The sequence below is a fragment of the Triturus cristatus genome, chromosome 3_2 (genome assembly GCF_964204655.1).
Source record: "Triturus cristatus chromosome 3_2, aTriCri1.1, whole genome shotgun sequence".
Lineage (NCBI taxonomy): Eukaryota > Metazoa > Chordata > Amphibia > Caudata > Salamandridae > Triturus > Triturus cristatus.
In genome coordinates this window covers 67,836,980-67,909,068 of record NC_140584.1, presented here as the reverse complement: position 1 = coordinate 67,909,068, position 72,089 = coordinate 67,836,980, and positions in this window count along the sequence as shown.

The window sequence follows — 72,089 nt, the reverse complement described above, 5'->3', positions numbered from 1 at the left end:
CAGGTAAGGGACCAGGATCTGAATGTTGACTCTGATATAGTATAATGAGTTGTTGAATCATATAAATCCCAGCTAAACGCTGTTCATCTGGGGTGAGATTCAAAAATGTGCGTGCTACTGTATCATCACTATATTTTCCGGGACTGTCCACCCAATGGACAGCTGCCCTGGCTAAATCTTGTTCATCCATAGAATCGAGGAAATGATAACCCCTACGTTCTCAGAGTAGTTTGTCGGCGGTTTGGAACGAATGCTCGTTAGACCTTATATGGACTATGGGTGTTGGGAAACTCCTGTTATTGTCTGGACATATCGGACGTATCGGGTCAATAGGACATCTGTTACTATTACAAGATCTTCCTCTACCTACATAGGCTATAGTGTCTGACTGTCCTGTGGGCAGTCCTGATCCTTCCTCCTCGTTTTGTTCGAACTCATCTACCGCTAATCTTTCTTCGTGTAGGCGTTCTATTTTTTTACGGATCTTTCGGCACATGGCTATTATACAATTTTGTTTATCATGTCTACCTTCTGATATATTCTGGCTCCATCTGGTAAGAATTTGCATTGCTTCCGGGTCTACCCCCGGTCGGTCTTCATTTCTGATCACACAATTTATGAGGAAACGTAACAGTTCCCCCTGTATCTCCACTTTCTGGTATTCCATAGCTCTGTTAATACATTCTGGATCTCGCCCTGTTTGGACAAAATGGTATATTTTATCTAGATGCGCAGTCATTCCTGGTAACTTCCCTAAATACACTGCGGCTCGTCTGATACGCAATGATGCCAGGGTCATTTCGTCCTCTTTACCGGGCACAGGGTCATACCTGCAATCTATAAGAAGTTCCTTCAGCGTACGGGCACTTATGAGTTTGGGTGTACGTGAATGTGCTGACTCTTGAAAAGTAAGTTTATTCATTCTGGGTGGCGTAGAAAAAATGTTACTAGCACCTCCCGTAGCCCCATCTGGGGTGTCGGGTGTGAAAGGATTCGTTGAACGTGACACAGCAACTATAGGTGTGGACACAGCTATAGAAGTAGCTGTAGGAACAGATGCAGAAACAGATGTGCTTGCCGGAACTTGTGACACGATCTGTTGCTGTAGGGATACGGGCACTGGATCTTGGCGTTGAACCTCCCTGATAGGCGGTCTATGTGGGGCAGAATTAGCATACTCGGGAGCTGCGTCATCTAAATATGAAGAAAGAAAAACATCTTCTGCGGTTCTAGGATGCCCCTTAGGATGTACCTTTATTGGGAATAATGGGGGCGGCAAGTCTTTCGGTATTTCTGGAGTAGCTTTAGGTAATCCTTCGGCCAGAAGGGGATACATACCATTCATAAGGGCATTCCTTTGTCTATCTACTTGTTCTGATTTCACTCGGATACCCTCCTCAATTAATAGATTTTCTCGGACTTTATTAGAATTCTCTTTACTCTTCTCTTCCTGTCTACGTGCTTTTTCTGTTCGTCTATGTGATTCCTTACGCCATAATTCAATGGCATCTTTCTGTGACTGTCTGACTTTCCTTTTCCATAACTCTTCTTCTACTTTCATGATGCACTCTGCATCCCAGGTTCCCGCTGTGGGCCACCTCTGACTTTCTGGTAATTCCTTGGTGTAGTCTACCCATAAATCAAGAAATAATATAGCGTCTAAGCCATGTTTATGATACATGAAGTACCCTGGAGTGTCCCTAGGAGGAATAGGAACGGCTTCTTCGAGTACCCCTTTTCTTGTAGTGATCTGTCTTAGTTTCGAAAAGAGCGGCATATTGGCAACTGATCCGATACTTAATCTTGAACACACTTAATACAAAAGCACAATAATGAACAACCATTCATACCACAATATGCAGGACGTTCTTAAAACATTTAACATTTAACATTAAACCTTTTAACTGAAACAACAATGATGATCGTCTGCATAACTAATCACCAAGCTTAATTCTTGACAATAACTAGATACTTCGGAATACTTGATATACTGCTAAACAGTACAGATACACTGCTAAAACAGTGCAGACCGGATTTGTGTACCCAAACCCGTCTTGACCGGCACAACCTATGTGCACGTCAGAAATGCCTCCCCAGCAATGGTACTCACCGGGTAGCTTCGGAAACGGAAGGCCTCGGAAACTGGACTTGGACCGGACTGGACTCGACTCGACTCGTCGGAAACTGGACTCGACTTCGAACTGGTGGGCCTCTGTATACCTCGGATCTTGCTCTCTCAGCTAGGCTCTGGTCGGGATACTTCGCACTTCTCACCGCCTCGTCTGGGTGTTGATCGCAGCCTCAGTCGCCCCCGCTTGACCGGAGGGAGACACAGGAAATCCTGCTGGTACGCGTTATTGTCCGTCCAGCTGTGGCAGGAGACCGGGCCTGCAACTCACCGCCAGCGCGTGAGATGAGAAAGTGTCCCTGTTCGGGCGCCATTCATGTGGTAAATAATTTTCCTTTACCGGGACTTAATTTGATACGGAAACATAATAAAATAGCTCAGAAAAATGAGAGGCAGAATCCGTGGTATTAGAGGTTCGGAATGGGCTTTATTCCAATGATCGATTATAATCGGTTGCTCCAAGTTCCATCACCACGGAGGTTCAGGAAGTGAAGTACATACATTATTGACATGAAATGACTTTTATAGATCATACATTACAATGAAGCGAATGCAATAGGCGTAACAATTGATAAGGAAAATGACGATGTATCTGCGTAACCAAAAATGGGTGTAATAAAGAGTAAAAAGGAACATAATTGGTTATGATGTCACATATAGGTGGATCTATAAGATAATACTTGGCATAGATGCGCGCGCAGCAATATGACGTGTAATGGACGTGTAACTAGGGGGTGAAGGGGACTTGACATTTAGCTCTACATGTGGAGACAAGAAGTCTGGGGGGTCAAGTCAACCTAATCCCAAATCATATCTAACATCCTATGTTTAAAGAACTATGTTATCCACGAAAGAAGGACTCTCGGACAGAATCTATTCTATACTGACTGTGCGTGCGTGTACAAGCGTCTAAGTGTCTACACTAAATGCGAGGGGGTAGGAATATTCCATGGTAACAGGACTATGAATTACTTGCATAAAGACAGAGAAGCCGGGCTTTTTGCTCGGTAGCTGGAAGAATGTTTACTTAAACTACTGGGCAGGAATGCATCGGCTGAGGGGGAAGCAGATAATTCGAAGGTGAAATACAGTTCTTGGCAGAGAATAGGCTGATGTCAGGCTTCGTGAGCCGCGCAGAGAATGAGACAAAGTTCATGGTCACAGATGCAGGCTCAGACTGGAGCTTTCAGAGGCAGAAGGCAAGAAGAGTTTGATGACAGAATCAGGGCCTACTTGCCTGGACTGTAAATGGCATAAGTGAACCATATAAAGCCGGTGGCCTTTCATATTTAGGAATGGAATATCCGGCCTATTCATGGCGGATCTGACAGAGGACATGTTGACGGTGGACGCACATGTGTTTGCGTCTTCATAACTGGAACTGGAGGGAACATACATGTACTTGTGACATGCACATAGAACCGTTGGGGTCCAAGATAGGGGACATAACTGACCAGAAAAATCCATATTTCCACAATGGAACAGACCATCCAGGAGGGAGGGAATAGGGGTCTGCACATGTAAACAGAGGGCTGGGGGCTAGGGGGCAGGGCAGGAGCAGCAAGATAGCCATGGAGGTCAGGCAGGATGGGCACTAGAAGCAAGACGCACCATGAAGAGCAACACGGAGACTGTGATGGCATACACACAGACCATGGAGGGAAGGTGGGAGGGGGTCAGGAGCAGCTAACTGACCACACAGGGAAGGTGGGAGGGGCCATGGCAGCACAGAAGACCATGCATGGCAAGTGGGAGGGTTAGTGGCAGCACAATGGCTATGATGGGTAAGAAGGAGGGTGCAGGGGCATGCACAAAGGACGATGGAGTATAGAAGGGAGGGTCAGGACCTGTGCACAGACAAGAAAGTTCAGGGGAAGGGGCCTCACAACAGACCACACGGGGCAGGCAGGAGGAGCAGTTGCAGCACAATAGACCAGGGAGGGCAGAAGGGTGTGGCAGTAAAATGGACCATGTAGGATAGGAGGAAGAGGATAGGGGCATGGCATGTGGACAGGCAGGGTGGAGGTGGCAGGGACAGGTTACAGTCATCTGACAATGCTAGGCAGGTGGGAGGGGAGTGGCAGCTCAACAGAACACTCAGAGTATATAGGAGTGGCAGGTCCATGGAACATGGTGGGCAAAAAGGATGGAGCAGGGGCATGCACAAAGACATCGGAGGGCAGGGGGGAGGAGAATAGGGGCAGCAAGCTAAGCACAGAGTTTAAGCAGGAGGTCAATGATGGGGCATAGAATTGGGCAATGGAGGGTAGGAGGAGTGGACTGGTACATCATACTAAATTGAGGGCAGTGGCAGCACATCAGACCATGCATGGCAGGAGGGAGGAGGCTAGTCCATGGATTCACACAACAGAGGATAGGGAGGAGGGGGATGGGGCAGCAAGCTAACTGTTCAGAGAAGGCGGGTATTAGGAACTTTATTGTTTTTAAAACGTGTGTCTGTGCGAACTACTTAAAATATGAACAATTATGCAGCATAATCTCACTTTTATTCAGGAAGAAGAGGACGTTTGTGACTGTGACTCCGGGCTCACTTGGCAGAAACACCCCCTGACCCTCCACCCCCTATCGCAAAATGTAATGCCCGTGAAAAGGGTAGGTGAACACAGTGTTATATAGAACATAGTCCTGAGAGCACGATTGAAAATGAAAACTAGATATAGTGTATGGTATAAACTATGCACCAAAAAGTGTGATATAAGATAAACCGGCGTGAAATATAATATGCAATACATTGTGCGCAATTACAGATTCATTGGAGAGAGCGAGATAGCACAGGCACTAGCGCGTGCTATGCGATATGCGCCTTGGAGTGTAATATGCACAGGGCAGTGTTGTGTAACCGAACTAGTCTCTAAAGTTGTAATATAAAATATGTGCTGGGGAGTGTAACGTTGCATATGCACTGTGACAAAGATAAGGATCCCCGATTGTAATATGTATGGCATAGCACTGTGCGTTATAACAAAGGCATCGAGGAAGGCACGTTAGATGGGGCAATATAACCCGTACGAAGACAAGTGTGGCATGACATATTCACGGGGTGGTGTTACAGTGCACATGGGCTAGAGAGTGTCATAGCATATGCACTAGCTAGTGGAATACAACACAGAGGTGTGTGGCACTCAGCATGCAATGGTGGGTGTAACACAGCATTGGGCTCTGTCAGGAGCGCGCTGTGACTCTCAAGTGATGTTCGTCCCCTTTCCAGAGAGTAAAATAAAAAGTATTACACATCCGGCAGTGGATGTGTGTTTTATTAACCGTGAGGGGGGTTTCTTGCATAGTTTTGGTCGAATTTTTGTCGAATCCCCTTTGAATGGCTTGGCGTGCATGTGTATTAAATGTGCCCGTCAATAGCTACCCATGTTTGTATAAATAAACGACAAGGGTGTCTACCGGGATTAGGCACGGTAGGGCATCAGACATGTCAGAGCTTCACTAGTGGTGTAAATACATTCCACGTGGATTCATTGTATGCATAGTCGCCTTTTAATGAGTATCACGCAAATCGTCATGGTGATAGGTACGTACGGTTTGTCCAGCATGTCCTAGGTGTGTCTATAAATATATATTTTTTAAAAATAATAAAAAACAGTGGCCGTCCCTGGGGATTGGGGTCAAAAAAATATAATTAGGAGACAGGCCCTGGGGGATGGGGTCATCAGGGCCAATAAATTAGAATAAGAAGGGGAACCACACAGCCCCCCTTCTTAAAAAATTAAAATAAATAAAAGACTGGCATCGTGCCGGAGGCCACGCCCCCTCCTTGCAGCACTCTGCAAACACGCCCCCTGGCGAATTGTAAGTTGGGGAATTAATTCCTCTTCAATACTGAGGGTCCCTGAGGGCCAACTAGCCCAACAGGCATCTCCAGTATGCGCCAGGGAGCTGCGCTGCAGACAGGTGTTCTGAGGCCAAGCCCCTTTTTACACCTCTCTGCAACGCAGCTCTGTGGCGCTTACTGGAGGTACCTAGTGGTCTAGTTTGACCCTAGGGACCCTTAGGATTCAAGGGGACTTAATCTCTCAACTTAGAACAGCCACAGGGCTCGTTTACACAGTGGTGAAGGGAGGGGACGGGGCCTGAGGTGACTTGTGCAAACACGCACTATGGCACGTTTTAAATTGGGGATATAATTTCCCTTCAATATTGAGGGCCCCTGGGGGCTAACTAGCCCACCAAGTGCTTCCAGTAAGCGCCACTGAGCTGCATTGCAGAGAGGTGGTCCAGGCCGTGCCACTTTTTACACCTCTCTGCAACGCAGCTCTGTGGCACTTACTGGAGGTACCTAGTGGGCTAGTTGGACCCTAGGGACCCTCAGGATTCAAATGAACTTAATCTCCCAACTAAAAACGGACACAGGGCGTGTTTACACAGTGGTGAAGGGAGGGGAAGGGGCCTGAGTTAACGTGTGCAAAAATGCCCTGTGGCCTGTTTTAAGAGGTAGTTTTAACCCCCCTGCCCTATTGTATACTAGGGGCTTACAGAGGAGGTCATGCTAATCACAGGGGGACCCCAACGCATAATGTTCCCTAGTGTATGTAGGTGTTTTCACTGTATTCTAAGTGTCTTTTAACATAGCACTGGCTCTAGGACTGGTTAGTCAGACTCAGTTACCACCAGTATCCGTCTGAAAAAGTTGAGGGTACAGGATGATTTTGCAACAAGGCTTCTTTCTGCTCTTCTTTTTGTTCTTTCTGCACGTTATCCTTCTTCCTGCACTTTTCTTCGTCTTTGAGGACTTCTGTTGCTTCTTTCTGCACTTCTTTTTTTTCTTTCTGTGCATTTTTTCTTCTTTCTTCACATGTCCTATCTCTGTAGGCATAGTTAGAAATTAGCATTTAAAAAACCTTTGAAATTCACAGAAAAAACCATAGGTTTCAGGCACGTTATAGTTAGGAATTAGCATTTAAAAAACCTCAGAAATTCACTGAAAAAACCATAGGTTTCAGGGGTGTTATAGTTAGCTGGACTTTTCACTTGTACAAAACCATTGAAATTCCCCCGTTATAGTTAGTTCAGCTAACTATAACTCGCGCGCCCGCAATGCACTGCTGATGACGTCACATATTACATCACTCATGACATGGTCAGTGACATCACTCATGACATCACTGATGACATCTCAAATGACATCACTGATGACATCATCCTTGTGATAGAGTGGCAGACCTCCTCTCACCCTAATATAACCTTTGATACACACATTCAAAAATAGAGACTAAAATTTTCAAAACAATGGACATACCAATACCAGTTACAACAACCTCTTCAGTAATTATAAGATCCACATACACATCCACTCATTCACCAACAGTACTATATAGTCACTCATACATGTACTCACTCATTATATGTACTCATACACCTATACATCCTGTTACACAATGCCACTCATCCATAGAGTTACTCACACACATAGTCACTCATGCTAATAAAGAATCAAACATACATTTACTTGCATACAGTTATACACACACCACCACACTTACTTCTACGGAAACTTACACATACTTAGTCTTTTAAACAATCACTTATAGAAACACACACTTATTCATACAGGAACTCTTTCAATCTCTCACTCTCACATATACTCACTTATATACACCAATAGTCACATATACTAGTTTAATACATATGTAGTTACTCATAAAGACACTATTGAGACAGTCATTCACTCACTAAAACACCCATACACACACTCATCCACAAATACAGTCCTGCACACATGCTGTCTTCAACACATACAAACAGTGAGTCACTCATTCATGCACCTATGCACTACGTAATACCCCCCACCGAACCATGCAGACACTCAGACTGATACTCAAAAAACCAACTAATAACCTATATAGACACCCATGTAGCTACTCACCAACCCATGCAGCCACTTATACACAAAGTGAGAGACTGATACAGATATTTACATATTTAAACATTACTCACTAAGCCATGTATTCACTATGATACACTTAATCAGTCAGTTACACAATTATTTTTGCAAAACAAACCATCCATTTAGACACTTATATACCCATTTATTCTTCCATCGACCTTGAGATATACATATATAAAACATATTTAATTTTCAGAAAAACACACATTCACTGGATGATGTCATCAGTGATGTCATCAGTGATGTAATTTGAGATGTCATCAGTGATGTCATGAGTGATGTCACTGACCATGTCATGAGTGATGTAATATGTGACGTCATCAGCAGTGCATTGCGGGCGCGCGAGTTATAGTTAGCTGAACTAACTATAACGGAGGAATTTCAATGGTTTTGTACAAGTGAAAAGTCCAGCTAACTATAACACCCCTGAAACCTATGGTTTTTTCAGTGAATTTCGGAGGTTTTCTAAATGCTAATTCCTAACTATAACGTGCCTGAAACCTATGGTTTTTTCTGTGAATATATATATATATTATATATATTATATATATATATATATATATATTCCACAACGAATTGCTCACAGAGCAAAGAGGCCACCCACATCGTATTTTTATATCCTTTACTGTTGGGCAGGCTGCAGAATCACAACATCTCCCATCAGCTCAGCAATCTTGCAAAACGTGTTTCGGGTTAATACCCTTGCTCACTGGCTCACTTCCATAGGAAAACAGCGGCTCAGCTTGCGGTGTTTCAACGCTGCCTTACAGCCGCATTTGAGAACTTATGTATAGGCCTGCTCACCGCATGAAAAGTGGATCCGTGTCTTTGATTTAGTGGAGGCACACAAGGAACAACGTGTCCGTTGGGGTAAGGCAGAAGCAAGCTGTGTTTCAACGCTGCCTTACAGTCACATTTGAGAACTTTAAAAAAATCCTGTGGCCAAACGAAATGTGGCACCTACTTAGGGTGTGGAGTGGCTAAAACTACTGAAACCATAATGCCTAGCCATTATACGCCCACTGAGGTGAGACTATGTAAAGAAACATTACAGCTGAGCCGCTGTTTTCCTGTGGAAGTGAGCCAGTGAGCAAGGGTATTAATGTGAAACTCGTTTGGCAAGATTGCTGAGCTGATGGGAGATGTTTTGATTCTGCAGCCTGCCCAACAATAAAGGATATAAAAGCACGACGGGGGTGGCCTCTTCGCCCTGTGAGCACTTTGGTATGGAATATGTATAGGCCTGCTCAGGCCTGGAAAGAGGCCCCACCGTATGAACAGCAGAACAGTGTCTTTGATTTAGTGGAGGCACACAAGGAACGATGTGTCCGTTGGGGTAAGGCAGAAGCAAGCGGTGTTTCAATGCTGCCTTACAGCCGCATTTGAGAAATTTTAAAAACTCCTGTGGGCAAACAAAATGCGGTGCCTACTTAGGGTGTGGAGTGGTTAAAACTACTGAAACCATAATGCCTAGCCAGTATACTCCCACTTTGGCGAGACTATGTAAAGAAACATTACAGTTGAGCTGCTGGAAGTGAGCAAGGGTATTAACCCAAAACGCGTTTGGAAAGATTGCTGAGCTGATGGGAGATGTTGTGATTCTGCAGCCTGCTCAACAATAAAGGATATAAAAACACGAAGTGGGTGGCCCCTTCGCTCTGTGAGCACTTTGTTGTGGTGTATATATATATATATATTCACTGAAAAAACCATAGGTTTCACGCATGTTATAGTTAGCTGGACATTACACTCGTAAAAAACCAATGAAATTGCCCCGTTATAGTTAGTTCAGGTAACTATAACTCACGCGACCGCAATCCACTGCTGATGACGTCAGATATTACATCACTGTATTTAGACACTTATTTACCCATTTATTCTTCCATTAACCTTTAGCTATACATATATAACAAATATTTATTTTACAGAAAGACACATATGTCATCAGTGATGTAATATCTGACGTCATCAGAAGTGGATTGCGGTCGCGTGAGTTATAGTTACCTGAATTAACTATAACGGGGCAATTTAATTGGTTTTTTACGAGTGTAATGTCCAGCTAACTATAACATGTGTGAAACCTATGGTTTTTTCAGTGAATTTGCAAGGTTTTTTAAACGCTAATTCCTAACTATAACGTGTGTGTAACCTATGGTTTTTTCAGTGAATTTCAAAGGTTTTTTAAATGCTAATTCCTAACTATAACGTGTGTGAAACCTATGGTTTTTTCAGTGAATTTCAATGGTTTTTTTAAATGCTAATTTATGAATGTATTATTATATTTTTTAAATATTTATTTTACATTAAGCTGCCTATGTATATAGTTATAGATTGGCTGTATCCTGTAATATGGAATGGCTCAGCTCTTTTTTTTTTTTAATTTGGATAAAGTTGAACAGCATAGTTAATATCTTCTATAAACTTATAAACAGTTTTTTTTTTTAATGGATTTTTCACCGTGCGCGCACGGTCATCATGCGCGCATGGTGCGCGCACGCTGTGCGCATGCGTACGTGCTCCGTGTGCGCATGCGTACGTGCTCCTCGTGCGCATGCGTACGTCGTGCGTGCTCCGCGCGCGCACGGCAAGTCATGTGATTAATAAACAACACTTTTCATTGGTTAATAGTAGTTTCAGTTCCAGAATCTTGCAACACCACTCCCAAGGCAAGTCATGTGATTACGAAACAACACTTTTCATTGGTTAATAGTACTTTCAGTTCCAGAATCTTCCAACACCACTCCCAAGGCAAGACATGTGATTCCAAAACAACACTTTTCATTGGTTATAGTACTTTCAGTTCCATAATCTTCCAACACCACTCCCACTCCCCTCATTATTTCTTCTGATTCCCTGGGAGAAGGAGCTGAGCAGCTTTTCTCTTGAGAATGGCAGAGCAGCACCCATCTTCTGGGAGTGAGCAGGAGACTCTTGTGCCACAGAGGCAGAGGAAACAGAAAGACTCTTTTATATGGCAATTTTTCACTTTTCCTGAGGGGCAGAAGAAGGTGAATGCTCCAAAACTCACCTGCACTTTTTGTGGAGCAACATTATCAAGAGGAAATCCTAACAAGAAATACTCTTTTAGTATTTTCACTATGATCAGGCACGTTGAAGGAGTACATCCTGTGGCTTTTGCTCGAGCTGCTAGAGACAACCCTCCAGCAGCTCAGCCGAGCACATCCGCAGCAGCTCAGCCAAGCACTTCATCTGCGGCGGCAGCTTCACCTTCTTCTGTTCCTCTGGATATGCACCCTCTTTTCAAGAATGTGCATATACAGTGCAATAAGTGCTTTGCTCTTCTCTCTTATGCTGACACCAGCATTAACCTGATAGAGAGGAAGATAGAGCAGCACACATGCACCTCGCCATCATTTTTTTCATTTTTTTCTTTTTTTGTTCCTCTGTTCCTCCATTAACACAACGGCTCTTTTTAGAGCCACCTAACATCTAAACACTTAAAATTGATTTTTTTTTTTTTTTTTTTTTTTTAAAAACCTTTATTTATATCAGTCTGGAACACAGCTATTCAGCCGACATCCCGGAGGTTCGGCAGCCAATTAAGTGCAACACATGGAAGCGTCCATAGCTCTGGTACAGGAAAAAAACCCAAAGGTTCCGTTTTTTAAACAACCTAAAATAAATAACACAAGCAAGGCAGTGTACACAATAAACTCGTGCCAGTTCCAATGGGGGCGCGGCCCCATTCCCAAAATCAGAACAAAGCCACCGGTCGGGTGGATGAGGGAGAAGCAGAGGCGCTAACATTCTAGCATATAGTCATCATGAAAATCCCAAGTTGGAAGTGAAGCTAGGGGGAAAGTTGCTCCTCTAACGGTTCAGTGGCTGGGGGCAGACATATATCACCCCTATACTGGTTCCATCCACCCCATATCTTGTGCCATTTCTTAGGCCGCCCCCGGGCACTATACACCGTTTTCTCCCTAAACATGCTCCAGTCCATATTATCCATCCATGCATCCATAGCGGGAGGTCTCTGAGAGCCCCACAGTCGCGCAATATCACGCTTCGCCACCATATTTCCTAGGGTCACCCATTGAGTCTGAGCCGCGTCATAGTCAGTAGGACCCCAGACATTCAAAAGACAGCGCCGTGCCTCTGGCAGCAGTGCAATACCCGTGACCTCCTGCATCACTACATGAATTTGCTTCCAGAACTCCGCGATCACACCACATTCCCATATGATATGTTGAAAGGTGCCCACCATCCCACAGCCCCTCTTACATAATCCATCCTCGGAGAAACCCATATGAATCAGTCGGGGCCCTGTGACGTAGACTCTATGAAGTATCTTAAGCTGGACCAGCCTTAGTCGTGCGGGGATCGCGACCTCCTTAGGAGAGGAGATGGCGTACTGCCAGTCCTCATCATCCAGTTCAAGGCCGTCCCCAGTCCACTGATCACGCACCCCTAGGAGGAGGTCAGTCCGGACATTAACGAGCTTCTCAGAAATTAAGGAGATTGTACTCTCCGGCATATGGCCATCCAGGATCCGATCTTCTAAGGGAGAGGACTCAGGCACCGTCTCCCCCTCGACGAGGACGGACCGCAGAGCATGGCGTACCTGTGCATACCGGAAATATTCCGTACCCTCCAGAGCGTACTCCGTCCGTAGCTCGTCAAACGATTTAACTCGCCCCTTAGCCAGCAGGTCCCCCACCCTGGATATCCCGATCAGATCCCATTTCTCGAATCCCTTCCTGTGCCAAAGTTTCCCCAACATATCGGAGTCAAACAGTGGCGAGGGTGAGCCTATCCTTCCAACCCAGCGAGTTCGTAACCGCCTTCCACACGTGCACCGCCACCTTGGTTGGCCCCGTGAGGGACCCATCCGTTGACCTGGAGTAGAGTGCTCTAAAGTAATTACCCCCGCGCAGCAACCACCGGTCCATAGCGAAGCCGGGGCTCAGCGCCGGACCGTAGACTCCGTGGTTGATCGCACTCAACTGAGAGGCCCAATAGTATCTTCTGATGTCAGGAAGCGCGATACCCCCATCGTACCACGGAAGGGTCAGCTTTGGAATAGCTATACGCGGACGGCCATCCCACAGCAACGAGCGCTGGAGGCTCTCAACCTCACGAAAATAGCTGGCCGGGACCAGCTCCAGGGTATTCTGCAGGGCATAGAGAAAACGGGGAAGAGACATCATTTTGAACAGCGCGGCACGGCCAAGGAGGGAAAGCGGCAGCCGCCGCCAGCCCGCCACATCCCGCCGCAGGCGCGTCAACGGAGGGAGCAGGTTTCTCTCATATCGAACAGTTGGATCGGTGGAGATATAGATCCCCAGATACAAAAAACCCTCCCGGGCGATCTGGATCGAGCAATTCCGCGGGAGAACAGGGACGTCTCCACTCAGGGCATACAGGTACGACTTCCCCCAGTTAATGGTGAGACCCGAGTTCCTACCAAAAGAAGTCAAAATGTCACAGACAACTATGAGAGACTTCCTGGGTGAAGTGAGGTATAGCAAAATGTCGTCGGCATAAAGAGAAATGCAGTCCTCATGATCTGGTGACCATCGGATCCCCCTTATATCCGGGTGCCATCGTATCCAGGCCGCCAGCGGTTCAAGAGCGAGAGCAAACAACAACGGCGACAGGGGACAACCCTGCCTGGTGCCCCTCCCCGGCTCTAACGGACGGGACGCCCTACCATTGACCGCGACTTTAGCCAGGGGTCCTTCATACAGCAGTCTCACCCAGCCAACAAAGCCAGGTCCAAAGCCGAATTTTGCAAGTGCGGCCCACAGATATGCCCACTCTACCGTGTCGAAAGCCATCGTGGCGTCAAGTGCTGCCACAATGGTCGGCTCCCGCAGCGTCCCCGTCCTTGCGAGCACACCGTGGATGCGCCTAAGGTTCAACGCGGTGTTACGGTGTGGGATAAAACCAGATTGGTCCGGGTGGATCAGGTCCCCGATCACCCTGATCAAACGGTTGGCCAGTATTTTAGCGAGGATTTTCGGCTCGGCATTAAGTAGCGAGATCGGCCTATATGAGCTGCACTTATTCCTGGGCTTGCCATCTTTGTGTATGACCACATTTGTCGCCAGGCGTTGGTCGAATGGAAGGCATCCCGTCTCCCACGCCTCTACAAACATAGCTCGCAGATGTGGAGCAATCTTGTCCGGCCAGAGTTTATAGAACTCAATTGGTAGGCCATTCGGGCCCGAGGCCTTGCCCGGGCGCAGTGAACGGATAGCACCCGCGACTTCGTCAGCTGTGATGTCACCATCTAGATCTTCCCTGTCTATGTCAGAGAGGCAAGGCAGAGCAAGATCGCGCAGAAGTTCACACGAGTCCTCCACCGGCCTGTCCGACACAGAGGTATAGACCGTGCGGAAATAATCTGCGAAGCACTGGACTATGCCATCCGGCTCAGTGACAATAACGCCACCCTCTGTTACTAGATCCGGCACCACACGATTGACCCGCTCCTTTTTATCTAGCCACGCTATTAATTTCCCGGCCTTGTCCCCGACGTCGTACAGCCGCCCCTGCTGCTCCCTACTCAGGGCTTTGGCCGCATCCGTCACCAGGGCCTTATACTCCGACTGCTTAAGGCGCAATTTATGCAGCGCTGCTGCCGTGACCTCCTCCTCCAAAACCAACTCTAGAGCCGCCATCTCCGCCTCGATCTGAGCGACCTCCGCATCCCGCCGAAGTTTGGCTGCCGCTATCAAGGAGAGGGCCTCTCCTCTCAGCACAGTTTTAAACGCTTCCCACAAAGACACCGCAGACGTGACCGAGCCTAGATTTTCCTGGAAATAGCGATCGACCGCCTTCAGCACCGCACTACGAGTCTTATGGTCACGGAGATACCAGGGGTTAATCGGAGCCACCCTGCCCCCACTCCTCTACCAACATCCATACAGATCCACACCGGCGAATGGTCAGAGATACCCCTAGCCATGTGCCTAGCCTCGGATAAAAAGGAGGCATGTGCGGCCAAGGTAAGCACATAATTTAAAATTGATTTTTAATTCTATTTTTTTAATGATTTTTTTTCAGCCGTGCGCACCGTGCGCGCACCACACGATTTTTTGAAAAAAATAAAATGTTTTTTTCACCCTTCGGGGTCCTTCAGGGACCTCCTGACAAAGGCTAGGGGGGCAGGCACTCTCTACCCTGCCCCCTTAAACAGTTTAACATGTGTTTTTTTTTTTTTTTTAGGGTTTTTTACCGTGCGCGCACCCCGCGATTTAAAAAAAAAAAAAATGTTTTTTTTACGCTTCGGGGTCCTTCAGGGACCCCCTGACAAAGGCTAGGGGGTCAGGAACTCCCTACCCTGCCCCCTTTTCACATTCTCCACCTTTTTTTTTTCATAGCGACACACAAAATGGCGTCCGACACTTCCTGATTTCGACTGATTCGAATGTTTACTGACATCTAACCACCAATCAGAATTACGCTCGCGTACGGTGCGCGCCTATAGATATTGATGTACTTTTAACTGCAATTTTCTCAGGAACTACTGAACAGATTGACACCAGATATGCAAAAGGCACTTCCCTGACCTGAGGACTACCTCTATGCAAAATTTCAAGTAATTCTGTTCAGCCGTTCGGGCTGTACCTTTGACTAAAGGTCCCTATGGAAAAATGCATGGGGAAAACGCGTTTTGGGACCCCCTTTTTCTCGGCCCCCGCTTGACGAATCACCCCGAGACTTTCAGGGTAGGAGCAGAGCGCCCCATTAGTTTTGAAAATTTCGTGAGGATTCGTCAACCGGCGCCAAAGTTATTCAAAATAGAATTTTGAGATTTCCTATGGAAACACGGTCCTAACTATAACTATCTACTGGCGACCGCCAGTAGATAATATATATATATATATATATATATATGCATCCAAAATTGGTTCACCTTTGCTCAGATTCCCAGCGCTCCAAAAGGTGCGATACCATTGCGGTAGAACCGACCGCTATCAATCAAGCAAAACCTTTCGTCCAGAAAGGAAACAGGTCGCACTCCAGCAGAATGATTATGCACGTTTTTTAATTCTTTGTTTTACAGCATGCACAGACCAAACCAACGCGTTTCGGTATATCCTTATACCTTCCTCACGGCTGAATGTTGGTACAATGAACCCTTTTTTTTATATTTTCAAAAAACAGGAAAAGCTACCTTTACATCACTTCCTGCATATCACCCAAGGGCTCTCCCCAGAATTCTGGGAACTGTAGTCCCCTATTGTATTTAACGTATTTAGTGCAAAAAAGTGAAAGTGCTCAAATTTAGTCAGTGTTGAATCAATCCTAAATTCGTGAATTAAAACCTAATACAACTATATCGCCATATTTTTGCAAATTAATGTATTTAACCATTGCTGCAAACCCAATCATAATAACAAATCCAAAAAGTCTTATTTCGTTTTTTCTTTTTTTTCGGTTCGTAACTTATGTCCTCCTATGGAAACACATTTCAAATCAACACACACGGATGTCTGCATTCTTTATGGTTTATGGAGTCCTTGGGTGATATGCAGGAAGTGATGTAAAGGTAGCTTTTCCTGTTTTTTGAAAATATAAAAAAAAGGGTTCATTGTACCAACATTCAGCCGTGAGCAAGGTATAAGGATATACCGAAACGCGTTGGTTTGGTCTGAGCATGCTGTAAAATAAAGAATTAAAAAACGTGCATAATCATTTTGCTGGAGTGCGACCTGTTTCCTTTCTGGACAAAAGGTTTTGCTTGATTGATAGCGGTCGGTTCTACCGCAATGGTATCGCACCTTTTGGAGTGCTGGGAATCTGAGCAAAGGTGAACCAATTTTGGATGCATTTAAAAAGACTCGAAACGGTGCTCGCCGATAAAGGATTAATATTTGACAAGAAACGAATTGTCAGCGAAGTGGAGACACGATCCCTGAAGGACTCTCCGAGGTAAGAACGTGTCTCAACGTAAAGCTGTGAATCGGAAAAATTGAATTAGTGTTTGGCAAAACAATTGAAAAGCTTAACTAATCGGTTATAAAGTGGGGCCTGTGAAATCAAATAGTGGTACAAAGGTTGCAATATTGTTTCAGCAGAAACGGGCAATATGGAAAAGGAAAACTACTAATTGTTGATATTTAAAACAGAACCCCAACAGCAGAAGTTCGAGTAAGATTCTGAATTCTAAAGCAATTTTTAGCAACAGCACAGACACAAAATGGAAAAAAGGGAGGCAAAGAGAAAGGAACAACTGACAACTATGTTTGAAAAAGGCAATATGCAAAAGGAACAGGGCACACAAGATACAATAGGAAAAATGGATGTTAAAAGTAAGTTGTGCCTTTGGGAAAAATTAAGCAGGAAAGAAATTAACAAATCCTGGGAAATGATAACTTTAAGAACATATTTGGAAGTGCAATGTGTTCCGAGGGGACTTAGGATTATGTTAATGCCTAGCCATCAAGACGCAACGAATGACCTTTTGCAAGAATGGGGTGAACATACCCTAAATTCATCTTTGGGTTTAATAAGAATACTTGTAAAACACATAGAAATTGCATTACAAAAAATAAAGGAACAACTGCAAGAAGTGGAAAAGGACCTGGAGTCCCTCAAATTGAATACGGAAATGATAAAATTCAAGGATGATTTGGAAAGCCAAATAGATAAACATGAGGATGTAGTGAGACAGCGCAAGCATAGCAAATTTATACGTGATGCCGTCGATTATGCTGAGGGTCGCATCTTCACCTTTGCGCGGAAATTTGATCCTTTTAAGCAACAAGCATTTGCAAGCAATACTATGGCAACATTGAGTAGCCTCTCCTCTTTAACCTCCACTGATATGAGTGGAGGGGAACAAGAAACTCCACAGGATGGTGGTAGATCTTCTTCTTTTTTAGGGGACATGCGCCTGGTCCTCCAACAACGCCAATGGGAACAAAATCAAATGGCGCAACGACAACCACGAGGAAGAGGGAAATTTTGTCACCAAAAAAAACGCAAAGAAGGGGACGAAGATGCAAACAGTTCATCCGAAAAGGCCGGCATAAAGACCAGGAGCATGAGACAGAGGAAGGACCAATAATTGATGAGCTCCAAGTAGTTAACCTGTCGAAACTTCACTTTTAAAATGAGGCATCAACTACTGTCCGGTGCAAGGAATGGACTTAGCACAGACACGAATAGATCTTTATCTCTACATCCGGAAAATAAAGTTGGCCAAATATTTTATAGAAAATCAAAATAGACAAAAAACATCAAGGCCAGTGGAAAAACCAACATCCACCCTTCTGGCAAAGGATAGTAATGACTTTTTGACGTTACTCAATTTGAATGCAGAAGAAGGGGAATCTATATCCCTGCAGACAGCATGCCCGCAATTAGGGGCAGGTTTGAGCAAAAAAACGACCAAAGTCGAAGTTCTATCCACAACTTCCCCAAGGCAACAAAATAGACACTTTCCAAGAAGCAATTATACATGACCTGTATAAAATGAAGAAATCTAAGTTTAAAGACAATTTATCTAAAGTGGAAAGGGAAGCATTGGAAAACTTGGCCAATGACCATCAAATAGAAATCAAGATGGCCGATAAAGGGGGCAATATAGTGCTATGGGACTGGTCACTTTACACCTTGGAAGCAATTCGGCAATTAAATGACTGCATGTTCTATGAAAAATTACAAACAAATCCCACAATATCCATCAAAAGAGAAATTGATAAACAACTGAAAGTATGGGAAACAAAAAAATTGATTGATGAAGAAGAAAGCAAATATTTAACTGTGGACTTCCGCACATTGGCAACTACATACTTCTTGCCGAAATTGCACAAGAATCAAAAAGAGCCTCCAGGCAGACCTATTTTGTCAGCAAAAGGATCGTTATTGGAACCTATGGCAAATTACATCGATTACTTTCCTATCTCATATGTGGCAGGTTTGAATTCATACATAAAAGACCCAACTGATTTACTTAGAGTTCTGGAGAAAATAACATGGCACAACTCCTATAAACTGATCACGATGGATGTGATAGCATTATATACCAACATTGACAACACGTTGGGTTTGAAAGCCTGTAAATATTTCCTCAAAGAAAGGAATATTCATTTCAAGAACCATAATGAGATGTTGATTGAAATGATATCATCTGTGTAACTTGTAATGTGTTTTTATTTGGAGAAGATATCTATCGCCAGCGAAATGGGGCGGCTATGGGTTTTTCTTTTAGCCCAAGCTATGCCTGTTTAGTAATGGGCTGGTGGGAGAAGGAGGTCGCTTGAAATGCTAAGAATGAAAAACATACAAAAAGGATCATACGTTGGAAACGTTTCATAGTCGACCTCCTCATCATTTGGAATGGGGATGAGGAGGATTTTCAAGATTACTTTGAGATCCTGAATGCAAGCATACCAAACTTAAAATTCACATATGAGATCAATAGAGGAAAAAGTGACTTTCTTGGATGCAGAAATTTATGTCAAAAACAACCGTCTAAAAACTACACTTCATAGAAAGATCACAGCAACCAAAGCTACTCTGAAAGCCACCAGCTTTCACCAACCATCTTTAATATCCAGTATCCCATATGGGGAGTTTCTTCGCTTGCGAAGAATATGCAGTGAAGAAGAGGAATGGAAGAAACACAGTACCATAACATCGGACAGGTTCATAAAGAGAAAATATAATCAAAGCATCGTGAAAAGTTGTTGGACAAGAGCCAATGATAAAACAAGAGAGGAATGTCTTGTGCCAAAACATGTTGAAGATCAATCTGAAATAGAACCAATAAGATTAATTATGAATTTTTCTAAAGACACTAAAGAAATCATTGGCATAATAAGGAAAAATTGGAAAATTCTGCAGTTGGATGGAACAATAGGAGAAAAGATGGGACCTCATTCCGTAATTACATACCGTAGAGCCAAAAATTTGAAAGACAAATTGGTGCACAGCCATTTTAAAACCAAAAAACAGAAAAACATATGGCTCAAGACAAAGGGTTTTGTAAAATGCCACAGCTGCAAAATATGCCAAATTGTGAAACCTATCACAGAGATAACAATGGCCAATAACAAAACCTGGCAAATCAGAGAACTAATCACCTGCAAAAGTCAATATACGGTCTGCGTGATTGAGTGTCCCTGCATGTTAAAATATGTAGGCAGTACCATATGTGAATTGAAAAAAAGAATTTTGGAACATGTTAGAGCCACAAAAAATAAAGACAGAAATAACGCAGTGGCAAGGCATATGGAAACGCACCACAACGGGGACTGGCAAACTTTGAAGTTTTATGGGATAGAAACTGTACCTGCCAGTGTTCGTAGAGGCAACCGAGAAAACAATTTGCAACGAAAAGAATCAAGTCTATACTGAATCTTTGGAGTATGACGCCTCATGGCCTTAATCAATCGGAAGAACTGTATATACACATTTGAATTAGAAATTGTCTTTTTCCCTTGAAGTGTGCAAAACAACAATGAATATATCGCCAAACTCTAGAACTAGAATTTGCAGGTAAAATCTTTGATCCATTGGGAGGAAAGGAAAACAAAAAGTGACAGTGCAACCCAAAGAAATAAAAGGAAACATTATGTCTCATAAGTGGGTTGAATAAAGTAAAGGATACAAAGACCCACTGGAGGGTATAAAAAAGAAGAAAAAGAGAGAAAAAAAGAAAAAACCATAAAGAATGCAGACATCCGTGTGTGTTGATTTGAAATGTGTTTCCATAGGAGGACATAAGTTCTGAACCGAAAAAAAAACGAAATAAGACTTTTTGGATTTGTAATTATGATTGGGTTTGCAGCAATGGTTAAATACATTAATTTGCAAAAATATGGCGATATAGTTCTATTAGGTTTTAATTCACGAATTTAGGATTGATTCAACTCTGATTAAATTTTAGCACTTTCACTTTTTTGCACTAAATACGTTAAATACAATAGGGGACTACAGTTCCCAGAATTCTGGGGAGAGCCATTGGGTGATATGCAGGAAGTGATGTAAAGGTAGCTTTTCCTGCTTTTTGAAAATATAAAAAAAAGGGTTCATTGTACCAACATTCAGCCGTGAGCAAGGTATAAGGATATACCGAAACGCGTTGGTTTGGTCTGTGCATGCTGTAAAACAAAGAATTAAAAAACGTGCATAATCATTCTGCTGGAGTGCGACCTGTTTCCTTTCTGGTCGAAAGGTTTTGCTTGATATATATATATATGACATCATTGTTAACATCAATGATAATGTCCACCAGTGAGTTTTTATGTTCTGCAAACATTCCTGACACTGATAGATATATACCGAGCTAATGCATAAGTTAAATTGCTAATCTATCTGTACTACTGAGTGATAATATTTCTAACATATATCATCTGAACTGTAATCCTGTTTTTAGAGCTGATGTACTATTTATGAGTGAACTAACCTCTATGTTGACACATGCTTCCTGCTGATGTATATTTATGGAAGTGCTTTGCGACATTCTAAGCTGCTCATTGATACTTCAGTGATGGCTAAGTACAGTTGTGTTTTACAACATACAGATCACTTTGCGTAGACCTCTCTCCTTTGTGATGAGTAAGTGCAGTAGCAGTTTGCAATAAATTCATCTGTTCACCTGGACCTTTCTCTGGGGTGATGGCTCAGTGTAGTACTGATTTGCAACAAACTGACCTCTCTGCTGACACCTTTCTTCAGGATGAAGAATAATTTTACCATTGGTTTGTGACACAGTGGCCTGTCCACAAAGACCTCTCAAATGAGTGTGTGTTGTAGTGGCTTGTGTAAAAGTGATGTCTGCACTAAAACCTCTTTCAAGTTTGACAAATGGTGTTGTAGTTTGCAATATACTAACCTGTACCGTTAGATGTCTTTAGAGGGGACTATCTGCTGAGAACTCTCTCCTGGGTGAAAAGTGAGAGTAGTAGTTGATAAGGATACAGTGAACTCGCTGCCGTATGCATCTCACCTGCCTCCTTTTCTCATTTTAAAACAAATTATTTATATTTTATTAAGTATATTAAAGTCTACTCTGCTGGATTATGTCATCAGTGATGACATTTGAGATGTCATTAGCGATGTCACTGACCATGTCAAAAGTGATGTAATATGTGAGGTCACAAGCAGTGCATTGCGGGGGGTGTAATTTATAGTTACCAGAGGTAACTATAACTGCTCAATTTCTATGGTTTGGTGTGTGTAAAATCAGAACCTAATTATAACGTCCCTCTAACCTTTGGGTTTTCAGTGAATTTCTAAGGCTTTTATAATTCTTTTTACTAACTTTCTCATCTCTGTAACTTTTGGTTTTTTCATTAAATTTCTATGGTTTTTAATGCTAATTCTAAGTATAACATCCCTGTAGCCTTTGGTTTTTACTGAATTTCACATTTAAAAAAAATATAAATTTTACTACAATTTTACCCATAAGTTGCATTTACCAATATACATTTTCATAAGTTTATAAATACATTATTTTCATACATTCCTATTTTATTTTAAAGAAAACATGTTAATTCTTAATATATATTTTAAAACAAAAAATGTAAAAAGTATGGTAAGGTAGAGCACGTGAATACCATTTGGCTCCTTGGTGCTAGCGTCCAAACAGGGTCCCAACAGACAACAGCAGAAAATCAGATTAGAAGTAGGAGTGCAGAGCCAGGTTTCCTGAATATTAGAAGATTTGACTGGGTTTTAGAAAGGTCAGGCAGAGTGTTTTACCACTTACATGTGGAGCAGGAGAAGCAAAAAGCTTTTTTTATTCAGGAGATAACTACCGTTCTTGCAGAGCTAGAATGCAAGTTGTGAGTGGGTATGTGTAATTATTTTTTGGAAGGAAAGAGTGCCAGCTTTGTCAAGAGCCGTATGGGCCCATCACAAGGCCTTAAACTTAATTCATTTCCCTATTTGTTAACTAATGCAAATCGAAGATGGTTTGTGATAGTTAACTAAAACAAAAGTACTCATTCAATATTAAGACAACAACACTTTTAATACAAACATATGCTTTTGAGATTTATACAAGTATATCACTGCCAGTGTGTGACTGTGTGATGGTTATATGGGTTTGTGAGTGGCTGTGTGGGTGTGTAAGTGGGTGTGGGAGTGGCTCCATGGGTATGCGAGTAGGTGTGTGAGTGGCTTTGTCGGTCTGTTAGTAGGTGCATGAGTGGCTGTATGGGTGTGTGATTGGACTTGTGAGTGTTTGTGTGGGTAAGTGGGTGTGTTAGTGAGTATGTGAGTGGCTATAAGGGTCTATGAGGGGCTGGGTGAATGGGTATATGGGTGAGTGCGTGGTTGCATGGGTGTGTAAATAAGTGTGTGAGTAGATGTGTGTGTGACCGGCTGTGTAGGTCTGTGAGTGGGTTTTTGAGTGGTTTTGTTGTTCTGTGAGTGGCTGTATGGGTGTTAGTGGGTGTGTGACATGTGCATGTATGTAAGTGGTTGCTTGAGTGGGTGAGTGTGAGTGGGTGTTTGAGTGGCAGTGTGGGTCTGTGAATGGGTGTGTGAGTGGTTTTGTGGGTCTGAGTGGGTGTGTGAGCGGATTTATGGGTGAGCAAGTGGTTGTGTGGGTGAGTGAGTGAGTGTTTGAGTAGGTGTGTGGATTTGTGAGTGGGTGTATGTGTTTTTTCAATTGGGGTGTGGATCTGGAGATGTGCCACAGAGCACACAGGAGGTCACGCTGAGCACCACAGTGTTTTGGACAGTTTCTTGCCCATAAAGGGTCCCTCACCCAACCCCTCCATCAGTCCCATGGGATCAGGGTACCTCTACCCTGCCCCCTTCTGTCACTTCTGAATTTTAGTTTCTCACCTGGGAGCCAAATCCCAATACACAAAATGGCAGCCGCAACTTTCCTTTCAGGTCAAGGCCTGCCAATCACGGCATTGTTGATGCGTGACTCCGTGTTTCTAGATATACATACATCATTTTAGTTTAATACCTCCAGAACTACTGCACAGATTTACACCAAATTACAAAAAGTACTCTTTCTGGACCAAAATGTAGTTTCTGTCAAATTTACTGTAATTTACTATAATTTCGTTCAGCAGTTCTGGCTGTAGTCATGTCTAAAATCCCCATGGGAAATTGCATGAGGAAAATGTGTTTTGGGAACCCCCTTTTCTTGGCCAACACATAACTGATCAGCGGAAGTGACTGGAAAACTAGTTTTTAACATTTTGTGAAGATTCATCAAACGGCGTCAAAGTTATTAAGAAAACAACGCCCTTCCTATGGAAATTAGGTCCTAACTATAACTATGACAGGAAGTGGGGCTACTGTTATATACTGTTACAACAGCCAGCAGAGAGAGAGGATGTGATGGTTAGGGAATCCATTCTCTACAAGCCTAAGAAATCTTTAGAGACAAATGTTTCAAAAGAATCAATTCAGTTTATCACCACCTATACTCCATATGCTTAATAGATCACTAGATTCTGAAAAAACATTGGGATATTCTTAGATGTACTAAGACTTTGGAAGTTCTGTAAAGACTGACACCATCTCTCTCCTATAGGAAGGGATGCAAGGTTGCACTATCCATGCACATAATTAATGTCAGGAGTAATGAGGAGTAAACACCATTCTTGTGCAAGGGAGGAGTTTTACACACCATAATAATCATGACAAGTGATGTAAACCATTACTGTACAAGATTGGAAAAAAGCTCATTATTTCACACAATATTGCATGTCATTTATCTTTAACAACGTAAAATGCACCAACCACCTAAGGACTGTATATCATCAAATTCCCAACTGGAAAGCATTCTTCCAGCCAACCCTCTTTATTTACATTTTTAGTACATTGACTCTGCATTTCTTTGTATGTAATTGTGAGAAATTGGGTTGATGGTTAACAGGGGTGTGAGCTCTGGTTAAGCACCATCCACAATCCTAGTCAGGGTGATGCACAAGTTAACCCTAACTTAACCTTTACTCAACCCTCTGGTAGCTTGGCACAGAGAAATCAGACTTAGCTTAGAAGCAATTTGTGCAAAACCTCAAACAGTAATAAAATGAGAGACACCGTAAAAAATTATCCTACACCACGTTAGAAAAACAGTACTTTCCTTAATGAGGAAACCGGTTGGACACAGAGTGCCAAACTACCACTATTTCACTCTGAACCTACAGAGGTCAGCTGCAGAGTGCCTCTGGGCTCCTCCCTGAGCCCCACGCTCTTAAACACCTACATGGCCCCGCTCATAGCCATTATCAGGAACCATGGACTTAACATGGTCTCCTACGCCGACGACACCCAGCTGGTCCTTTCCCTCACCAACAAACCCATAGTTGGCAAGAACAATTTCCACACCTGAGTGAAGGACAGCTGCCTCAAGCTAAACTCAGAGAAGAATGAAGTCCTCATCCTGGAATCCACCCTCTCTGCCTGGGATGACTCCTGGTGGCCCGCAGATCATGGAATCCCCCACACCCAGATACCACACCCAAAATCTCTGCATCATCTTGGAACCCTCGCTCACCATGTACCCCAAGATCAACGCCGTCTCATCATTCTGATTCCACACGCTATGCCTGCTCTGAAAGATCTTCAAGTGGATCCCCACTAAGTCCAGAAAGACGGTCAACCACACACTCATCAGCAGCAGACTCGACTACGACATCGCACTCTATGCGGGCATCACCCAGAAACTCCTAAAGAAACTGCAGAACAGTCAGAGTGCATCAGTCAGGCTCATCCTCAATATCCCTCACCAAAGCCACATTACCAGCCACCTGAGAGACCTCCAGTGGATCCCAATCAATACAAGAATCACCTTCAAACTCCTCACACAAGCTTACAAAGCCCTTCATAATGCTGGACCTGCATACCTCAACCAATGCCTCGCATTCCACGCACCCACCAGACACCGGTGCTCCACCGAACTAGCCCTGGCTGCCGTTCCACGTATCCGTAAGACCACAGCTGGGGGGAAGATCCTTCTCCTACCTTGCAGCAAAGACCTGGAATACCCTGCCTCTCCACCTCAGGCAATCACCATCAATGCCCCAATTCAGGAAGGACCGCAAGACCTGGCTCTTTGACTGAACCACAGTGCCTTAGACAGATCAGCAGTACTACCGCCCCAGCAGCTTGAGACCCTTATGGGTGAGTAGTCATGCTTTAAAAAAGTCATTTGATTGATTGATAATAAATAAAACAAGACCAAATCAACAAAAATGCAAATGAGTAGAACTGGAGATATTAAACTTGAAAGATTTGAGTAAAATTAGTGCCAAAAAGCATGAAGCACCAACTGTGGATATTTTATCATGCCAGACTGGGGCAAAGTCACAAGTTCATGCCGACTGTGATGGAGCATGGGCCAGATACAGGTACCCAGTTAGGCCAGCTGAACTGAGTACTCTAAATCCTGGTTTGCGTAGCATTGCGAGGATCTGCGTCAAAGAGGTGTTGTGTAGCCAAAGCGATGTGTCCATTCAAAGATGTGGAGAGGGTGCGCTGCGAGGGCCTGCATCGTCATCAAGGATCACGTTGATAGGGCTTGCAATGCAAAGTATGGCGTCAAGGATGCGGCATGTAGCGTGGGTGATGTGTCGGTTCTGAAGAGCTGCAAGGCTGCAATGCAGTGTCTGGCATCATCGTTGAGGCTGCCATTAATGAGGGATGTGAGGGCCTGAGTGGAGGATGTGTCGTGCAATAGCAGTTCCGATGGGTTGCAACGGCGTTGCAGGTCTTTGCCAAGGGTCCAATCAACACAGCAGCAGAGATGTGTCAGTTCTGCTTGGGTTTGCACCGCAAAGCAGAGGAGATGCGTTGGTTCTGCTGGATCTGAAGAGGCTGGCAGAGTACCTTTGAAGCTCAATTCCAAGGGTCAAGGACTTGGGTGGCACCACTTGGCATGTTAGTCTCAAAGAGTATCCACAGGTCCAGAAGTGTACTGAAGTGCTGCTGTCTGAGGACCTGTTTTTATACCCAGTTATCTCTAATATACTACACAAACCCCCCCATGTGCACAGTTACTCAAAAACCATTTTAATTTCTTTATATGTCATTTTATTTACTTTTTTTATAAAAATAGAGACAAAAGTATACATAACAATATATTCACAATTATCAAATGGACATCTGATTCACATGTAAAACATACACTTTGTTTCCTCAAAAGTTAGACAACGTGTTTGTATAGAAACAAAAACTTTTGGTTAGAGACCCCAAAAAGAAAAAAGGATTTTTAGAAAAACCATCACATCCACATTCTCACTTCTCATTCACTCCTACATACTAACAGGCATTCTCCACAAATCATTTCATTAAAAACCAACAAACCATCTCTAAAGATTCTACTTCAATAATACTGTAGGCAAAATTAATCTCTATCCATAAGATTTAAACACTTATTGATATGCCCTAGAATTCTGAGGTCATAAAATTATCAAATCGGATTCTTCTGAGGATCTCTTCAGAGTGTGGTTGTTGTTTCTGGTCGGTCGACGTACGTTTCGGAGACTAACTATAAGTACCGTGTCTCCTTCTTCAGGACCAAAGTGTTCTTCCAGAACTCACAGAGATACTGTGTGGTGAAGGATAGGGGTTCTCTATGTATCGATCGGATTTGCCTCTGTTATCCCGACACCTATTCCGGGCTTCTACTGTTCTGATGGGGACTGTGGTATTCCCAAGGTCCAAAATTATTACAATGCAGTAGACCTGGTGTGCTGTATGTCAAACCTGTCTCCATGTACAGTTTGGCTCATAGTTATCCGTTATTCGATCTCCCAACTAACGTCGCTTGTCGTGTTCTTCATCACCGAGTCCGATCGATACATAGAGAACCCCTATCCTTCACCACACAGTATCTCTGTGAGTTCTGGAAGAACACTTTGGTCCTGAAGAAGGAGACACGGTACTTATAGTTAGTCTCCGAAACGTACGTCGACCGACCAGAAACAACAACCACACTCTGAAGAGATCCTCAGAAGAATCCGATTTGATAATTTTATGACCTCAGAATTCTAGGGCATATCAATAAGTGTTTAAATCTTATGGATAGAGATTAATTTTGCCTACAGTATTATTGAAGTAGAATCTTTAGAGATGGTTTGTTGGTTTTTAATGAAATGATTTGTGGAGAATGCCTGTTAGTATGTAGGAGTGAATGAGAAGTGAGAATGTGGATGTGATGGTTTTTCTAAAAATCCTTTTTTCTTTTTGGGGTCTCTAACCAAAAGTTTTTGTTTCTATACAAACACGTTGTCTAACTTTTGAGGAAACAAAGTGTATGTTTTACATGTGAATCAGATGTCCATTTGATAATTGTGAATGTATTGTTATGTATACTTTTGTCTCTATTTTTATAAAAAAAGTAAATAAAATGACATATAAAGAAATTAAAATGGTTTTTGAGTAACTGTGCACATGGGGGGGTTTGTGTAGTATATTAGAGATTAATTTCCACAGGAACAAGACAGGTCAGATAAGAGGTCTTTCTTTATTCATTTGTCGTTCTCCCCTCCTCTTAGACCTAAAAGTACCCAGGGGTAACCTTCCTCTCATTTGTTTATACCCAGTTATGCCTTTGAAGTGGTTAGAAGCTTCTAGAGGCATGCCTTTGAAGTGCACGGGTGCCCTGCCTCCCTGGCCCTGGCTCCAGACTAAGAACAGAGGGTATGCAGCCCTTTGTGGGGAGACTGGACAGGCTATTCATGGGTAAGAGGGGCAGGGCCCAGCTCCTCCCTCCCATCCTGCCAGTGATGGCCTTCTAGTCACACCTAAGTTACCCATTGTGTATGGCTGTCTAGGAGGAATACACAAAGCTCAACTGTCAACTACACCCAGTCATGTGACCCAGAGACAGGCAGCAGGCACCAAATGGCCAAGGCAAGAAAATGCCAACTTTCTAAAAGTATTAAAAAAAAGAGCACTCCTCTTGCGCTCCGACTGCTGCACTGCTAACTTGGGAATCACTCCCACCAGTATATGTTCTTAAACCCGGTATTCCAATGTAAACACTTTTTACCATTTGAATTTTGTCGTCCAGTATTTTATCTATGCTCTCTTAATCTTCATCACAGCGGAGACAGTGTGTTTAGATCTGTAAACTTTATTAGTTCTTCCAATACCAAATGCTTGCCACTCAAGGCTTTAAACAGAGGTACGTCCAAATCAATTACAGTTAGAAGTCGACGAGCTGTGTAAATACCCAATGCATTTTGAGCCAATTTGGCTCTTCGTCAGGGGTTACTAAAATAAATACGATAAACAACTTAGTTACATTTTCCGTTATTAACAGTGTTTTGCATAGTGACAGCAACATAAATTCCACAAAACACATAACCACCTTAGTATCTCCAACATATCATAAATTAAAAATTGGTGCTTAAAATGCTAATAATTTCAACTCCATATACTTCCCCTGCTATACCCAAAACTTAGCATTTCTTCAATGTGCTAAAAACTCATAAGCACTTCCATGTTCCCAACCCTAATCTAACATGATTTTAGATATTGAACGTTTAACCCAATTCAACATTCCTATTACACTCTATGCTGTGCCTTTCTTCAGTGCGATGAAACTAACGTAACTACATTCACTAAAATTGCTCGTCACCCCATTCACCATCCTACCATATTCCTCATCACTTTCACTCTCCTGACCCAATCCCCTCCTTCTCCAGAACTCTATTTATTTCCCTTGCAACAACACTCACCTCCAACGCTCTGGTGCCTCGTGCTATTCTCCATGAACGCACTCCTTCCTCCCTCTTCCCAGCTGTTAATCCACCTAATCAGCTGCACCCACTCTTACTTTTAAACCCTCACACTACTGGCTACCAAACCACGTGACTACCCTCTCCTCCTACTACAAACGCTAACCACCATCACTCAACCCGACAACTCTTTCTCCCATAATGCCCCTCCCTCATCACACGGCACAGCCCTAACACACCCAATCTTCAAAACTTACATGCGAAGTCCCCACCAAACTAACCAAATATCACACCTTCCCCACAATCATTGTAACAGAAACTTTACTGCTACACTAACTTAAATTAATAAAATAGTCTCAGTGTTGAAAGTCAATATTGTCAAATACAGTACAATCAAATGCTGTAGTGCCTAAAAAATCTGTGATATCGAAAAACTAAATCAACCCCATGTGCAACTAGAGAACAATGCCAGTACATGCACAAAAAATAATGACAATACATGCACAAAAAAATAAAATAATGTGAGCTCCCACAACTAATAACCATATACAATTGTTTTCACTGTCCATCGTAAATGTCCAGACTTCTTCATTAACTCAACTTTGTTTCTTCTGTCTCTGCGGTGACGAATACATATTCCTTTCTCTTATACTTTAAGATGCGTTTAATGTATCAAATGGGGTGCTTCCGCTCCTTGCGGCGATGAAATTGCAAAGCAGAAAAACATGTGATGGAGCATGCACTCCTTCCCTTTCGTTGTTATCCAAACTCGACAAACTTTAAAGCGTGCAAACAGTTTCCGTGGATCACCACTCACCACGGTCAATACACATGTGCTCAAAAAAGAGCACTCCTCTTGCGCTCCCACTGCTGCACTGCTAACTTGGGAATCACTCCCACTAGTATATGTCCTTAAACCTGGTATTCCAATGTAAACACTTTTTACCATTTGAATTTTGTCGTCCACTATTTTATCTATGCTCTCTTAATCTTCATCACAGCGGAGGCAGTGTGTTTGGATCTGTAAACTTTATTAGTTCTTCCAATACCAAGTGCTTGTCACTCCAGGCTTTAAACAGAGGTAAGTCCAATTCATTCACAGTTAGAAGTCGACAAGCTGTGTAAATACCCAATGCATTTCGAGCCAACTTGGCTCTTCGTCAGGGGTTACTAAAACAAATACGATAAACAACTTAGTTACATTTTCCATTATTAACAGTGTTTTGCATAGAGACAGCAACATAAATTCCACAAAACTCATGACCACCTCCGTATCTCCAACATATCATAAATTAAAAATTGGTGCTTAAAATGCTAATAATTTCAACTCCATGTATTGACCGTGGTGAGTGGCGATCCACGAACACTGTTTTCACGCATTAAAGTTCGTTTGGATGACAACGAAAGGGAAGGAGTGCACGCTCCATTACATGTTTTTCAACTTTCTAAAAGCGGCATTTTCAGAATTGCAATTAAAAATCCAACTTCACCATAAGTTAGGATTTTTCATTTCGATTCCATAGACATCAAACATGAACAGGTTACCTGTTCCCATTTGGAAACTACACTTACAAAATGTAACAATGGAACTCCAATTTATCCTTTGGATGAGGTAGGCCTTGCAGTAGTTAAAGGTTTTTCACTACCGAGTCATGTAAAACGTAAAAGTACATGCCCTATGTTTTCAATAAATTGCATTTTGACCTCTGGCTGTCCAAGGCCTTCCCACAGGATGATTTATAGGTATTAAAATGAAGGTTTGGGCCTGGCAAGAGATTTACTTTGCCAGGAGAAAATGTCAGTTTAAAACTACATACAAACAGGCTGCAATGACAGGCTTGAGACATGTTTAAAGTGCTACTGAAGTGGATGGCACAATCAGTGCTGCATGCCTACTAGTAGCATCTAACTTACAGTCCCTGGGCACAGATAGTGTCACTTTAATAGAGACTTACAAGTAAATTAAATATGCCAATTGGGTATAAGCCAATCTAACATGGTTTATGGAAAGCTCTTTATCTCTGTTTAGCACTGGTAAAATGGGCAGAGTTCTGAGGCCAGCAAAAATTAAGTCAGCAAAAGCAGGAGGTCGGAAGGCAAAAAGTTAGGGAAAATCTGCGTCATGGATGCCAGGTCTAACAATTATCATATATCCACTGAGATGCAATGAGCTTTAATGTTATTTTCATAGTTGTGTTATTCCAATTAATGTAAGGTCTTTAGGGTCAGATGTCTCTGGATGGTTGACATTTTTCACCATGGTCTTGTTCTTTTTCAAAGTTCTTGATGCACTTGCATGCTCACTGACCATGATTTTGTAAAACATTAAATGATGTAATTGCACCACATGACATCATATTAACATATACTTCATTGGGTGAACACAAAGAAATCCGAGGACTTCTGGGAAGCCAACCAACATGTATCATATGGTTAAGCCACCTTTTGCAGGCAAAGCCGTCAGTGTTAAAACACATTACTCTGTTGTCAAAAGCAGTAAACAGTTTAAAAGCATTAGCGGTTCAAGTCATGTTTTATTTATAATTCAGCTTAACCATAGGTATAAGAAAAAAGTAAGGAAATTAAAGCAACAGGTGAACAATAGACTCAGAATTAAATCTGAGAAGCCTAAAATGATCTTACCTGTAAAAAGGAAGATGTATCCAGGGTCCGTATGATACAATGTAACACATTTTACTTGTTTGCACCTGACGCACCTTTTAAAAGGTGTACCCTGTGCAAACAAGGAGAATGCGCTGTATTAGACTGAAGGTGCTGTCCCCTAGGGCAGCCACAAACTCGCGCTACCCTGGAGACAGCGTATTCCAGAGAAATACAGAGCGGCTTCGAAGCAGCCGCTCTGTGTTTCATTGTGCAGGCAGCAGCCAGTCTTTCATTTTTAAGAGGGGTGAGAGATCCCCTTGCAGGCGGGTTCAGTGACTGACTATAATACGGTGCGGTAGCAGAACCAAAGAGATTCTGTTATTTGGATGGGGCCATGACCCCATGCACATGAGGGAATGCTCTCTGATGATAGCACCAGCACTATATGTGTGCTAGCATGAGCTGTGTTATAGAAGGGGCCTCACAAGCGTCTGCGGCGCCTTTTGTAAAACCAAAGTACCATGGGGGCGCAAAAAGCGGGTTAAAACGCCCGTTGCAGCCATGAAACAGCCTCATGTCTCATGTTTTATTTAGAAATGGAACTGCCTAAATTTAAGCACTAAAAAAACTCAACTTACCTCTTGATCTTGGAGTTCGAAGAAACGTTTTCGGCATTAATGATTGAAGTGAAAAGTTATCTGTGTTTTTCAACACAAGTTTATAAAAATCGTTGGAAAGAACAATCCTCCAAAAGTAGGTATTACAGAAACTACCAACCACAAAACATCGCTTTGGTCCATGAAAACATGTTTTGTTGGAGAATTCGTTTGCAAAATCTACTTTGCCAAAAAGGTTTGCCCGCAGGTGAAGATTTCCAGAAATGACAAGTCGATGCACTCCTCGAGAAGCGCAAAGTGCGTAAACTTCAGACGTTTTTTGTGAGAAATGTTTTGTTGGAAATATACATTTCACTCACAACAATCCTATGAATGACATATTACCCAAACCTTGCACTGTTCATTCTTAAAATATCTATCAAAACATAAAGTGCTCATCCCTAAAACATGAAATGGTTGTGGCAGTATTTTCATAAACGTGCCCTAATGCCTCAATGCGATTCATGTGCAAACAGAGTGCAACTAAAATTCTAAGCTAATTTGACCCTTTGCCCAATTTTACCACAGCATTTTGAATTTTAATGGCATCCCTGACTTGACATTGTTTTTGTGTCTCACTGCAGGTTCCTTCTACCGTGGTATAAATCTTCCTATATTACATAACCTACTATTCAACTGGAAGGTGCTTCATATGTACCTACACATATTCACCCCAATCATACATCAGGACAGCATTTGACCTTGGAACACCACACTTGTTTTATGACTCCTTCTCCATTGCTTCAACATGGATTAACCATGTTACAACTGTATATAACAGCGGTTGGCCTGCATAAAACAGGAAGTGCTCTCTAAGGCCTAGAATAAAGTGAAGCCTTTGCATTTGTATCCACATGTTGATGAGAACTGACTGCTCTGGTCTCACATCTGTTAAATAACTGAGTTGCTGGCACTTTCGATATTGTGGCCTTTTCAACGTTCCTCTCAGGACTGAAGGAATACAATTCAACTGCCTGCTTTACATCAGAACTGACTGCCCAGATCCCTCATTAATTTAATGGAGAAGCTCTTATTCATATTCCAGGTAAATTAAACTTCTACGGCAACCGGTCAATTAAAGAAAATCATTTAGAATGTCTGAAAAATCATATTGCATGTGCATATTGAATGCCACTAACCTATGAAAACATCTATTTAAAGGAGGGAAGACACTTACCTAGCAGACCCCCCAAAAGGCTCTAAGAGACAGATTTTAAGCAGTCTGCAAGTGAGCGTAAGTGTATACCTCTTCAGTGGACTTTTCATTGGGTCTTGTGGCAGTCGGTGCTTACTGAGCAGTGTGTGTGATAGTATGGTTGTTGAATACTGATGTCCCAGGATTTCATGTACAGCAGCACTACAAGTAGCCACATTGCTCTTTTTGTACACTTACATAACTCTCAAAGGTAGTTGGGCTGGGCAGTCAAATGTAATTTATTACATTAAAACACACAAAACTAGGTATGTCAAAATATGCACGCAGTATGTTAAAATATGCCCACGAATGTTATATTAACAGTATTTCTATAGCGCATTACTGCCCAGAGGTGTCTAAGCGCTATTCCATTCAGGCTCGGCGTGTCACAGGTCCGCAATGGTTATTGGGATCTGAATAGCCAGGTCTTTACTGCTTTCCTGAACGCTGGAAGACTGGGTGCTGTTTTTCTGGAGAGAGGCAGTATGTTCCATTATTTAGTTGCTTCCAGCACTATGCTCTCCCCCCCCCCCCCCATCATGCTTGTTTGTATCTTCGTAGTATTAATAAATTAGCAGATCCTGATCAAAGGTTTCTGTCAGTGAAATAATGTTTGAAACTCTGGTTCAGGGATGCAGGGCCAAGTTTATAGAATGTTTTATAAACTAGACATAGCACCTTAAAATGTATTCCTTGGTGAACAGGAAGCCAGTTGTTAGAACTGGGGGTCTCCAGTTGGCTGAGATAGATACCTTAGTCCAAATAGAGACCCTTGCTTCTAAGTCAGGGAAAGGAAGAACACCTTCTCAGACAGCCTCTGCTCACCCCCTCGGTAGCTTGGCACGAGCAGCCAGGCTTATCTCCAAGGCAAATGTGTAAAGTATTTGCAACCACTCTCTCAGTAACAGTGATAACACCACAAATGGACTCCACATGAGTTTCATAAAAACTATTTTATGTTTATATAAAAAAGATATACGATGAGACCACACAATAAAAATCCGACATATGCGTATTTGTAATATTTCACCTTGCCGGTTATTAGGCCAGCAAGCACTGGTAGGTTCTTGCAGCATTGATAAGCAATTCACGATGATCTAATGCAGTCCTAATGCAATGCTATGCAGTTCATAATGCAAGAATCAGGCAATAAGTAATGCATCAATCAGGCAGTTCGTAATGCAGAAATAATGCAGTTCGTAATGCAACAATCAGGCAGTCCGTAATGCAAAAATAATGCAATTTGTAATGCAACAATCAGGCAGTTCGTAATGTAAAAATAATGCACTTCGTAATGCAACAATCAGGTAGTTCGTAATGCAAAAATAATGCACTTCGTAATGCAACAATCAGGCAGTTCGTAATGCAAAAATAATACACTTCGTAATGCAACAATCAGGCAGTTCATAATGCAAACATAATGTACCTTGGCACCGATCGCGGTGCTCTGAACGGTCTCTATGCCACTCTTACAGACTCACGGTCAGCTACTGCTAAAATATGCCCCCAACACTGTTATGATGGAAAACAAAGTGCAGCTCCACTCTCAGGCCCCGGTACTACCAATCCTCGGCCAGTACAGGCCGCCATACGGACTTGAACGGAGGCTCGCGCTGCAAAGATGGGAAAGGCAGAGAGCGTTCTCTCATAGCCCGCACCCCGCCCCAGGCAGCGACACATGCATGCTCGCTGTGCGTTACCTGGGTTGTGCGATCTTACTCTCCTCTCCTTGCAGCTTGGGCCTCTGGTGCGACTTCGTTGATCTTGGGCAGTGGAACTCGGACCCCTGACGGTGAGGGTTTGAGGTCTCTCCTTGGCAAAGGCAGGATCGGGCCGGGCCGGTGAATTCCCACAGCTCCTCTGGGGATGCCGGTCCGGGCCGATGGCAATGATGATCGCAGCATTTCTGGTCACGCTGTCGATCGAAGCAGAGAACAAGACTGCTCCGAGACACACAGTCACGGCTCAATTTCTCATGAAGGTCTCAGGCTGCAACAGGGCACATGCACACATCGTCGCTGAGATTCACTTGAGCTCCGGATGTACACGATCACAGGGCAATCCTCACAAAGGTCTCAGGCTGCATGAAGCCCACGCACACAGCATCGCTGAGACTCACTTGGACTCCGGGTGCATACAGTCACAGGGCAAACCTCACGAAGGTCTCAGACTGCACAAAGCAGACGCACACAGCGTCGCTGAGTCTCACTTGGACTCCGGGTGCCCACGATCACAGGGCAATCCTCACGAAGGTCTCAGGCTGCACGAAGCACACGCGCACAGCGTTGCTGAGACTCACTTGGACTCCGGGTGCCCATGATCACAGGGCAGGTCTTACGAAGGTCTCAGGCACCACGAAACACACGCACACAGCGTTGCTGAGACCCATTTGGAAACGTTTATGTTCCTGAGTTTCCACAACAGGGAGGCAGCTCTCCTTGGGCCCTTGGGGACAAGTTACTTCAGGACACAGCAAAGTCCTTTCAAGCAGGGGGACACAGCACACAGCAAAGTCCCTTAGCCTCTCCTTGGTTAAATCAGCAAACTACAGGCCAGCCCCAGAACACACAGCAAGGGTCAGTCCTTTCCTTCAGTCTCCTCAGCTGTTTCTTCCTTGGCAGAGGTTCCTCTTGACTACGAAGTAGTTTCAATTCTTTTCAGTCTTGATCAGTCCAAAGTCCAGGGGTTTCAGCTCTCATAGTTATACCCCTAAAAGTCTTTGAAGTCTTTGTGTTCATGGGGCACTAACCCCCTGTCCAAACCAGTTCAGGGGGTCTCCCTGCCAGTGACACCTTATTCCTTTGATAGTGGGGGTCTGGATCCTCAATCACTCAGCAGGAGATGGAGCCATTGTTTTATGGCGGCAGCCCAGGCCTCTTCACCTCCAGGGGCTCCTCCTCCCCCCTACACACCAGATGAGTTGCTGTCTCATCTCCTCCCCTGGTTTAAGACATTTCCCAGATCCTATCACTTTAAAATCCAGACAGTCAATCCACAACCAGGCAGAGACCCACAGAATTGTTAGAACACAAAAACCCAGCCACTTCTAAAAGTGTGGTTTTTAAACACACAATTCAAAAACCATCTTCACAAAAAGATGTGTTATTAAATTGTGAGTCCATGCACTCTAAACTTCACCTCTCTATTTTAAACCTATGGAAAGATGAGCTAGAAACATATTACACAGCCTCCCCTATTCTTTCCTATTGCAAGATGGCCGTGCAACAGTGAAAAACGAAATGGAGAGTATTTCACTGTCAGGACATGGTACACACCTTAGTACATGTCCTACCTTTCACATACACTGCACCTTGCCCAGGGGGGTACCTTGGGCCTACCATATTGGTGTCTAATGTGCATAAAAAGGGAGGGGTAAGTCCTAGCAAGTGGGTCAGGACAACAAGGCAGTTTAACAAACTGGGCGCAGGCACTGCAGTGCTCTCTCAAAGCGATAAGAGACGTGATGGTGATTATGCGCTATATAGAAGCAGCAGTTAACATAACATAACAGTGGCAGGCCTGAGATCTCTTTTCAGGGCTACGTATGTGGGTGGCACAATTAGTGCTGGAAGCCCACTAGTAGCATTTGTATTACCACCCCAGGCACACATAGTGCACCTTACTTGGGACTTTACTAGTAAGACAAACATGCCAATATGGACAACCAATTACCATTACACTTTACACAGGGAGCACTTGCACTTTGGCACTGATCATCAGTGGCAAACTGCCAAAAGCGTCTAAGTTGGCAACACCATGTCAGAAAAAAGGTCTGGGGGAAGGCAAAAAGTTTAGGGAACTTTATCCCAAAAAGGGCCAAGTCCAACACCAGTGCAAACCTTTTAATTCTTGAGACACTGAGCAGTGTTTGGGAATTTTTAACAAAAGTGTGGCTGCAGCATTTTACAAAACCTGAAGTTTATTGATATAATACTTGTGAGTAGTCAGAAGCAGGCTGTTGCAATAGTCTATATTGGACAGAATTAACAATGTGACTAATGTCTTTTGTAGTTTAGGTGGTATAAAGGGCAAAGCCTTTTTAATTATTCTAAGAGTGTGAAAAGTAGATTTACCTGGTTTGTAAAGTTGAGTTTGTTATCAATGATCAAGCCCAGGTTTCAAGCTTTTTGCACTGGGTGGTGGATGGGGGGGAATAGGGGCAATACAAGCTGGCCAAACTGTTGGACACCAGAAAGACAACTGTGGTCCAAAAAGTAGGACTTCTGTTTTTCCTGCATTTAATTTAAGGCAGTTACTGTCTATCCAATTATGGATAGCCAGCATGCAACCATGAAATCTAGACCCTATGCCTATATCATTTTTCCTATAGAGACGACAATTTGAGTGTCATCAGCATAGGATTTAAGAGAGAATCCAAAGCTTCTTATGAAATCTCCTAATGGGTAAACATAGATATTAAAGAGGGTAGGGATCAATAAGGACCCCTGCGGAACTTCAAATGAAAGGGAAAAGAGTGAGAGACAAAATTCACCAGTTTTACTGTTTTCTCCAGATCCCTTGCATAGGATTTTAACAGGTCCCATGCCAGATCAGTGACCCCGCAGGTCGCTAATCGCGCTAGCAGTAATTCATGGTTGACCATATCAAAGGCAGCCGAGAGATCAAGCAGAACATGGGCTGTCCCTTTTCCTTGATCTAAGGTCTGCCTATCTCTTTGGTTGCCTTGATCAACACTGTCTCAGTGCTATGGCCTTTCCGAAAGCCGAATTGAGTTGAATCCAGCAGTTTATATGACTCAATGAATGTTATCAGCTGCTCCTTCTGAAATTTTCCGGCTATTTTGGCTGGTTTTGGAAGACGGAAGATTGGATGATAGTTTGTTAGATTGTTTTGGTCCAGTGAGACTTTTTTTAGTAAGGGAATCAATACCACTTTCTTCCAAATACTTGGAGAAAAGCCTGTTCTTCACATGGCTTGAAGAATAGGTATTGGTTTGGATGCAGAGACTTCTGCTACCAATTTCAATATATTAGGTGGGCAGGGGTCGTATGGGGAACCCGAGGTAGCATTGTTTCAGAATGTTTATCTTATCTTCATTTGATGAAGCACTAAATTCTTCAGAATTTTAGTTGCCTATACAGGCTGACTGTTTATATTGTCCGGTGAAACAATAGGAATCTGTTTAGATTTAGAGAATTTATTATAGATTGTTTCCACCTTTTCTGAGAAGTGCTTTGTAAAATCATCACAAAAAGATTGATTGGCAGTCAAGGATTTTTTGTTGCTATAGCTAGTTAATTCAGTGATTGTCCTAAAGAGCTCCTTAGTGGAGCCTTTAGCTGCCTCAATCTTCTTAGTAAAATATAATGCATTGGTTTTCAGAATAAGTTCTTTGTTGGTGGCTATAGATTGTTTATATTGTCTTTTCTTCCTCTTTATAGGCCGTTCTCCATTTTCTTTCTTGTTTTCTACATACTTGCTTACATTTCCTAAGTTCCATTGAAAACTATGCTGCCAAGGGACTTTGTCGTTTTATTTTAACTTTTTTAACAGGGGCTACCATATTTTATGCATTCTCCAACCATTTGTTATATTGAATAGCTGCTACCTCAGCATCTTTTGTAAACTGGAGAAATATTCTCTAGTGCTTCTTTTATGTGTTCAGGCTGGACATTTTGTCAAACTCTTGACAGAAAGATAGATGGCATTTTATGTACATTAGTATTAATTTGTAAGACGGATAGTTCAAAGAAAACTGCTGTTTGGTCAGACCATACAACTCAACAAAAACAAAACAAAAACAGATGCTCCTAACACCTTGAAGGACTGAGAGGCAATCTTAAACACAATAGCAGTGGGAGCTAAAGCATTATAGCCAATGATATTCTATGTGGCTACATTTGTGTGTCTTTGGTTGTCTTTGGGAACTCTTGAATGAGACTCAGTTCAGTTACTATCAGCAGTGATCAGTCAAAAGAGGACAGACACCAGAGAAAATTCCACAATGAATCAAGATGGCTGTGCTATGTATGTCATAGATTTATTATGCACTCTGCTTAGCAAGGCTAAACAACTGTGTGAAATTCCAGTAAAAAGAATCAGCAAAAAAATGTCCAATACATATCAGAAACCAGTAATCTGGTAGTGAACTGCTGTGGCCATAGGTCAAAACTCAGGACCACTTAGAGCCATACCGATCTTAATGTTACTGCATGGTGATTATCAGTGCTAGAAATGGGCTAGATTTCCAAAGGGGATCCCCCAGGAGTATCAATAACTTGAAGGGCCCATATTAGCCAGCCAGATGGCTCAGTAAGTTAATGCATTTGACATTTTCTGTAACTTGCAGGTCTGGATTTCATATCCTGGAATGGCCAACCCACTCTTCTGTCTGTCCTTGTCTGAAAACTGAGTAAAATTAGGAAATAGAAACATCTTTTATTTAATTCACTTGGACACTGCGACACAGATTAAACGAAGGGCATATGAGTAAAAAGTGATTATTATTGTTTTTATATGGACATTTATTTTGCATGAACCCAACTATAAAGAACTGAGCACAGTACCATAAAAGGGAGTGTTACAAAGTGATGAACATCAAAACTTGATTTGAATGTTCTTTCTGTTGAAGCCCATTAGAAATAAGAAATTGAAATGCATGCTACTTGATGAGTTCCTTTGAAAGAGGATGCACATCCATAACCTCTAGTAAAGGACAGTAAGATCCTGTTCAGGGGCAATAGGCAGCAAGGGCCAACAGGGCCTCAGCTGTAGAGGCCAGTATTGGTTGCTTCTGATGCCCTAGAGTCCATCCTAATATGGCTCTGCATATTGGGCCAAGTACAATTAATTCAGCACTTGTTGAGGGAGTGATTGAGCTCAGAGCTCAACCATCAATTAGTAGTGGAATAAATGAATGTGCAACCCAGTGCTTGATTTTTAAGACTGAGACGTACTTTAATGCACACTACAGCACAATACCACACACAAATATAGATCCAACACAATTTAGTGTCCTGAAAACTGTTAGCTAGGGCTTGGATTATATTTGGTAGTCACCCCCACTCTGTTAGGGATCAGGGTCTCTCTCCAACAAAGGCCAACAGGACTCAGGCAGGTCCAGGCAGGTTCAGTGCAGTAGGTTAACTGGGCAGTTGCAGGGAGCTTGTTGTGTCCCTGCAACTCACACTGAAGGTCTGCCAGCTGACCCTTGAAGTCACTCAGGTTAATATCGGAAGAAGGTAAGCAGGTTAAGTCTTTCTTCTCAGAGAGCAAGGCAGCCCTCTGACAGCAGAGCACTCCTTTTTCTATAATTTCCACAGGTCCAGTTTGTTCTGATGAGTTACAATGGAGGTCCAATAGTTATACCAGTCTGTGCATGGAAGTGGGGACTCCCTGTTCTACCTCCACATATGGTTCTGGAATGTTCTGTCCATCCCCTATAAAGGCTTTAAACTGTCTGGAGGTGACAACAGGCAGGCATGACTTGTGTCAGATTCCTTTGTGGGTGCAGGAGGCAGAGACCTTCAAAGTGTAACTGAGGATGGGTACAGCTCCTCCCCCAGCCATCCTCAGAGGATGGCCTATCCTGTCCACTCCTAGCCCCCTTTGTGTTACTGTTTGGAAGGAATACAAAACCCCCAACAGCAAAACCATTCACTGGCATGTGACCCAGGACATTGGCAGAAGGCACAAACGGTTAGGACAGAACATTTCCAACTTTCTAAAGGTGCCATTTTAAGAATTGTGACAAAAAATCTGACTTTACCATTAAATATAATTTTAAATTACAATTAATTTAAATGTAAACAGTACATTTCTATGTGCTACAAATCCAAAGTTAGCACTTATTAAATGTAATAAGGTAACACAGTGTTAGTCAACCGGAGAGAGAGGCCTTACAGCAGTGAAAAACTACTTTAGGAGTTCCTCTCTTCCAGGACATGTAAAACTTAAGTAAACATACCCTACTTTTAAAATACAATGCACTGTACCCTATGATCCTTTATAGCTTACTTATGGGTGCCTTATAAGTATAAAAAAGGAAGGCTTAAGTCTTACAAAAAGTTTATTTTTCCAGAATAAAATGACGCTTTAAAACTGCAATGCAGGCTGCAGTGGAAGACCTGAGACATTTTTTCAAAGGCTATTTTAACTGAATGGCATAATGAGTGCTGCAAGCCCAAAAGTAGACTCTAATGTATTCCATCTGCAGCAATGGGCCCAGATTTGATACCGATAAAGGTGCTTCAAAAGAATCCAAAGGAGTGGAGCTTGTTCTTAGCTCCTCTCTTTTCTTATTGCTTTGTCACTGGCGAAATCCCTAGTTCCTGGAAAGGGAGTACAATCATTCCAATTCACATGAATGGCTCTCGGCTGTTGCCCAACAATTACAGACAGATCGCCCTCCTGGATGCGTCAGGAAAGGTTTTTGCGGCCAGTGTACTGGAACATCTCAAAGAGTGGGCTTTCTCAACTGGATCCATACCGATAAATCAAGCTGGGTTCTGAAAAAACCATTCTGTAAATGATAATATAGCTATCCTTCAAGCAATAATCGATAAATACGTTGTTTCGAAATCACAGGTTGTCTACTCTGCCTTCATTGACTTCTCAACAGCATTTGACAGGATGGACAGACCAACACTCTGGCAAAAGCTACAAAAATTGGGAATCCCAGAAAATCTACTTCGTATAATTGTTGCACTACATTCAGAAACCTGGTGTCAAGTGTTATTTGGGCAAGAAAAGGGCCTTACATCCCCAATTAAAACATCAAATGGACTAAAGCAAGGATGTCTTTTAGCTCCTCTATTATTTTCCCTGTACCTCAGTGACCTTCCGGGCTGCTTCATGCAGGTAAATAACTTTCCACCGAAAATAGCATTGTCTAAAATGTATACCTTGCTGTACGCAGACGATGTGATTATTCTCGACCTTAGTCCATTCGGTCTTCAAAGGAATCTGGACGCACTTTCAATATACACTGAAAGGAATTTTTTAATCCCAAATATAGAAAAAACAAAAATAGTCCCTTTCCGAGGAAAACAAAAACACAAACTATAACTGGACCTTAGGAGGGAAATTACTGGAAATAGTGGAAGAATACACCTATTTGGGGCGTATTTTTACTCAAACATTAAAAAATCATTCCCACTTCCAGCACTTGGCCTATAAAGCAGATGTTCACACTGGGGCGCTTCAAAGACTGTACTCCTCTACCGGGCGCAGCCATTTTTCATCCCTTCTGCAAGTCTTTAGTACAAAGATTCCATCTGTTCTTTCATATGCTCTCGAACACATTCCAATAAGTCAATGGCATTCAATACAACTTAAAGAAAGCCAGAGCCTTCGGAAACTAACTAAAGTGTCTCAAGCTGTGCCCGTGCAAGCCCTGCGCCTCGAGTTCTCGCTAACCAGTACATATGCCAGGGGAATTACTAACATAATACGATGGGCATATAACATCTTGCACGCAGAACCAGGAACCCTAAGAGCACTGTTAAGATCGGAAATCCTTGATCCAGGATCTACAAAATATGTTTTTTATCAAAATCTAACGTTTGCACTGAAGTTAACAGAATGTACAGTGGATCTGCTGAAATCCTGGATTCCGGCACACTTGAAACTTTTTTTAAAACACTCAGCGCCAAGAATAAGTTATGATCTTGACATTTTACACTGTTCAAAACTGTTACTATGCAAGGCATATGCAAATTCAATAGAATTTAAGCAAAGGCAACACTATCTTACCTTTACTTTAAGTCACGGCGCCCGAAGATGCATGATTTTACTTCGATTTGGGATTCTCCCTTTTAAATTCCTAACTTGCAATTGGACACAAAATAAAAATGTCGGAAGCTTAAGGATGAATGTTACAAAGCTCTTTAGTTACAGATGTAATTTTGTTGTTTTTACAATTTCTTATTTGTTGTTCTCAGTAGAGAACTAAATCAAACAAAAAGTTTGAATAAAAAATAAAAAAAAAAAAATAAAAACATTTTGAATTTGAATTTTATTTGGCTAACCTACATCCTGCTGAATGTGCTTACTTATTTACAGGCTTTTTGGAATGCAGGGGAGTGACTGATGGCCACTGGCCAAGTTATGTGCATTAGGATTGACCAAAACCTGAACCTATCATCCAGGGCCTCTATGATGCTAGACAGCAGATCACAGAGAGAGAGGAGGATCTTGTTTACTATTACTTGTCAGATGCTGGAGTTGCAGTAACTGTGTATGTGTTTAGTCAACTCACCAAAGCATTTCCCAGTTCTTTGCAACTGTTCTCAAGCAAACAACCTAGAAATAGCAAGGTGATATGCTGAGGAAACACCATTTTGTGCAGCATTTACCCTGCCCTAGCGAGGGGCATACAGCGTTTACTTTTCACTGGTGAAGCTTTGTAAAGTTCAGTGGCATAGCTAGACCTTTTACAACCCTTGGCGGACCCCGAGTTTGCCGCCCTGCGATGGCCACCATTAAGAGCAAAGAGCTAGGGCAGGGTGTGTTTGGGGGGTGGTGGCGGGTTAAAGTGCAGCTGCCCCAAAACTCATGCCACCTGGGGCACCCCGCCCCCACATGGTATGCCACTGGTAAAGTTCCTGAATTTTGTCCTCACTATGTTATCACAGTTTTGTGTTATAACCACACTTCTGCATATATTTTCGTTGTAGTATAACTGTCACTCCATTGAGAGAGAATTGCCAGTTTAATTGCCCCCAACCAGGCATAAAACATTTTCCAGACTTTTCCTTCGAAAGCTTATAATTTTCCTGAGGTTTTTTAAACACAATAGAAAATGTTTTCAGATTTTTTTGCTGCAAGTGTAACTTTTGCTGGAATTTTCTGTGGCCAATATTGTTTAGGAGAAGAACTCAATGGCGCAAACTCACACTTGTGCATGAAACCAGTTTACAAGTCAAGTGCAAAATGCACCAACCATGCGTGCTTGCCCTTGCAGTTTTCACCAGGTAAAACCCTAACACAATTCCAGGTGCAAAATATAAAAAATGCCAGTCTTGTCACCCAGCTTTGAATGAATTAATACATATTTTTTTGTAAATATCAATTCCAATGTTTCAGACTCCGAATCTAATACAAATTCCATAGCCTATAATTGCCAAACCTCCCGCAAATTCTAATTATTGGATATACCATTGCACAATGCAGCCACATTTTACCCAACATTTGTATTCGGTGTTCAACTATTTTATGCAAAAAGAATGTTATATTTAGAACAAATGTTGTTAGTATTAAACAAATTTATATACAACATGAAGTGTCAGGCTAAATTGAAGAAGTATACAATTGCATTACCTATGAAAAGTTTCAAATATTTTTATGGAAGTCTGCTAATAAATTGCAGCTGAGCTTCAGTCCTATGAGATAATGCATTCAAATTATACGTGTCCTCACAGCAATAAAACACATCTGTAACACAGCCTGGAATGAGAGAGCATTGTCCATCTTCGACCCTTGATAGTTGCATGTTTTGCATACAATTCTTGAGGGGCAACAGAGGCTTTGTGTTATGCTGGTGAACCCCGTCAAAAACACTGTGCAAAGCCAGTGGATTGAAGTGTCACAGAATAGGTCAGGAGGGAAGATTTTCTAGCCATTTCAGCATCTTCCCCAGCCCAGGAGCAGGCCAATGAACACACACCACACACAGAGCTCTGTAACGGATGTCTTTATTCTTCCGCATACTACCAGACACTGCATGCATTGGGTCATAACTTTTATAACCACACCTTGACTCTTCCCAGCAGTTTACGTAATTCCTGTTTGGGTCCGCCCAGAACCGTAAGGGTCCAAGCACATATAATATCACAATACTACATCTTATCTCCCCCTTTGTTAAATGAAAAAGTACAGCATTAGCGTCATAGTTCCTAAATGATTCATCGAGGTGCTCGCACTGGTCTGCCAGACCTGGTGGTAAGAAGTAGTTGAGGTGCACCTTTATTGTGCACCAATGGCATAGATACAGATGCTTAATCTAGAGATTCAGGCGGGTCATGGCGAACATCAAGGTAAATGTTTAAAGTCTGATGAGTCCTGAGTGATAGACTTTGCGCTATCACCATGTGTCTTTTGTATGTTACAACCCTCAAGGGGTCGACATCAAATGGAGTGTCCGTTTGCTGCTTCCTTTTCTGTTTGATCAGTACTCAGCTCCCTTTGTTGAAGACTTTTCTAGGCGTGTCGTTGCACTGATCGGCACGAACCTTATCAACATTTATTGATCGATCCTATGTCCATTGTGGTAGTTTGGTTCTGATGGCTCTCCCAAAGAGCAAGGTGGCAGGATTCTCACAAGTTGTGGAGTAAGAAGTTGATTGATAGGCAAGAGGACTTGACATAGCGCTTGGTTTAGCTCAAGTGCTTTCAGCAGTGCTCGTTGAAGCACCCTGTTGAGGGTGCCCATGAATTGTTCAATAACACCATTGACTTGGGGCCAGAGAGGTGTACTCTTTTCGTGCTTGACATTGAGACGAACAAGAAACTCCTTGAATACTTTGCTATTGAAAGGTGGGCCATTATAAGATTTGAGAATAACGGGAATGCCCCATGCTGCAAATATGTCATCAGCAAAAACAACAATTGATGGACAGAATGCAGAACAATGTCATACATTCACCCCAGTACAGAGATCTGGGCCTAAATCCATCGTTTTTTTGCTCACCATGCCATTCCAGTTTGAACCCAGCCATATGCAAATCAGTCTTGACCCTGTGCCCCATGGGAACAGTCCAGCCCGAACTGCCAAGCCAGGTCCTCCCTGGACTGGAAACAAGCATCCTAGGACCGGTTTCGGGCTTTCAGCCCTCGTCAGCCAGGATAGCCTGATTCCAGTGGCATGGAGAGCAAGGGACTCACGTCTGAGCATACCCTTCCCACTCGGGGTGACACATGCAAAAACAACAATTGATGGACAGAATGCAGAACAATGTCATACATTCACCCCAGTACAGAGATCTGGGCCTAAATCCATCGTTTTTTTGCTCACCATGCCATTCCAGTTTGAACCCAGCCATATGCAAATCAGTCTTGACCCTGTGCCCCATGGGAACAGTCCAGCCCGAACTGCCAAGCCAGGTCCTCCCTGGACTGGAAACAAGCATCCTAGGACCGGTTTCGGGCTTTCAGCCCTCGTCAGCCAGGATAGCCTGATTCCAGTGGCATGGAGAGCAAGGGACTCACGTCTGAGCATACCCTTCCCACTCGGGGTGACACATGCAAAAACAACAATTGATGGACAGAATGCAGAACAATGTCATACATTCACCCCAGTACAGAGATCTGGGCCTAAATCCATCGTTTTTTTGCTCACCATGCCATTCCAGTTTGAACCCAGCCATATGCAAATCAGTCTTGACCCTGTGCCCCATGGGAACAGTCCAGCCCGAACTGCCAAGCCAGGTCCTCCCTGGACTGGAAACAAGCATCCTAGGACCGGTTTCGGGCTTTCAGCCCTCGTCAGCCAGGATAGCCTGATTCCAGTGGCATGGAGAGCAAGGGACTCACGTCTGAGCATACCCTTCCCACTCGGGGTGACACATGCAAAAACAACAATTGATGGACAGAATGCAGAACAATGTCATACATTCACCCCAGTACAGAGATCTGGGCCTAAATCCATCGTTTTTTTGCTCACCATGCCATTCCAGTTTGAACCCAGCCATATGCAAATCAGTCTTGACCCTGTGCCCCATGGGAACAGTCCAGCCCGAACTGCCAAGCCAGGTCCTCCCTGGACTGGAAACAAGCATCCTAGGACCGGTTTCGGGCTTTCAGCCCTCGTCAGCCAGGATAGCCTGATTCCAGTGGCATGGAGAGCAAGGGACTCACGTCTGAGCATACCCTTCCCACTCGGGGTGACACATGCAAAAACAACAATTGATGGACAGAATGCAGAACAATGTCATACATTCACCCCAGTACAGAGATCTGGGCCTAAATCCATCGTTTTTTTGCTCACCATGCCATTCCAGTTTGAACCCAGCCATATGCAAATCAGTCTTGACCCTGTGCCCCATGGGAACAGTCCAGCCCGAACTGCCAAGCCAGGTCCTCCCTGGACTGGAAACAAGCATCCTAGGACCGGTTTCGGGCTTTCAGCCCTCGTCAGCCAGGATAGCCTGATTCCAGTGGCATGGAGAGCAAGGGACTCACGTCTGAGCATACCCTTCCCACTCGGGGTGACACATGCAAAAACAACAATTGATGGACAGAATGCAGAACAATGTCATACATTCACCCCAGTACAGAGATCTGGGCCTAAATCCATCGTTTTTTTGCTCACCATGCCATTCCAGTTTGAACCCAGCCATATGCAAATCAGTCTTGACCCTGTGCCCCATGGGAACAGTCCAGCCCGAACTGCCAAGCCAGGTCCTCCCTGGACTGGAAACAAGCATCCTAGGACCGGTTTCGGGCTTTCAGCCCTCGTCAGCCAGGATAGCCTGATTCCAGTGGCATGGAGAGCAAGGGACTCACGTCTGAGCATACCCTTCCCACTCGGGGTGACACATGCAAAAACAACAATTGATGGACAGAATGCAGAACAATGTCATACATTCACCCCAGTACAGAGATCTGGGCCTAAATCCATCGTTTTTTTGCTCACCATGCCATTCCAGTTTGAACCCAGCCATATGCAAATCAGTCTTGACCCTGTGCCCCATGAGGCACAGGGTCAGACTGATTTGCATATGGCCATGTCTGAACTGGGGTGGCAGAGTGGGCTTAAGAACGGTGATGGATCAAACCCAGATCTGTTGACTGGGTGTGAGTGTTTGATTGGTTCTGATGCTCCGTCCATCACCACCCCCTTTTGTACCGCTTTGTTCGCCATAAGTTGGCAGGGTATGCTCAGACGTGAGTCCCTTGCTCACTTTGCCACTGGATTCAAGCAAGCCTGGCTGAAGACGGCTGTAATGCCAGAAACCGGTCCTAGGAAGCTTGTTTCCGGTCCAGGGAAGGCATGGCTTGGCAGTTCGGGCTGGACTGGTCCCATGAGGCACAGGGTCAGACTGATTTGCATATGGCCATGTCTGAACTGGGGTGGCAGAGTGGGCTTAAGAACGGTGATGGATCAAACCCAGATCTGTTGACTGGGTGTGAGTGTTTGATTGGTTCTGATGCTCCGTCCATCACCACCCCCTTTTGTACCGCTTTGTTCGCCATAAGTTGGCAGGGTATGCTCAGACGTGAGTCCCTTGCTCACTTTGCCACTGGATTCAAGCAAGCCTGGCTGAAGACGGCTGTAATGCCAGAAACCGGTCCTAGGAAGCTTGTTTCCGGTCCAGGGAAGGCATGGCTTGGCAGTTCGGGCTGGACTGGTCCCATGAGGCACAGGGTCAGACTGATTTGCATATGGCCATGTCTGAACTGGGGTGGCAGAGTGGGCTTAAGAACGGTGATGGATCAAACCCAGATCTGTTGACTGGGTGTGAGTGTTTGATTGGTTCTGATGCTCCGTCCATCACCACCCCCTTTTGTACCGCTTTGTTCGCCATAAGTTGGCAGGGTATGCTCAGACGTGAGTCCCTTGCTCACTTTGCCACTGGATTCAAGCAAGCCTGGCTGAAGACGGCTGTAATGCCAGAAACCGGTCCTAGGAAGCTTGTTTCCGGTCCAGGGAAGGCATGGCTTGGCAGTTCGGGCTGGACTGGTCCCATGAGGCACAGGGTCAGACTGATTTGCATATGGCCATGTCTGAACTGGGGTGGCAGAGTGGGCTTAAGAACGGTGATGGATCAAACCCAGATCTGTTGACTGGGTGTGAGTGTTTGATTGGTTCTGATGCTCCGTCCATCACCACCCCCCCCTTTTGTACCGCTTTGTTCGCCATAAGTTGGCAGGGTATGCTCAGACGTGAGTCCCTTGCTCACTTTGCCACTGGATTCAAGCAAGCCTGGCTGAAGACGGCTGTAATGCCAGAAACCGGTCCTAGGAAGCTTGTTTCCGGTCCAGGGAAGGCATGGCTTGGCAGTTCGGGCTGGACTGGTCCCATGAGGCACAGGGTCAGACTGATTTGCATATGGCCATGTCTGAACTGGGGTGGCAGAGTGGGCTTAAGAACGGTGATGGATCAAACCCAGATCTGTTGACTGGGTGTGAGTGTTTGATTGGTTCTGATGCTCCGTCCATCACCACCCCCTTTTGTACCGCTTTGTTCGCCATAAGTTGGCAGGGTATGCTCAGACGTGAGTCCCTTGCTCACTTTGCCACTGGATTCAAGCAAGCCTGGCTGAAGACGGCTGTAATGCCAGAAACCGGTCCTAGGAAGCTTGTTTCCGGTCCAGGGAAGGCATGGCTTGGCAGTTCGGGCTGGACTGGTCCCATGAGGCACAGGGTCAGACTGATTTGCATATGGCCATGTCTGAACTGGGGTGGCAGAGTGGGCTTAAGAACGGTGATGGATCAAACCCAGATCTGTTGACTGGGTGTGAGTGTTTGATTGGTTCTGATGCTCCGTCCATCACCACCCCCTTTTGTACCGCTTTGTTCGCCATAAGTTGGCAGGGTATGCTCAGACGTGAGTCCCTTGCTCACTTTGCCACTGGATTCAAGCAAGCCTGGCTGAAGACGGCTGTAATGCCAGAAACCGGTCCTAGGAAGCTTGTTTCCGGTCCAGGGAAGGCATGGCTTGGCAGTTCGGGCTGGACTGGTCCCATGAGGCACAGGGTCAGACTGATTTGCATATGGCCATGTCTGAACTGGGGTGGCAGAGTGGGCTTAAGAACGGTGATGGATCAAACCCAGATCTGTTGACTGGGTGTGAGTGTTTGATTGGTTCTGATGCTCCGTCCATCACCACCCCCTTTTGTACCGCTTTGTTCGCCATAAGTTGGCAGGGTATGCTCAGACGTGAGTCCCTTGCTCACTTTGCCACTGGATTCAAGCAAGCCTGGCTGAAGACGGCTGTAATGCCAGAAACCGGTCCTAGGAAGCTTGTTTCCGGTCCAGGGAAGGCATGGCTTGGCAGTTCGGGCTGGACTGGTCCCATGAGGCACAGGGTCAGACTGATTTGCATATGGCCATGTCTGAACTGGGGTGGCAGAGTGGGCTTAAGAACGGTGATGGATCAAACCCAGATCTGTTGACTGGGTGTGAGTGTTTGATTGGTTCTGATGCTCCGTCCATCACCACCCCCTTTTGTACCGCTTTGTTCGCCATAAGTTGGCAGGGTATGCTCAGACGTGAGTCCCTTGCTCACTTTGCCACTGGATTCAAGCAAGCCTGGCTGAAGACGGCTGTAATGCCAGAAACCGGTCCTAGGAAGCTTGTTTCCGGTCCAGGGAAGGCATGGCTTGGCAGTTCGGGCTGGACTGGTCCCATGAGGCACAGGGTCAGACTGATTTGCATATGGCCATGTCTGAACTGGGGTGGCAGAGTGGGCTTAAGAACGGTGATGGATCAAACCCAGATCTGTTGACTGGGTGTGAGTGTTTGATTGGTTCTGATGCTCCGTCCATCACCACCCCCTTTTGTACCGCAAATATGTCATCAAGCTGCTCGATGACTTTGTCATGGTTGTTGATTATAAGTCTTTCACCAGAGGTAAATACAAATATTCGTCAATGACTACCATGAGTTGATGTCCATTTCCTATAGGCCATAAGAAGTCAACTGCAAATCTCTCCCAAGCCTTTGCAGGAAGGTCAGACAGTGTCAATGGATGCCTAATCACCTCAGGGGGTAAACTCTTACAAAGTTGGCATGCTTTAGCTCATTCTCAACTCGCTCATCTAGATGAAGGAACAACACTTGGTCTCTTAGGGCCCCCTTGGTGGCTCTAATGCCACAATGTCCTGCATAAGCCAGCTCAACGACTTGCTGTCTCAGACCTGCAGGCATGACGATTCTCAAGCCTCTCAATATTATACCTTCTTGGGTGATAGATAGCTCATCCTGTACATTTTTGAATTGTAGAAATAATCCAAGGGTCAACTACTTTTTATTCAAGATTTTGTCTTAATTATGTCTTTGAGGATGAGCATGTCTTTTTCTGCTGTGGTAGCAGCAATAATCTGTTCAATGGATAGAGCTGCTGGCGTTCTGGACCTCACAATGAAGTTGAGATACTCTTCAGCCACTTTGGATGTTGAACTGTGGCGAGTCAGCGGCAAATTATGAAAATTAATCTCTGGGGTTTTGGTCTTTCACCAGCTTGTCTACAATCAGATAGCTGTTTCACTTGCAGTCGCAACCCCCACCTCTCGATACAAGGGGGCATTTTAGCTTTCCGGTTTCCAAAAATAGTGAGCAAAGCTTGGTAGTCAGTGATGACAGGGAAACGTTTTCCATATAGAAACACATGAAAATGATGAAAATGTTTTGAGGTCTACACTACAGCCAGACTGTCGTTTTCAGGCTTCTACTGGCATAGGCCACAAATGTGTGTCTGAGTATTCATATGGCTATTGTGTTGACCAAGAATTGCCCCAGCCCCACCGGGATCGCATCTACTGTGATCTCAGTATGTAACTTGGGGTAAAATTAGGCCTTTTCAGTTGTATTCTCAATCGCATGTTTTGAAACTTTGATTGCACTCAGAACAAGCATTGGTATAGCGAATAGGTTTCGCCTTTGGGACCATATAAGTGTTTAGCCATGCAACACTTGATGTTGTTGCACCAGGGATATTGTGCTGGATAACTGAACACTTATAAGGTCCCAAAGGCGAGACCTATTGGCTATGCCAATGCTTGTTTCCTAATGATATTGCTGCATGTGGGATGGGGAGTGTTGCTGATATTGGCTCTAAGGTGCTTGTATGAAAAGGAGTGGGGCCCCGCTTTAGGGTTTTAACCCGGGCTCCACGAATGCTCCTGAATATGGCCTGGGCAGGGCAGGGGGGAGGGGGTTGTTGCTACCCACGCCAGTGACTATAGTCCGTATGCCAATCCTTGCTTCTGCCACCGTGTTACATCCTTTTCCCAGACTTCCATGGGGATGTGGGGGGTGCTGCCAGTCACCCCAGACCCACAGGTTGTGCTGACGTCCTACAAACACACAGATTTAGGGAGGGTCACGGGAGAAGTGCAGGCTGGTTACATGCTGCTGCCATGAGAGGCAAGAACCAGCGTGCCCTGCAGTCACATCTCCACTGAGGGAGTCATCAAATCGAGGTACACACGTAGGGGCTGATGAGTTACACCGCCCTGCCTCCGAAGTACCGCTCAGTGCCACCAACCCCCACCCTCGCTCCATGGGTTGACACATCTGTCACTGGCTCCTGATACGTGATCCGAGGGTGCACCACGTTTCACAATCGCGACCGAACTTTTGTTACCAGGAGGCTCCATGTCACCGGGCCATTGTAGTTCCACTTCAGAGGGTTCCTTTAAGAAAACAGTGCATTCTGGGAGTTTTAGTTCTGTGTCACTTGCGTGCTTTTGGGAACAATGAATAGTTAAAGTGAAGCCCAGAAGGAGACATTGGATCATCGTGACATGGGGGGCCTCTGAACCCCAAGCCGGGACGCTGGGGATGGGTGCTGACAGCCAGAGTGTCTGTGTCATTGTGAGTATTCACCTGCTCCAGGGAGGGTGGAGTAGGCACCAAACACCACAGCAGTGGAGGGCGGAAAGCTGGGGTGGGCAGTCTGCTCTTCCGTGCCACACTCAGGTTTGCAGGGCGGGTCCCTGTAGTGACTCGGGGGGGGGTGAGCTCACTTCTAGGCTCAGTGCGTGGGACTGCCAACAACTTTAGAGTTGCCTTGGCAATAAATCTCCAACTTCAAAGAAGGATGCGTGCCATCTTTATTCCAAAACACCTCCCGCCCCTCACTTAGGGTGCGGTTTGGAAGACATGATCCGGCCTCACGCCTCTCCTCAAGAAGCAAGCCATGCCCCCTCCCTAGACTCCATCCGAGCCACAAAATTAACAGAGAAAGCCAGAGCCGACACTGGCCGACTCCCAACGTTCGAAGCGTTTCAGGTGTTCAGCCAACAACGTTTATAAAGAGCGCTAGAAAATGAGACTCAAACCTACTCTTTATTATAACATGTTTTGCTTTACCACAAAGTATTCTCAGTAGCAATATGGGGGGCTGTCTGCAAAGCACAGAACCATGTGCGCTGGACTCTCATATTTGGCTGGAAGAACAGCGTGTGCCTTCTTCAAACAACTGGGCTTCATCAAAAAGACGAGTGGTGCGCGCGCGCCACACTGAGACATGTGTTTTGAATTATCACGCACGCATCTGTGCACGATAATTCAAAACACATGGCGCCCGTGCGGGTAACCGCAACGAATAGGCCATGGGCGGAGCAAAGGCGGGACATGCGCCCGCCTTTGCCCAATTGCGTGCTGTCTTTCTTGGAAAGACGCATGCAAAGCCCAATAGCCTGCGACGAAAACAAAATCACACGCACGAACCTGTGGAGAGATTTCAAAAGCCCTTACATAAAGTCTTCGCCAGAACAGCACATGCGCGCTGTTACAGGCTCGGCCTAAACACCACTAGAATGGAGCATTCTGCTTTGTTAAGACTCTCAATGGGGTACTTGTTGTAGCAATGTCACTAATGCATCTTGAGCAATAACTGGCCATGCCTAAGAAGGATCGCAACATGGTTACATCTAGCGGGGGGCAAGTAGATAACAATGCTCGCTCTTAATCCGGGTCAGGAGTCATTGCCCCATCAGATAACATATGCCAAAAGAATTCAAGTTGTGAAACTCATACTTTGCTGCATTCAGAGGAAAACAGGCATCAACAAGCAATTGGCACACTTGCGTAAAAGCCTTGTTGTGCTCCTATTGTGCTGTCCCAAATACCAGTATGGCAACTCTGTAACTGAAAGCATGTGTAACAGGTTGAATTATTCAGCGAATAGCATCCTGAAATATCTCTGCAGCTGAAGATACTCCAAAACTCAGTCTTTTGTATCTGAACAAACCAACATGAGTAAAAAAAGTAGTAATGTACCTACAGTTATCTTCCAGCTTGAGTTGATGGTATCCTTTGTTCAGGTCAAGATGGGAGAAGATTTTGACTCCGTTCAGCTGCATGATCATGTCCGCTATGTGGGGACCAGGATGTCTTTCTCATACAATTACCTTGTTGGCGTGGTGCATATCAACTCAAATGCGCACCACACCTCCACTGTCCTTTTTTGACAGCACAACTATGGGCGGAACCCACGGCATAGGACCAGTGGAGTGTTGAATGATGTCATCTTTCAACAGTGTTTCTAGTGCTTTCTTAAAGGCTTCTTGCAAGTGAAAAGCGACTCTGCGGTGTCATAGGGCAACCGGGTAAATGGTCTCATTAATATGAAGTTGTACTTGCATTTTCTTGAGTCTTCCTAGCTATGAAACAACGACAGGAACTGACTCATGATTTCAGACTGAGCATGGATGTTATAGTTGAGAGATATCATAGGCCGGGGCAGAGTTTGCGGATTGACCAAAATACTCTGCCACACTACGTGGATTTCTGCAAGCTGCAGAGTGAGTTAGTTTGTGTCGTTTGCTTTGCTTTTTAGCACCGGGTGTTTGTTCTGCACTGGAAAATAGCACCATGCTCAGCACAAGAGGGCAGTGCTTCTTTCTGCTGCTTGAGTACATTTTCTGCTCGAGCGGCAGCTTCCTCAACGTGAACGGATGGTTTCTCAATGCGAGAGGTAGCAACCGTCTGCGGCCACCCGCGTTGAGAAATCTCGCTGGGAGGTGCTCAGGTGATGGATTTTCCTCGCTAGCGCTTGGCAACTTAATGTTTGCAAGTGCGAGCGAGGAACATTTTCGAAACTCCACATGCTCCGCGGAGTGCGGCAAGCTCTGCAAACTCCGCTAACAGAGCAAAGTTCTCCGCCCAATCCTAGATATCAGTTCTATGTCAGCAGCAGTGGCAAAACTAAGCAGGCATGCACTCGATGAAGTTCCCTGAAGAACATGAATCAGCTCTTGCACTGACATTGTTGTGTGTCTCATGGTTGCTGTAAATGACCACTGACTCTGTATTGGGTTGGAAGCAGCCTAATTGTATACCTTCATGCTTTTCAGGTAAATGCGTAGCACTGGAGATAAGCTGTTAAATTTCTCTACTGGCAGGATATTATTCGACGCACCACTGTCTATAATGAGGGTTATGGGGCAACCGTTCACCTTTAATGAAGTTTTGGGATCGTGTCCAAAGAACTTTGTCACTCCGTTTGTAGATTCTTCTTTGACTTTTGATCTTCTTTTCAAGCAGCTAATCCCATATGTGCATGTCGTTCCTTAGTCGATATCATCAACACACATCTGTCTTCTTCACCAGTGCTTGATAATGACATTGAAGCACCTTTATACGATGAACTTGAGGCATGATCTACTTTGTTTGGTTTCTACTTGTCATAACTGATGTTGCTTTTTGGCCCTGTGAGTGTGGCGAGAATGTTTATGGAACCTTCTGGTGCCCATTTTTTCTTCTTGCTGTGACGCATTTGGTTTTGTTTTGGTTTTCCAAACTGCTATGAAGTGGATTACTTTCCCCACAGCCTTTACATATTTGTTGTGCTGGCCTGCTGCTTCTGTCCTAGGAATGAAAGGCCTGGATTGCTTTCTACATCCTGCTTTCCAAGGTTCTCCAAGGGCTTGTGCATGCTTGCCTCCTTTTAAGAAGTCTTAGGGTGTCACCAAAGACAACTACTGGTACCTGGACTCTTCTGCTGAGAGCCCTGACTTGCCAAGTGGTGCAAAATCTCATTCTCGGGCCCCTGGAAGTAGTATCTGCTAAATATGAGAAAAAAACACATGCATCAACTCTCAGCGCCCATTTTCTGATGCAGTATCACTGTACAATTGAAACAACAACGCATTGCCTCTGTGTGCTGAAGAATCGACGCAGAGCCTACTGTGTGGCTGAAAGATTCCAGAGCACTGTGTCACCGATGTCCGTGGCACAAGCTCTGACTTCAGCACATGACCTGATATGCTATTGAAGAAATCAGCACATCACCTGCTTCACGCCTGTGAAATAGACACAGCGCCTGTTCTGTTACCCCTCTCCATAGTGCGTCAGAATTTTTGATGCATCATCCCTGGGCGCCAAGTTCTTCATTGACGTTGCCCAACAGTGAGGCAGCGTATCCAGAGATTGAAGCATCATCAACTCCCAGGTCATTAAGGAACCGACGCATCACCTCCCCTACGCTGCAGTAAGGAACCGAAGCACCACCTCCGCTGGCAGTAAGTAACCAAAGCATACCTTCCTGGGAGAAAGGAACGACGCATTGCTTTGCTTTTCCAGTGCCTCACCTCCTCTGTGCCTGTTTTTGTCTTTGATTTTTATGCATCTCAGGTACATTGTGCTAAAAGGGAGGCATCCATAGTTTCCAATGGATTGAACTATTTTATATCTTTTAATAGTGATGTCTTGACTTGTTTATGTTGGATTTAAGTCATCTTGTTTTATTCAGATAAATATTGGTTATTTTTCTAAACTGGTCTGGTGTCCTTTTGTTGTGTTTTCACTGTGGTACTGCATGTGTATGCACAAATCTTTACACATTGCCTCTGAGATAAGCCTGGCTGCTTGTGCCAAGCTACCAAGGGAATGAGCAGAGTTTATCTTAGCTGTGTGATCCCTTACCCTGGCTAGCGTGAGGGTCTCTGCTTGGACTGGGTGCAAACCACTGCCAACTAGAGACTCCATTTCTAACATTGGTGGTCAGAAGTGAGGATAGGACTTGTGATTGTACTTTGCATATATTGATAGGTGTACACTACTCCATATCGCAGACCACTTTTCAACTACATACTGTTTTTGATGTTTCTCTTCTTTTAAAACTCCTGAGTGTTTGGTCTACAACTCATTTAACAGTCTGGAGAGCCAGCAGTTGGATCTGCAGTCAGTGTTTGAGCTAGAGAGTTTGTTATCCTACACAGTACCGCAACTCAAAATATTCAGCAAGGAGCTCAACTGTACTATCAGGGGCCTAGCTAAAACGAAAGAGCTTCAAAAGGCGCCAAGGGCCTGGTGGGAAGCAAATGAGGCTCGGAGGTGCCCAGAGGATGAGAATGATGTTGTGGAAGTGGAGGAGCAGAGCCTGCAGGGGGATGTTGTAGGTCAGGTTCAGCCTGGGAGGAAGGCACTTTCCAGGGCAAGCAGCAGTGTTTCTTCCAGAGTCCTGTCCCAAGAGGAGCTGGAGGACAGACAGGAGACCTGGAGGCTTCAATTTGAATGAAAAAGGCTCAGAATGGAGCTTGAAAGGGGGCTCCAAAAGAATAATTTGTCAGTAGAGGAGGGAATAATTATGCTAGCTCAGGCGGTGAGCTGGATTTAAAGGCCAAGTCCAGCACAGATGGTGGCATCGTTTCATCCATTCAATCTGAGAAAGAGGTGCACTGACCAAAACATGTAGGTAAAGAGTATACCAAGGGAGATGCCATCCATAGATGGTTTCAGGGCTATGAGGCAGTGATTCACATGAATCGGGTCCCTGAGAAGAATTAAGGGGTGGGGGGGGGCAGGAATATGGAGTAAGACCTCCGACCCTCGGTCTAGGTCCACTCTCTCCCTGCAGCTCCGCTGAACCGTCTCTTGCCTCGAGACCCCGACCTCCTTCTTGGGAGGATCAAGGCTGCTTCCCAGTCCTGCGCCAGCTGCCCACGCCAACTAGGACCAAACTGCCTGCAACCACCGTAACCTTTCTCAGCTGTTTTTTTCCTTAATTTTTCCCTGTTGTGCCACTGTTATTGTGCCCATCTGTGTCTTGCTCTAATTCCACCACTGTTTTTATTTTCTCGTGCCTGCCTGTTCCTTTCGTCGCTGCTGCCCCTGCGGCCCCTCCCCCCCGGAATTCCCCTGCTCCCGCCTCCCAGCCTCTCCTCCCTCCTACCTCTCCTACTGAAGCGCCGCCAGCTGGGGGCCTCGCCATCACCCACAAGAGCACCCTCCACCTCACCACCTCCAGCGAAACCTTTCCCTTCGCTGAACACCTGCACTTCCAGATCCAGACCACCCCAAAGCCACACTCCGAGGAACCCTTGTCTACAGACCCCCCGGCCCCCGAACACCCTTTGCCACCACCATCACCGACTTCATTGCACCCCACACCATTGCCTCAACAAACTACATACTCATTGGAGACCTGAACTGCCACCTTGACAACCCCAGCGACCCCAACTCCACTATCCTTCATGACAACCTCGCCAGCATCGGACTTAAACAACTCGTCAACACACCGACCAACAGAGGAGGACACACCCTCGACCCCATCTTTGCGGCAACAAACAGCGTCCAATTCAGCCACACAACACAGCCGCCATGGATCAACCACCACTGCGTACACTTCACCATCAACAAACCCAAGGCACCCAAACCAGCCCCATGGCCACCACGAAGGAACTGGAGCAAGGTTACCGATGAGCAACTTAACTCCAACCTCACCCGAGACAACCACACCTGGGCACCCAACGCAAATGACACAGCCAGAGAACTCCACACCTGGATCTCCAGCTGCGCAGATGAGCTCGCCCTGCTACGCACCCCGACAGACAATGTCCCAGGAAACCCGCCTGGTTCACCTCCGCTCTTCAAGAAGCCAGACGCATCTGCAGACACCTGCAGAAGAACTGGATGAACACCAAGACAACCCCACACCATCTACAAGGATGCCATGACGGACTACCACAACCAGATCAGAGCCACCAAGAGGAACTTCATCCACAACAAAATCCTGGCCAACTCCACTGACCTTTTTCATGTCATTCAAGAATTCACCAACCCACGCAGCAAAGCCACAGACATCACCCCATCCCAAGACCTCTGCGACAAGCTTGGAACCTATTTCCACCTCAAAACCAAAAACCTCTACGACAACTTAATCGACCATTCACCAGGTGCCACAGATGGCCAGTGGCCCCCAGAAACACCAGCAAGCCCACCATCTACAACTGGACATGATCACGGCCAAAGACACCGCCTCGACCATGAAAAGCATCCACTCGGGGGCCCCACTGACCCCTGCCCCCCTCACATCTACCACAGAGCCACAGCCATCATCGCACCCAAATTACAACGCACCATCAACACCACCTTCAAAACAGGCACCTTCCCAGATGACTGGAAGCACGCAAAAGTCAGACCCCTGCTCAAGAAGACCACAGCTGACCCCACCAACCTCAAGAACTATCGGCCCATCTCGCTCCTCCCCTTAGCAGCCAAATTTGCAGAGAAAACAGTCAACAGGAAACTGACACGATTATTTGAGGAGAATGCTGTCCGCGACCCGTACCAATCCGGATTCCTCCGCAACCACAACACAGAGACCGCCCTACTCGCCACCACTGATGACATCTGCACGCTGCTGGACCAAGGCCACTCCACAGCCTTCATCCTACTCGACCTATCAGAGGCCTTCGACACTGTCTCCCACGGCACATTAGTCGCCAGACTACACGACGTAGGAATACAAGGAACATCCCTAGACTGGATCCGATCATTCCTCACTGGAAGAAGCCAAAGGATCAGACTCCCACCCGTCCTCTCCGACCCCACAAAAATCACTTGCAGAGTCCCACAGGGTTCATCACTGAGCCCCAACCTCTTCAACATCGTATCCTACGCCGACGACACCCAGCTCATCCTCTCCCTCACCAAAGACCACACCACTGCCAAACTCAACTTCCAGAAAGGAATGCAAGACGTCTCAGTCTGGATGACCAACAGCTGCCTGAAGCTCAACGGCAAGAAGACCGAAGTCCTCGTCCTCTGTACCACCCCTTCTGCATGGGACAGCACCTGATGGCCGACTGCCCTCGGAAGCCCACCTACCACCGCAGACCATGCCAAGAACCTCGGCATCGTACTCGACTTATCATTCACCTTGAACCGACAGGTCAACACCGTCACCTCCAGCTGCTTCAACACCCTCTGCATCCTCCGCAAGACCTTCAAGTGGATCCCCCCTGAGTCAAGGAAGACAGTCACCCACACACTCATCACCAGCAGACTGGTCTAAGGAAACGCACTCTATGCCTGCATCAACAAGTCCCTACTCCGCAAACTCCAGACAAGACAGAACACCACCGCCAGACTCGTCTTCGGCATCCCCGACATGATCACATCAGCCAAAACCTACGAAGTCTCCACTGGCTCCCCATGGAGAAAATAATCACTTTAAAAATCCTAACTCACGCCTACAAATGCCTACACAATGGACCCAAATACCTCAATGACAGAATCAACTTCCACATACCCAAAAGAAACCTCCAATCTTCCAACCACGCACTGGTTGAAACCCCGCATATCCACAGAGCCAGAGCAGGCGGAAGATTCTTCTTTCACATTGCAGCCAAGACCTGGAACGAGCTACCGGCAGACATCAGAAGTGCCCCCTCCCTGAACACCTTCAGGAAGACCCTCAAGACCTGGCTATTTGGCTAAACAGATCTGCAGACCCCCCGCGCCTTGAGACCCTCGCGGGTGAGTAGCGCACTTACAATTCCCTCTTTAATTGATTGATTGACTTCACAGTGGAGGGGAAGGACACACTGCTAGCCTTAGGGAGAGCCCAGGACCTCATCTAACATGAGGTGAAGGCAGCCCTCCTTACCCGGTATGGTCTTACCCCTGAGAAGTACAGGGATCAGTTTAGACAGAGTAAGAAACTTGATTTTCAGACATGGCTGGAGTGTGTGGGTTCTTTTTGCAGAACATTTGATGGTTCGGTGAAGGGCAGTAATCTAACAGATTACCAGGGGCTGTACAATTTGATTGTGTGATAGCACTTGTCTGGTCGGTGCTTTGCAGTGCGGTGCTAGCACCTGATAGACAGCAAGCTGACTGACCCCAGAAAGCTTGCTCAGAAGCCGAACTACTGGGTGAGTACCAGGGTCCACAAGATGGTATATGGGGAGACTCTGCCAAAGACGGCCAAGTCCCCAACAGCAGAAGGGGAAAGACAAGGGTAAAACTGGCAAGTTCTCTAAAGGACCTCAAAATAATTCCCAGGGTAGGATTCCCAGCCCCCCACTGACAAGACAACATTATTTCCCACCAGGCAGCCCTGGAGTGAAGGGACACCAGCTGTGCCAGGACTATAGCCAGTCAGTCAGAGGGAGTCCCCAGTGTCCCAAGTGGGCACAGGCCCCCACCAGTGGGCATACACTGGGGATGGCCAGTGTAGTGCTTGGGGAGGAGTTGGACACAGGTGAGTGTGGGAAACCAGCTGAGATGACGACTTTCATACTAGGGGACAGTGAGATGGTCCAGAGAACCTGCATGCCTGATAACACTAAGACATACAGGCAGTGGGTGACCATCAATGGACAGTAGGTAGAGGCTCTGAGAGACACTGAAGCCACTGTGACTACTGTCAGGTGTCATCTGGTGTCTGATGAGCAAGTGGTCCATGAGTTGCTCACCAAGTAGTTTCAATAGACAATGGCGAGAGCTTTTGCAAAGTGGCTCAAGTTCCCTTTGAGTAGGAGGGGTCTCAGGTCATTTGATAGGTAGCTGTTGGCCCAGCCATGCCTGTGGATTGTCAGCTAGGTAATGACCTGGAACACATCACCTGGAGGGAGGTGGAAAACAGTTTCCACTTGGAGATGTTGAGGTTGCCTGAGTGGGCATGCCTGACCACACGGTCCACACAGCCAAGGGTGATCGGAGCCTGAAACAGTGGCCCAACTGTCTGCTAAGAAGAGGAGGGGCAAGGCGCATGGGAAACCCACTCCTGAAATCCCCACGGTCTGGAAGGAGACGCAACCTGGGGGGGATGCCCTGGAACCAACAGGGGAAGAAGTGGCTGACCTGGGGAAACTGCCTGAGCTGACCCATTGGCAGTTGGAAGGGGGTCCCACCAGGGAGGAGTTCTGTGCTGCATAGAATGAGTGCCCTACTCTTGTGGGTCCTAGGCAGCAGGCCAAGGATCAGGCAGCTGGCAAGAAGCCCAAGTCTCACCTTATCTATTGGGAGAATGATCTCCTCTATAGTGAGCCTAAGGTTGCTTAGCCTGGGGCAATCCATGTGCTGGTGGTATGTCATTGCTTCAGAGCTTCCCTACTGGGTCTGGCTCATGATGGGCCTTTAGCAGGACATTTGGAGCAGGGCAAGACCTTTGACAGGCTTGTCACCAGTGTTCCCTGTAAGGTGCGCGCGCGCACCTCACTGACCCCCGAGCGCGCAGTGTCCCGAGGGAAGCGTGCACACATCCTGTAAGAGCTTTTGCGCCGCAGCTTTTAAAATGCGAGCGGCGCGAAAACTGTAATTTTTCTGTTTGGGGGAAAATTCATTGGCGAGTGGCTCCTGCACCTCTTTCCTAATTGGTTGTGGCTGCGGGCTGTTTGTGGCCCTTTGTGAAAATATTTGTTAATTGCAGCGCCGTCAGGCGCTGCAAATAACAAACATATTTTCACAATGGCTCACAATCAGCCCCAGCCGCGCTCCATTAAGAGAAGAAATGAAGCAAGTCCAAAAGCACGACATGTGCTTTACACGTCGTGCTTTTGGACTTGCTGCATTTCATCTCTTAATGGGGCACGGCTGGGGCTGATTGTGAGCCATTGTGAAAATATGTTTGTAAATTGCAGCCCTTGACGGTGCTGCAATTAACAAATATTTTCACAAACGGTTACAAACAGCCACGGCCCATTAAACAAGCATTTGCAATGCAAATAGGTCTCGCATTTGTGAGTTAGCGCTATTGACATTGTAAATGGCAATATTTTTTACCTGCACGTTTTATTTTTGGAGTGAATGTAAGTAGTATGCAAAACCCCTTGGAAAGGTCCTGTACTTCGTAATAAATGTATTGCAAAAGACGTGGATTGTGTCAACAATTGCTTGGCGCGTACCTCATGGGTGAAGTGTCGCAACACATGCACAACGTGGTGCTTTACTAATGCGAAACTCATTAATAAAAGTAGTGCTTACAGACTAACCAACGCTATCGGGATCGGAGCATGTGAACCCGAATCCTGGCTTCTCTTTCATTTTCTACACTATTTGACTCACTCTCCTGCGTCTTAGTTATCCCTCAAACACTGGAAGGCAATGAAATTTGCCAAGTGGGCGGGGGGCAGGGGGCTTCAGGGGTACATGAAAATGTATTCATTGCCTAATTGTCAAAGGTCGCCCGGTGCTATTAGTTAAAAGTGTGCAGATTTCATTAAGATATTAAGAGTACTTTACTCGCATCTATGAGAAAATCGACATTAACTAAACAAAATGCCAGAATATGTGTCAGTTTTCACAGTGTTTTAGACAGTACTGGTTGCTTAGTTTCATGGCATTCATTTTGTATTTACTCTTTTACACAGCATCCAAAGTAGGTTACCTAATCCCAAAGCCACGAGTTTTTAAATGGCCCATAGAAGGGAGTGTTTTACAGTTGAGCAAATGTGTCCAAATGTAATTTTCGTAGTACCATGGAATGATCAGCCAATGAGATACTCGATGAGCAGGTATTTAACGACACGTTCAAAACGTACGGTACTGTGGCTGTTGTTTGTTTGTACACAACCACCTCTCTGAATGGGTTTATTAACATAGAGCTTCATCTACCAGACAGCGCTCACAGGGGGGCGACTAAAGCATAGAACAAAATGTATTAATTTATCCTGAGTGTGAAGGCACACGGAAGGCTTAGGTGCCCGCCCGGAGAGGCTAGGGATCCCAGCGCTTCTACAGACTCTGCCGTGCTCCTCTGCACCAGCAGGGCACAGCTCAGAATCTGCCGCTTCTGCTAAGAATAGGTGAGGGGATGATGTTGGAGCATGCAGGAGTTGCCGGTAGATTTCCAGGATATTGAAAGTGATGATTCTGACGTGAGGCAATGGAGACTGACTTTGTCTGTTTGTTCTGCACCAGTCTATTTCTCTACCATCTACCGGGCTCACTGTCATGTATCCGTTCATCTCTCTTTGTTAGAGGTGCGCGAGCCAATATATTAATTAACAGGTAGAGCCAGCCGGAGACGAGCCAAGCATATATGTGCCAGTGTGCGAGCCGTGAAAATGATCGGCATGTTAATCATACAGTAAACATGATGTAAATGTGCGATAATGTCTCTTCAGAATTCAAAAAAGTGCATTTCTTTAGCGCGTCACCTCAGTACACAAGATTATAGCACAGAATCGAGAGGAAGTTATTAAAAGTGCTCGTTTTAAGCATGAGTTAAAACACTGCCGCTCCTCCCGCCCGACAACAATGCCATTTGTGAACTAAGAGGCGCCAATTGCCATGCATACCCCGAATGTTACCTAGAGTCTTATTATATTTAGAGTAACATTAAAATCTAGTTCGTTTAACACGAGAAGTTTTGGTACAGCACTCATCTTGAACTTGCATATTTTAAGGTGGCAATAATAAAGATGAAAACGGGAGTGGTGGCAGGCAAGAAAACACAAACGGGAATGGGAGGGGACGGGGGGTTGAGAAGAAACAGACTGAGGGAGGGGGCGGTGGGGTGGGTTGACAGGGATGAAAATAGTATTTGGAGTAAAGGGGCCGTGGAAGGATACAAATAATGAATGAGGAGGGACTAACAAGCCTCAAACCAATCGGAAGGCAGCATTTAAGACAAAAGCCGATGGGCAGAGAGTGGGCGGAGCTTCCACACCACAGTATATACTGCATGCCTCGCAAATCGATTGCAGCGCATTTGCGCTGCAACGCTAGGCGAGACCTAAAAAGCAATGCAGCAATTGCAAAAGAAAAGACGTGAATAGGCGTTGTCCTCTATTTTGCCGCCACCTTAATCATGTCACCAGCCCCTCACCAGCAGTACAGGTCTCTGTTGTGGCTGGCACAGGCAGATGCATTTGCGCTCTGCTCAGCTGACAGATCGGGTGAGACAGAGCCATAGCCAATCCTATGAGTGACATTTTTATAATTTCTGTGTAATTATTAGTGAATGAAACAGAACCAAATACCAGTTAACCATGCCGCTTTGACTCCAGTCAACACGTACCCCAGAATCACAGAGGGTTCCTATATTTTAAAAGTGTTATGAAACCATGCTCATGTTATTCAAGCACTATACAAATGCACATAACATACCATGAGCAGTTATCATCATTGTATGCTTAACTCGCTGAGACATCTTGTCACCAATACATGACCACAAGATGGTGCAACAGAAGGACGTGGTTCACTCTTTCGTTCGTAGTATGAGTTTATAACGGGGGGCACTCACTTTGAGTGTCCCAGTGTAGAAGGGGTCCCATTTGGGCCCCCTTCCCACCCACCTTGGAACAAGGGTTCTTTCACTGACTACATTTGGACTATCCTCCTAGCAAATATACCCTTCCCTCCAAAAACAGAGGTGTTGTGTCTGCTTGGTATACGCCATCACTGGCGAGTCTGCAGTATCCTCTCTACTCCATTTCCCAGTCAGGCCCTCGATGGACAAAAGACAGCCTTCAGTCACAAAACAGTGATGTCAACTATGCGACCCTCCTGCACTTTCGGTTAAGAATGGCACCTCGAGCTTTAAGAGGCCTGTCAGCGCTATTGGCTGCACCTGCACGTCGAGGGAGAAATCCTTACATTGTGAGGTGCTGGGCACTGTTCTGAGAGAGGCAAATCTTTCAGATGCCGTTCCGAAGCTGCACTTCACTCTGTCGTGCTGGGCGAGCCCAGCTTCCAGCATATTTACACACTCCAGCCTTGATGGAGGAATTCATCTCACACCCTCCTACTAGCGTGTGTAATTTCATGCACTTCAGCACGCTGGAGGAGGCCCTTGTCACAACAATGCTTCCAGGAAATCTCTCTAGATACACTTCGCAGTCGAGCGTTACCACGATTGCACACTGAAGGAGTGACAAAGATGCCCACGCTTTCCTTTCTTTGTTTACTACACCTGTCACATGGCCCCCAAGCCTTCCGGGAGCAGCACACATTGCGCGCTGCCCCTGCAGCTTTTATCATGCATTATTTATTATATGGGAGCTCCAGGCTTAACAGCTGAGGAAGTGCTATTGTGTATGACTTTGCATTTCAGTGTGGTGGTGCGGACCACCACACTGAAATGCGTTAGTCTAACGCGTGATGCCTGGTACTTGGCAGGGCTGCAGAGCTGCACCTTACAGGACCGCACTCCTGTTCTCCAGCCCTACAGTGTCAATGAGGGGCTTCTGGTCAGTGCATGCTGAGCAGCAACAGGATGTTTTCATTTCAAATTCCTGTCACAACAAAGAATTGCTTCTGCAGCCCACAGAATTAATAAATTAAACAACCTCCATGGCCTCCTCAACAGTACTTCCCTCCCCTGGTCGAGGGGGTTCCCTGATGACCGTACAAGTCATAGTGTGACTGAGAGCGGGCACGTGTGTCTAAAGGCATAGGGCATAGCTCAGAAAGAGCGTCACGCCATGACCTCTCACCCTTACTACAATCTACAGCTGCAGATGGTCCAGTTTTGCCCAAAGTGCATCACAACTCTGTCAGATCACCTGTCTGCAGCAAGTGACCCCACAGTCTCCAGTTACAGAGACCAGGCTGAGCAGCAGGAATGATTTACCCAGCACTCAGTGAATCCGTGGGTAAGTTTAAGATAACGCGGTGATTATTCATGTTCCTGCTACAGAGAGATCAGAGTTCTCTCGTGCAACTTTGGACTCCTTGGCAGCTATGTGTAAAGCACACATAGTGCTTTTGGGCTTGCTGCAGTCAAGCCTCCTAAATGTTATACACAGCAGTAGTTGGCTGCCAGATTGTGAGCTGTGCATGGAGATAGGCCAAGGCCGCTGCCAGGCTTTGCTGCATGCAGCTGACTATACATATCATAAGGGTGTTGTCCTCATGTGAAGAGTTGGATGCAGGGAATGGCAGACGTTTCTCCATGCAGACAAACCCTTTGGCTGAAAGCTGTGCCCAGGGCCGGCTCCAGATCGGTGCCACCACACCGGGCACTGACTTGGGGTGGAGGCGTCATTTTTGAAAATATTAACATTTTTAAAGCACCTGTGTGTTCCTGGCCTCCAGCAATTTTCAGGCATCAATTAAAATGTCCGGTGATTAATCGTCTTCCTGCAAAGAGACAAAGGTTTGTCTAGTGGAAGTTTTGACTCATCCAAAGGTCGTGCAGTGGGTTAAAATGCCTGCTGCTAAGAACGTGTACGATGCGGATCACGAAGTGCAGGTAATGTAAATAGGTCAGTGGGTTACTGCTTCTGTAAGAGAGCTCATTTTGTTACTTGTGGTTTGTAAGACAAAATCCTAATATAGAGCATTGAGCTATTCACTGTCATTAAACAGCTGCATGTTAACTGCAAGTATTATGTTAGAGCAATATGTTTTTTTGCCCAGTCTTTCATTATCTTAATCTTGCCAAAAGGGTTCATTTGGGTAAAAAAACAATACTTGTTTTTAAAGAGAACCTCTAACAATGGTGTTACATTTTAAATTCTGAATTTGTACTTTTGCAGAATAAGCACTCTTAAACTATATTACCTACTAGTATTGATGATATGTTACTCCTACACCACACCTTGTAGTCCTGTCTGATGTAACACTTCCAATACACTGATTAACACACATATGATTGTGCAATGTGTGTATTATGTAAAGTGCTCTGACACCGTACACTGGTATGAGTGGTGCTATCAAACTAAATGAATCAGAGAGACAGTGGTTGTGGAGACTTGAGGGCCGCTATTAAAGGGTGCTAGTGAGGGAATCCGTGGTAGGGGTGGCCATTAGGGGGCCACCAACAAACACTGTCTCACAGACCGCCACCAGTGTTAAAGGCAGCCTTGGATGTGCCTAGTTGAAGTTGGCTGCCCAAATTTCAAAAGCAGGAGGTGTAAAGCACACGTCGTTCTTTTGGACTTGCTGCATTACATCTAGGTAACAGGTAAGTTAGAAATCTCTCTGCTTAGCCTAGTGTGCCGCCTGGCTGGTATTTTGTTGCTTCTTTCTGTCTGTGCATCCAGATATATAGTACAACAAGTAATATTACACCTACAGCAGTAAAATCTTATGATGGTACCACCATTGGAGTCTTGTGCTTTTCTAAACCCGAAGTGTACTTGCCTGTGTAAGCAATTCAAGTCATGGCGTGTGTATCTAAATTGCAGACCTGCCTTACGACCCTTAATGTGGCGCTGTATGTGTGGAAATGCACAGTCTTTTCACTTGTTTAAGCATATGTTGGAGAGATTTGTGGCGATGCACCCACATGCGCTGTCTGGTTCCTGGCGCACATAGCCATGGCTGCAGCCTACACTTCCACACACAGCGGAAAAAAATTAGAGGGAACATTGCTCGTCACCCACTTTTATTGGACCCACATCAGAAAGCCTTCCAATGCCTTCTGTAGGTCCTGCCAGACTTGCCAGGCAAGAGTGGGGGGAGATGTAAATCTCCCCTGCAACCATCCCTTTCAGCAGTTGGATATTGACATTGTGGGGCCTATGGATCCTAAGACACCCATGGACAACAGGTTCATCCCGGTCTTGGTGTAACATGCTACCTCCTAACCGGAAGCTAGCCCTCTGTGGACAGTGACAGCGCCTGTCGTGGCCTGGGCACTGATGGGGATCTTTACCCACATGGGTTTCCCCAAGGAGGTGGCATATGACCGGGGTATCAACGTCATTTCGGTGTACATCAAGGCCATGTGGACGAAGTGTGGAGTGAACTACAAATCTGCCACCCTGTACCACCCCAGTGTAACTGCTTGGTTGAGAGATTAACCAAATCCTGAAGAGCATGATTGGGGGCCTGTCAAAACCCAAGAGGCATAAGTGGGACGTTCTCTTATCATGCCTTCCTTTGCCTACAGGGAGGTACCACAAAAGGGCGTTGGCTCCAGCCCCTTTAAGCTTTTGTATGGGTACCCTGTGAGAGGATCTCTCAGTTTGGCAAAGGAGGGCTGAGCACAACCTCCCAGGAAGCCACCCCAGGATGGATTCATCTAAATGCTGGCCCTCCGAAACCAGAAAGCACACTTCAGGAAGCTGGTATCAGGAGAACCAAGAAGTTAGTCAGAGGACATGAAAAGCTGGTATGATGAGAATACCACTCTGGATGAGTTTCAGCCTGGTCAGAAGGTGTGGGTTATGGAGCCAGTAGCGCCTCACACTCTACAAAACAAATGGTCTGGCCCCTATGAGATAAATGAGTACAAGAGTGACGTCACCTACTTGGTGGACTTGTGGACTCCTAGGAACCCCTTGAGGATCCTGCATGTGAACCACCTGAAACCCCACTTCGAGAGGTCTGAGTTGATCATGCTCTAGGCTACTGATGATGAGGAAGAAGAGGAGAGTGAACCTCTCCCTGACCTCCTGTTTGCCCAGGAGCAGGATGGGTCAGTTGAGGGTGTGATCCTCTCCCCTACACTGATCCTAGCGCAGTAGAGTGACTGTCTCCAGGTGCTGGGATAATTTGCCACTCAATTCTCACTCATCCCAGGAGTCACCCATTGGTGTACTACTCACAACATTGTGGATAGTCCACCTGTGAAGCACAAGATTTACAGGTTGACAGACAGAGTGAAGCCTAGCATCAAGGAGGGGATATCCAATATGTTAGCTTCATGGGTGATTGAGCCCTCCAGCAGTCCTTGGTCCAGCTGAGTGGTCTTGGTTCCCAAAGCTTCTATGCCTCGTACCACACGAGAACTGTGGTTTTGTGTGGACTATCACAGGCTCAATGCTGTCACTAAGACTGACACGCACCCCATACCCTAAGCTGATGAATTCGTTGACCGGCTGGAAACTGCCAAGTTCCTTAGTACGTTTAGGCTAACGTCTGGGTACTGGCAAACTGCCTTGACTGAGGGGATTTCTTATCACCAGAAGGGCACTACAGTTTCCAGGTCATGCCTTTTGGTTTGGCCTTCATTAGTAGGAGGTTACTTCCCCGGGAACAGAGCTGGAGTGCCTTTGAAAGGGAAGCTTTTGCTGTGTTCTGGATACTGAAGAAGCTAAGACCCTCTTGTTCGGGACTCGTTTCTGGGTTCAGGCAGACCACAGGGTTGATGCAGATGAGAGGTGAGAACCCAAAACTGTTGAGGTGGCCCATCTCCTTACAGGGATTTGACTTTACGATGGAACACCATCCTGGAACAGAGCACGCCAACGCTGAGGAAATGTAAAACACACAAGTACATATCCTCCCTTTTAAATGCACTGCACCCTGCCCATGGGGTTACCTTGGGCCTAACTCGGGGGTGCCTTACATGCAGCAAAAGGGAAGGTTTGGGCCTGGCAAGTGGGTGCACTTACCAGGTTGACATGGCAGTTTAAGACTGCTGTCAAGAATTCCTGTCATGCGAGGGGAGGAAAACGGTACCAGCGAAAACGGACTACATCTCCCAGGATGCTTAGCGGTTGAGGGGTTATGTAAACAGGAGAGCTGTTACATAACTCAAGGAAAACACGCCCTTATGTAAACAGGAGAGCTGTTACATAACTCAAGGAAAACACGCCCTTATGTAAACAGGAGAGCTGTTACATAACTCAAGGAAAACACGCCCTATAAAGGGAGGAACCGGGAGGTACAACGCTGTCGGATATTGTGTTTACACCGACGTACCTGCTTAGTGAAGAGCAGTGTTCCGGAGTGGTGCTCCAGTAAGGCAAGAACGGAGGTAGGTCGAGTCGTTACTCCCTGGGCCGTGTCTTGCCCCATCGTCACCTGTGAAGGACCCGGAAGCTCTACCGGATAACCATTGAGCTTCGCTTTTTGACTCGGCTGAGTCAAAGCGCAGTGGCGCTTTTGCTGGTTGGAGTCGTAACTCCCAGCCCGACCAGAGATACAGGGACTGCCAGCTGTAACGCACACCAGGAGGTGTTTGCCGCGTTACAGACTCTGAAGTCCACAGGATCGATCGAGCGGCTGCTCTCGGTTCAGTCTTCTTTGCTTGTGATTGGGGTATCGGTGACGCATCACCAGGAGGTGACTCCGCGTCCCGGTGCAGTCTGAGGAAGAGGTTGAGCGGCTGCTCCCTTCAGGTAGAGACCCCGGCTGGGTGTTTCCCTGACTCCTCGATTCTCCCCAACACTCTTCGTGCCCCTCACAGCCTACC